Below are 72,089 nucleotides of genomic sequence, written 5' to 3' on the forward strand. Positions count from 1 at the left end.
AAAATTGTTCTAGTCCTGCCTTGTTGCAGTCCCAGATGATCTACTTTGGTATTCCTAGTTCATCTGAGAGAGGAGAGAAACACATCTGTTGCTGCTCCCCACCTCCGGAAGTCCTGTTATCTGTCTTTCTAATGGACTCTTCAATCTCTTGAAGAGTTACTCATTTTTTTAAAGCTTTTTCTATTCTATTCTAAAGTCAGAGAATATAGTCACTTTGTCTTCTATTCCTGATATTCTCTCTTCTGTATGAATATGCTTACTTTCTTGGGTTGCAATTTAGACAGAAACATATTCAAAATATTTTTCATACACTGTAACTCTGTTTTCATGATTTCCATTTTTCTATTTATTTGAGATCATGGATGCCTTTCTTAGTCCATTTCTCCATAATAAATTGAGAGCTTTGTATATCTTCAAATTTTCTTTTTTTTTTGCTTTCTAAATTCTCTGTTTTATAGCTCCTTTGAATCTGCATCAGTAAGTGTCTCACTGTCATGCTGATTTTCCACAGTCAGTGTCTTCCTACTTTTATCCATGTATTTTGGTTCCTGTTGTTTGTCAGCAGGTGGCACTAGTTTCTGCTTTGTATGTGAATTGTGGGGTGGAGTGAGGAGGAGATTTAAGAAAGGACATCATATTATGGTGCTTGATGTTTCTTGAACAGATCCTTGGCCTGGAAAAGGTTGGGAGAGATTCCAGACTCCTCTCTGCTTTTTCCAGGCTATTTCCTGACCTGACAGGTCAAAATCATCTTTTCCATCTGTAGGGCAGTCCAACCTCATTTTCCAGGGTATTTATGGCAGTTGGGACACCTTAGAGCTTAACTGACTTCCCAGCTGCCACAAGGTAAAATGTTTGGTTCTCTGGTTCACCTGGATGACTTCCTGAGGATCATTTAAGAGCCCATCACTTCTATAGCTCTAAGTAGCAGTCCCAATTTCCTTTTCCTTGTTGTGTGTTTTAGTTATTATTTCTTAGACAGAGACAGAGAGAAATTGTGTAAAAAAAGAGGAGATAGAGAGGAACTAGAGAAGGAGAGACATCTGCAGCACTGTTTCAAGTCTGTGATGTTTCCTTCCTGCAGGTGGGGTCTGGGACCTTGAACCCAAGTTCTTGCATATTGAACACATGCACTCAATCAGGTACAGCATCCAACCCCTCAAATTCCTTTCTTTTTCCTTCCCTTCCCTTTCCTCCTCTCTCTCTCTCCCTCCCTCCCTCTCTCTCTTTTTTCTCCTTCCAGGGTTATTGCTGGACCTCAGTGCCAGCAATCTGTATCCACTACTCCTGGCAGCTATTTTCTTTTTTCCGTTTTATTAGATAGGATAGAGAGAAGGGAGGAGGAAATCTAGAGAGAAATATCAAGATAGACACCTGCTGACCTGCTTCACCACTTGTGTGTTACCCCCCACCCCCACAGGTGAAAAGTGGGGACCTAGAAACCGGATCCTTGACCCTGGATCCTTGTGCTGGTCCTTGCACTTAGTACTATGTATGTTTAATGAGGTGCACCACTGCCTGGCCTCCTCAGATTCGTTTTGTTACACTACTTGGTTCCTGAGCAGCTTCACATGATTCCTTTAAGTCCACAGAGTGAATTTAAAGCAATTGCAGATATGGAGCCCTGGTAATGCAGTGCTTCTGCTTGAGTCTCTCTCTCTCTCTCTGTCTCTCTATCTCTCTGTCTCTCTCTCTCTCTCTCTCTCCCCTCCTGTCCCTGAGGTCCATGTATAACCATTAACCTTTGGTCGGTGATTTTATTTTATTTTTTTTTATGAGGAGTCCAAACTGTGCATTGATAAAGTTCACTGAGACATTTCACTTTAATATTTGTTTTCTAGGGGAGAGCCACCTTTTCGATATTAGGTCACCATAAGTCCACCCCAGAAGGAAAAGGTTTATTTCCAATCTTTGTCCTTTGGCATAAGATTAAGAAAACATAGGTTTCATTGTTTGGAACAAACAGAACTTGATATATTGACATATTATTCCCTGTCAGGGCTAAAACTTTTCCTTGAAATATGAAACACTAAAAATGGGATTGCTGTTGACCTGTGATAATACCAAGCTGAAACAAATCCTCCCTCTCTGTCCGTCCATACCCACACCTTTTGCAATGTGATTTTTGCTGTACCTACTAGCCAAATGTAGAGGTTATTTCCATGACCTTGAATCTGAACTACCTTGCATCTTGCTTTTAATAGAAGAATAAGTATTTGTCTAAACCTGGGGGTATATCATTAGCCCTCTGGAGACACAAATACCCACATGGAACAGAACCTCATCATCCTAAACAAGATAATATAGACTAGCCAGTTCCAAGTTGAGCCACTAGCTGACTATAGAATATAATATACACAATACATCCTATATGTAAAATATCAAATATTCTAGATATGTTATTATCTATGTATATATGTTATTCTACCTCTATATATCTTCATATCTTCAGCTGAGATCAGTAGAGCCTGGTCCAGGTCAGCATTAATGGTTATTTTTCTAACCCATTAAATTTTGAGATGATCTATTACCAAGTAATGTCAGCTGGTACAGAAGCTAACAAAACTTCCAATATCTGATTTTTCTAATCTTAGTTTGGTAATCTGTGCTTAGGTAATACTTGGACCTAGAATGATAAAGAAGTCTACAGGGCACTTCCTTATAGGACCATGGCTAGAGTTAAAGCAACTTTAAAAAACCTTTATTTGAGGGTTAGAAAAAAAAATGAAATCTATTATCTCAAAAAATACAAAATAGCAAGCCAAATATTGCAAAATAAAACCAATAAATGTTTCATTAAATACCTTCAAACCACAGCATGATGTTAACTTGTTTTCTGCTGCTCGATCAATAGGTCACCATGTGAGTTCAGTAAGCTTTTATACATTTAAGTCAAATGAATACTTAAAATAAAAAACTCTTAAGAATCATAAGAAAATTCAAAATTGTGATCTTTACCACTTTTGGTGAGTCACTTTCTAAAGAAAAATAATAAACCTTTGAGGAAATTTTAGTGGGGGATTTACATGTACCTTCATGTACTCTATGTACTAAGACCCAAGATCTCTAAAAACAGACCAGTGCTTGAAAAAGTCTGAAGACAGCTTCAGGAAGGTATCTTTTATTTTTCAGATGGAATAACTCAGAACATAGGAGACTGAATGTTTCTTCAACGAGAATCAGATTAGGAAAGACCCCCATCAGTTGATAGGTATCTATTATGTGTCCCTTCTAGCGAGACCTCTATCCTATCTCTTCCTCTTATCCCTGCACTGTCTGGGCTGACATAGATCTCTCTGCTCACTTACTTTTCCATTAGCTTGTGAGTCCAACAGTGAATCTTAAATGTTTGCCTGAGTACTGAGATTACAATGATCAACATGACAGAAAACAACTCCATCCCTTATAAAGGAAATGAAAGAAACAGACAAGTAATGAACAACAATGACAAAATGGACGAACTAAATTAACAAGATCCCTGACTTCCTCCTTTACTTCTTGTTCTAGTTCCTCTGAAAAGAGTCCCCCTCACCCATACCCCGACTCCATACAAGCTGACCAACTTCCAGGGGTGCTCTTTGAACAGGGCAAAGGAACTGAGAAGAAGAAGTTAAGTATTGAAGTGTTGAGAGAGAAGGTCCAGTAAAGTAAGCAGGACACCTATGGACATCTAATCTCTGATAAGGGGGCCTTAAGTATTAAATGGAGGAAGGATGCTCTGTTTAAATGGTGCTGGGAAAACTGGGTTGAAACATGCAGAAGAATGAAAGTGAGCTACTTTATCTCATCAGAAACAAAAGTCAACTCCACATGGATCAAGGATCTGGATGTTAGATCAGAAACTATCAAATACTTAGAGGAAAACATTGGTGGAACACTTTCCCACCTAAATCTCAAGGACATCTTTGATGATACAAACCCATTTCCAAGGAAGACTAAAACAGAAACAAATCAATAAGACTACATCAAATTGAAAAGCTCCTGCACAACCAAAGAAACTATCACACAAAGAAACTCCTCACAGAATGGGAGAAGATCTTCACACAAGAGACAACCAAAATATACAAAGAGCTCAGCAAAATTAGTAACAAAAAAGCAAATAATCCCATCCAAAAATGAGCAGAGGATATGAACAGAACATTCACTACAGAAGAGAGCCAAAAGTCTAACAAACACATGAAAAATTGCTCCAGGTCACTGATGGTCAGAGAAATGCAGATAAAGACAACATTGAGATACCACCTCACCCCTGTGAGAATGGCATACATCAAAAAGAACAGCAGCAACAAATGCTGGAGAGGCTGTGGGGACAAAGAAACCCTTCTGAACTGCTTGTGGGAATGTAAACTGGTCCAGCCCCTGTGGAGAGCAGTCTGGAGAACTCTCACAAGGCTAGACATGGATTTTCCATATGACTCAGTAATTCCTCTACTAGGGATATACCCCCCCAAGGACTCCCTAACACCCAACCAAAAAGATATGTTTACACCTATGTTCATAGCAGCATAATTCATGATAGCTAAAACCTGGAAGCAACCCAGGTGCCCAACAATAGATGAGTGGCTGAGAAAGCTGTGGCATATATACACAATGGAATACTACACAACTACAAAGAACAAGGGATGGGACACAGTCTTTTAATGGTGGGAATGGTGTTTATGTACACTTCTATTAATTTGTAGTCATATAAATCACTGTTTAATTAATATGAGGGGAAAAATTGATTGAATGTCTCAAACTTTTTAAAGCACAGACCATAGGCTGAGTCTTTGATATGCTGAATCTGTTAAAAGCTTAGACCAGGGAGAACAGAAGCAACCAGTGGCACAGCTATATACAAATAATGTCAAAGGACATAAATTATGGTAATGTTGTGTATAATACAGCAAATACTAACAAAGGGATTTTTCAAAGTTAACCCAATTGCCAAATAATGTGACTATAGCAATAACTATCTTTTGCCTCTTAAACCCTAAGACAGCAGGAACTTCCCACTTCCTCTATAGAGCCTATATTTCCCCCAGTCCTGGAACTTCTAGGGTGGGGCTCACTTTCCTGCATGCTTCTCTCAATTCATGCAAAATGATATTGCATCTGCTGATCCCAACCTAATCAATGCAATAAGTACCACCTCAGCATGCTTCACTTCAGACTGTGTCCAGAGATGTCAGGCGTGGAATGGCAACCCTCGGCCTCATCACTCAGGTGAGACCTTTCCTTTCATAGGATTTTCTATTTCCATTCTAGGTGGTTCACTTCCTAACAAAGTCCCAAAACCTAAATATAGACCAGGTCCCATGAGATGGAGCATATATTCACATGTATCCATGAATTAGGACAAAATATATACCTGAAAGCAAAAGTACACAGTAGTCTGCCACTGCAGTATAAAGTTCATAATGAAATAGTATCTACTTTGACTTAGACACCCTCCTCTCCTACTTCCTATTACAGTTATCTCACTCACTCCAAAGCTAACCTTATCAAAGCAAGGACTGCATAAGTTGAATAAGGGCAAGAGACTGGCAGCTATTTACAAAACAGAAACCCCCCAACTCTTCATCTGTGCTATTCCAGCGTTTAGATTCATGATTAGTCAACAACTTGTTTGGCTTTATATGTTAACTCTCTTTTCAGCACCAGGTTCCAGATTCTACCATGATGCCAACCAGACTTTCCTGGACAGACAACCCCACCAATGTGTCCTGGAGTTTGCTTCCCCATAGCCCTGCCCATTAGGGAAAGAGAGAGACAGGCTGGGAGTGTGGATCAACTTGTCAACACCCATGTTCAGCAGGGAAGAAATTACAGAAGCGAAACCTTCCACCTTCTGCACCCCATAATGGCCTTGGGTCCATACTCCAGAGGGATAAAAAATAGGAAAGGTATCAGGGGAGGGGATGGGATATGGAGTTCTGATGGTGGGAATTGTGAGGAGTTGTACCTCTCTTAGCCTATGGTTTTTGTCAATGTTTCCTTTTTGTATAGAAAAAAGATAATGGGAAAATATTAAAAGAAATATTGCTCATCAGATATGATCTCTTCATGGCACATGGAAAATTCAGGAAGTTAATTCACTTTTTGTTTACTGAGTTGTATCTATTCTGTACAAGCTCTTTTCTCTATCTTCCTTCCCTTCTTTAACTTTTCTGTTGCTCTCAGTAGTCTCAGTAGGGCTTCACTGCTCCATGCTAACTTTGAGACAATGTCAAACAGCCTAATGATAATACACCTCAACTTTTAGACCAACTTCCAGGATAACTTTGGAAGGAGAGGAAGAGAGAGAGGGGGGGGGGGCTACAGAAAATAAGCTTTCTTGGAGGCCAGGCAGTGGTGTAATTCACACCTAGTACTATGTTCAAGGACTGGGGTTCCAGCAGCCAATCTCCACCTGCAGTGGGAATGCTTCACAAGCAGTGAAGCAGGTCTGCTAAGAACTCCCAGGGGTTTGGTACATGACAATCAACTAGGATTGATGAAGCTGCATGTATAAAGTACTACATCACTGGAGACTTTGGCTTCATGAAGGATTTATACTCGCTTATCTTATGCATGCTTTGAAAATAGCAAGTTTTTAGAAATTAGCTTTTTAAAAATGCTGACTTGCTGTTTATATAAACATAGGGGAAAATGTAGGTCCACTTTAGAATTCATCTCACCCCAGTACTAAATTATATATTTAAATTGTCTGAACCAGTAGGAAGTGCCACTGTTACCAAATTAATAGGCAAAGCTTTAATAACAATTTTCGTTTATGTGGAGTTTCCTTATCTCTAGCCTATAATTTTGGCTCCTTGATGCCAAGGTTAATCAATTAATGCTGAGGAAAATGTATCCCTTTTTTTTGTCTTTGCATTGGAATTGACATTCTTTCTTTTCTCCCCACCTTCCTCTCTCTCTAACCTAAGCACTTAAGATCATGAATACTTAAGATACTGAAAGTTCTGTATCTAGGAGGTAGCTCAGTAGTAGACCACATCTTTGTCTATATCCAGAATCTACATCTTTGAGGGAGGTCCTAAGTTGTATTCTTAGCATCTCATTACAATAGGAAAGAAAAAAGAAAAGAAGAGAAAAGAAAAGAAAAGATAAAAAATGGTGAGTGGATTTCTCTGGTCTCTCTCTCTCACTAAAGAAATAAAAGATTTCAAAGTTCAAGTTTAAATCTCCACACACTCTGAACCAGTAATGATTGTACTCCAATGTCACACAAGTTCTCACTGCCCTCAGACTTGTAGTGACTTTACCATTTATGATATAGTCTCCACTAGCACTTTTAAAAAAGAAATGCATAACTATTTATGATAGTCGAAACTGGAAAGCAACCTACATACCCAAAAGCATATGACTAGATAAAGAAATAATGGTTTCTGTATTCAGTAGAATGACATTCTGTAATCAACACAGGTGCAATTACTGCATTTGGAAAAATCTGATGGAACTGGAGGTGAGTATGTTAAATGAAATAAGAGGTGAAGGACAACTACTGGATGGTTTTGATAGTATGTGAAAATAGATGACTACGACAAATGAACTTGTAAAAAAAAAAAGGAAACAAAAGTATCTCTTGGACTTTGTGCAAACTATGGTAGTTATGGGGGAATTCAGAACTTTGGAGGAGGATGTAGTGACTCACATATTCTATGTGTGGGTGTGAAATTATACCCCTGAAATCTTATGATTTTTTAGAGCACTGTTAAATGACTAATAAAAATGAAAAAAGGAACACACATTTTCCCTTTTAATGATCTCTTGTCTCTACTTATAACATCAAACTATTTCTTGGGCCCCAGGACACAGCAAAGTAAAGAAGTCATTAGGCCATCTCTAGTGGGAAATATTGGAGAGATATGTAGTTGGAAAGAAGTTTCTGAACAAATCTATTAAGTTTCATTTCCTATTGGCAAGCTGGGAATGAAATTGAACCTTTATTTTGATATAGAAAGGCATTTATTTTACCCAATTCAAGACAGAGTGTCTTTCTTAATCAAGACCTGTATGTTATCAGGCAACTGCAATGGTTTCTCGGGGTGTTGGCACTCATCAACCTATCTACCTTGCTCCTGGAAAGAGATTCCAAGCTTTCTTTGGTCAAAGAGCTCCTGGACCCCAAAACTCAGCCTACTAGCTTTGTTCTTCTTGACCCAGTGATTGGTTCAATAGTGGTCATGTGACCCAGGTTGATTCAGACACAGTGAATATAAGACTTCTCAGGAGAAACTGGGGACAAAGCTCTTTTCCCTTGGGCTTCAAGTAATAGAGCTAGCAATTACTGGATTCTCTATGGTGAGTTAGAGAATGGTGCCCACATTAGAATTTTTATGCCATTGCATGAACATTAAGAGCAGGAAGGATTTTGCTGAAAGAAAAATGTGTTGGTGCATGAAATTCAAATATAATGTATAATCAAGGCTCTCAAAAAGTTGAGCCAGAGACAAAATGTTACCAAGAGCCAAAGTTGTCTCTTCCTTTTTTCTTTGACTGTGTGTGACCTGGTCTTTCTTGTAACAGTATAGCTTCCTTGTTCTCGCTGTCTCTCAAAACTGGCTTTTTTTCTTTTTTCCTTTTATTTTTTATTAGTGATTTAATATTGATTTGCGAACTTATAAGATAGAGGTATACCATACATTTCCCACAACTAGGGTTCTGTGTCCCCATCCCCTTCATTAGAATTGCAGTCCCAATGTCACCGATATGAGTTAATTCTATATATATTCCTATTTTTTCAACAGCCCCTTCCTTTCTAAGTGGTCCTATTACCCATTACTACTTCTGAGTGTCTTTCTTTTTTATCTCTTCTCTCTCAGATAAGAGAAACAGTGTCTGGCTTCCTCTGGTCTTTTCCAGATGCATTTCCCTTTCATTGATGGTATAAAAATAAGATTCCTGGTGACAAACACTTTGGTTCCTGGTGAAATGGGGTACAGATCTCTCTGGTTTACTTCTCCTATCACTTAACCCCTCTGGGACCATGGACCAAAATTCTTTTGGGAGATGAAGAAGGTGGGAGTTCTGGCTTCTATAACTGTTGGCAGGTTGATCCGTATCCCCAGACTTTTTCTATCTTTTTTCTCAGGGGGAAAGGCTCTGGAGAGGTGAGGTTCCAGGAAGCATTGGTGAAATCATCTGTCATAGGAAGTCAAGATGGAATCAGAGCAGCATCTGGAACTTGATGGCTGAAAGACAGTAAACTAGAAAGGACAAAATGTTTAATAAACAGGAACCATAAAGTATGAATAGAACAGATGAAAGTAGGGAGTATGGATCGAACTGCAAATGCCCATGTTCAGTGGGGAAGCAATTATAGAAGCCAAGCCTTCCACCTTCTGCACCCCATAATGACCCTGAGTCCATACTCCTAGAGGGATAAAGAATAGGAAAACTATCAGAGGAGGGGATGGAATACAGAATTCTGGTGGTGAGAATTGTGTGGAGTTGTACCTCTCTTATCCTATCATTTTTGTCAGTGTTACCTTTTTATAAATAAAAATTATAATAAAAATTAAAAAAAGAAAGTAGGGACTTGAGGGCATAATGAAGCTAGGAATTCTATTTTAAGGATGTTCTTAGAAGCCTATGCATTAATAATATTTGCTTGAGTTCGATAGCTAACATGGGGATAGACTAGGAAGATGGTGTCAAGAACTAGGAAGCAGGATTAAGGCAGAGAGTTGCAAACTTGAAGAAAATATATAAATACAACTAACTGTTTACCACATCAGTACATAAATCTAACATGGGGCCCATATCTACTCATATTTAGCACCAGAGCCTGTACAACCCTAAAAGTCTGAGCTCACAGTCCATGGTCACAATTGGGAACATTCTAGGCTACACTCATTTCAGAATCAATCTTCCTTGGGTAGCAGAGTAGGATAACCCAGCCTTCCTACAGAGAATCGGGTAGTTCCTACCATTACTAGTTCATAGTGAAGGTATGGTCCTGAAGAAGCCCACAAAGGGTTTATGATGACATGCCCAATGGATGTGACCATTGGAGGTAGAGAAAGAGGGATCTATTAGAGGTCTAGGCCCATGTTATCTATAGGAGAATCCAAGGATTTTCTCTCTAGGACTCCAGGTGATGGGATGGTCTGATAGTAGCCATGACTATGTGATCCAAGACTGGCTTTAAAAAAAAAATTATAAAAAGGAAACATTGACTAAACCATAGTATAAGAGGGGTACAACTTCACACAATTCCCACCACCAGAACTATGTATCCCATCCCTTCCCCTGATAGCTTTCCTATTTGTTAACCCTCTGGGAGTATGGACCCAAGGTCATTTTGGGATACAGAAGGTGGAAGGTCTGCCTTCTGTAATTGCTTCCCTGCTGAACATGGGCGTTTGCAGTTCAATCCATACTCTCACCCTGTCTCTCTCTTTCCCTAGTGGGGAAGCGATCTGGGGAAGCAGAGCTCCAGGACACACTGACACATTGGTGGGGCTGTCTGTCCAAGGAAGTCTGGTCAGCATCATGCTAGCATCTGGAACCTGGTAGTTGAAAATAGAGTTAACATTGAAAGCCAGACAAATTGTTGAACAATCATGAACCTAAAGGCTGGAATAGTGCAGATGAAGAGTTGGGGGGCCCTCTATTTTGTAGATAACTAGTAGGCATATTTTAATTATATTCCAAAGGGCCTGTGGCTATACTAATGTTTTTGTTTGTTTGTTTTTTGCCTGAGTCTGAAATCTGATATGTAGGTGGATCCTAATTATAGTCTGGGGAGGTAATGTCATGGCTGGAAAAAAGGTCCAGAAAGCTGGATCAGGGAAGAGAGTAGCTCCCAAAAATGGGAAAGGTATATAAATACTGTTGACTGTAAACCCCATCGATTTGATGTGATCTGGGGCCCATATTCAGCTTAGGAGCCTATGTGACCTCTGCATACCTGTAGATCTGAGCTCACATTCTGTGGTCATAAGTAGGAACATTCCAAGCTGCCCCAATTATCAGGCCCCATCTTCCTCAGATGTAGCATAGAGTATATTGTCCATCCTCCCTTCAGAGGATGGAACATTCTCTACCATTGTTGATCCAAGTTGAGGGAAAGGTCCTATGGGGGCCCACAAAGGGGTCTATTGTGTTGTTCCTGATAGGAATGACTAATAACAATAGAGATAGGTATTTATTCGAGGTTTAGGCCCATTATGTCTGTTTGGGAATCTCAGGATTCCCCGAATAAGGCCCCAGTTGATAAGACTGGCTTTCTTTAATGATCCATGGGTAAGGCAGGAAAGGAAAGATATTCTTCTTGGGCTGCTATGGCATTATACATCTGACTAGCTCATTCATGTCATCCTCTTACATTATAATTTAGCACACACTAATATCAATCATATTTTTTACATTCTCATTAGTGAAAAAATGTGAAAGCTCTTATAATGAGATGGGGGCCTGATGTTTTGAAATGGTTCAAAACCAAACAACTCAATCCACTGGGAAGGGAGTTACTAAGCAGTGAGGAAGAAGAAACACGTATTTTCTGTCTTCAATGGTTCTCACTGCACTTCTCAATGTTACCACATTCCAAAAGAGAATCAAAGCAGTGGTGGGGGCAATGGAAGAGGTCTTGCCTACTTGTAGTGGTTTGTGCCTTTCTGTACCATTCTCTCACTCCACTTGCTGTTTTTCACAAAACTCCATCTCATAAAACATATTTTCTAAAGATGCATTTATTTATCTATTCAATGTCAGAAAGAGAGAGAGAGAGAGAGAGAGAGAGAGAGAGAGAGAACCAGAGCATCACTCTGGTATACATAGGGAGCAAACACAAGACTTCAAAGTACAAGTTCTGGGCTTCACCATGGAGTCACCTTTCTGGACATTCATAAAACTAGTTTATCTCTACATCAGCAATAGTTTCTATTCCAGTCAACATGTTTGCCCTTTTCCCAAAAGAAGTTGCATCCATCATATAAACCTATCATATAAATTTTGCAAAATTATGTTTTGGGGACAAAATATGTTACTTATTTAGGCTTGAAATAATAAAAATAGACTCCTCAGGTTTTTTGGAAAACATGGCAGTGCCAGCAGTTAGTGGAAGTCTAGTTGCTCTTGAGACAGTGTTGGGGTGTCCCTGGAGAGGCCAGGAGAGGTAAGCAAGGCGGTTGCCAACATTTTATTGGAGGACTTGGTAGTCAAGGCAGTGTCAGGAAAATGGCAGCCATTGCTGTAAAGTCTGGAGCATCTTAGTGTATCTGCTTAATTTCCAGATGTCAGACCCTCAAGAATATAATGCTTCTTTTGCAACTATATCTGAAAGGAACCTACTCAAGCCTACTATTATGTCAGGGGATACAGAGTTCATTTCCTCTAGAAGCAGGAAAGAAATGCAATAAAAGGTCATATTTTTATGTTTTTGCTAGATCCAGATGACTGCTTTCATCACCTTTCCCAGATCTAGCCTAATAATGTGATATTCCCATCATTAGCTTCTCTAATTATGAGTTGCTAAAATTATAAAAAATCAGGAACAACAGATATTTTATTACTATCCTCCTCACTGATGAGTATTTAAATCTAAATAGAAATGGCTTCTTTCTAAAGCGCATGTGATATTCTTACAAATGATAGTAAACACTCTTATTTTGTTCTATAACAACATGAAAGCAAGTGATTCTCTTCACAGATTATAGGGTTTATTTTTGTATTAAAATGAATAATGGATCTTAAAAAGAAATAGACTCTTGAAATAAGGCAACTATAGGTAACATTTTTTCCCTAGCCAATAGAAAGGCCTTCCAGGGACTTCAGCAAAACAGAAGTTGTTTTTTTATGTGCTTTTATTTATTTGTTTGTTTGTTTGAGTTGGAAGATTGATGATTTATAGTACAGTTGTTTACACATGGGTACAATTTCTTATTTCATCATGATAGTTGTCTGCAAAGCATTCTCATTCCTAACTCAAGTCTTTTTCCACCATCGTGTACCAGGATCTCCAAGCCCCCACTTGCCGGGCTAGCGTGGGGGTGCCTCTTCCCGGGCACATGCTCTCTGGGTTGGAGAGAACTTGACCAGAGCCAGCCTGGGCTGCTACTCACTCAGCAATGCAGGAGAGTCTTGAACTCATGGCAGAGTGTGTTGGTATGCTTCTAGTTCTGCTTCTGGGATCTATTTCTGCTTCTGTTGACATTGTGGTCTATTTACTGGTCTTTTCTGTTACATTGGTTTGGTCTCACTCTCCCCCGCCAGGAGATTTGGTTTAGCCCTTGCTAGTTTTGGGCTTCTCCCTTCTCCCCACCCCCTACCCTAGGTACTTCCTGAGTTCCTGCCACTGCTGCCAGAGGAGAAAGATGGAGGAGCACATTGCCTGCTCATGAATAAAGATTAAACTGAGTTCTCAGCTCAGCCGTGTGTTTCTGGTCATCTGTTACCCGCCCGTGAAGCCAGCCTGGTGAAAACAACAGGAGTGGCAATTCAATGTCTTTATAGATCTGAAAGACAATGCTTTTATAGGATAGAACCAGAAGTGGCAAGTTGGAAACTGAAATGGCTAAGAAAGGGGTGGAGAAAGGCAAAAGGGTGCTGGGAAGGTAGAAACTTCCTTAGCAACTGTTGTGAGGGTTTTGACTGGTGGGATTAATGATACACTGGAGGCAGGGAGGGTCTTGAAAGATAGATCAAAGGAATGGAATGGGTGGGGATATTTCAGGCAAAAACAATGATTATGTAGATAGGCCATAGTAACAGGAATGCAGGGTGGAGCAAGGGGAGCTGGTTTAACAATTTCCTGACATCTCCCCCTTTCTTTTTATCTAATGGCCATTGTATCAGGAATGTAGGGTGCTTTGTGAGACAGGGAGTCTGATAGGACAAGGCACACCTTTGGAGTTACTTCTGTCCCTCCTTGTTCAACCTCTCTGTAGAGAGAGACTGACAGGAAAGACGTACTCCTCAGGTCAAGTCCTGCCAAGCTCAACCACATCCTCACAATTTTCCATCACCCACTCCCCTTACCCTCTTCCTGTTCTTCTTCACCAGAGTCCTTTGCTTTGATGCAAAACCAGTCCAAGTTTTATTTTGTGTTTCCTCTTTCTATTCTTAAGTTTCTTAAGTTCTACCCATGAGTAAGATCATCCCATCTTGCTCAGAGCGAGAAGGAATTATGTTAAGTGAGCTAAGTCAGAAAGATAAAGATGAGTATGGGATTATCCCACTCATCAACAGAAGTTGAGACAGAAGATCAGAAAGGGAAACTAAAAGCAGGATCTGACTAAATTGAAAGTAGGGCACCAAAGTAAAAATCCTGTGGTGAGGGGGAGAATGGACATGCAGCTTCCTGGGCCCGCAGGGGGGGTGGGGGTGGGGGTGGGTGGGTGGGATGGGACAAAATCTTTTGGTGGTGGGAATGGTGTTTATGTACACACCTATTAAATTGTACTCATATAAATCACTATTTAATTAATATGGGGGGAAAATTGATTGTATGACTAACAAAGGGACTTTTCTAAGTTAACCCAATTATCAAATAATGTGATGTTAACAATAACTATCCATTGTCTTCTTGAACCCTAAGACAGCAGGAACCTCACATTTCCACTATAGAGCCTAAACTTCCCCAGTCCTGGGACCATAGGGTAGGGCCCACTTTCCCGTATGCTTCTCCCAATTCTTATCAAATAATATTGCATCCGCAACCTAACAACACAATGAGTGCCACCCCAGCATGCTTCACTTCAGACTGTGTCCAGAGACTTCAGGTGTGGAATGAAAACCCTTCAGCTTCGTCACTCGGGTGAGGCCTTTCCTTTCATAGTATTCTTTAACTCCATCCCAGGTGGTTCACTTCCTAACAAAGTTCCAAAACCTAGATATAGACCAGGTTCCAGGAGATAGAGCATATGTCCACACGTATCCATAAACCAGGGCAAATATATACCTGAAAGCAGTAGTACCCGCCAACACTTCCAGTGAGTACCCCCCCAACACTTTATCTCAACTAGTTACATCCTTTGGGTCCATGATTCTTCAACAATTTGTTTGGCTTTGTATGTTAACTCTCTTTTCAGCCCCAGGCTCCAGATGCCATCAGGATGCTGGCCAGGCTTCCCTGGACTGAAGACCCCACCAATGAGTCCTGGAACTCTGCTTCCCAAGAGACCCAACCTACTAGGGAAAGAAAGAGGCATACTGGGAGTATGGATCGACCAGTCAATGCCCATGTTCAGCGGGGAAGCAATTATAGAAGCCAGACCTTCCACCTTCTGCAATCCACAACGACCCTGGGTCCATGCTCCCAGAGGGATAGAGAATGTGAAAGCTATTGGGGAGGGGACGGAATATAGAGATTGGATGGTCGGAATTATGTGGAGTTGTACACCCCCCCCCCATCCTATGATTTTGTTAATATCTCCTTTCTTAAAAAACAAACAAACAAACCTCAAAAAAAAAAAAGTAAATTCCAAAGGAATTATCAGAAAACATAGGTTTTATGGACAGAAAGAGAATGGTAAAAGATTATTACCAAAATGAAGCTCATTTCAGGTACAGCTACCTGCCCTCAGGGGAAGGCAGAGAAGGATGTCATGCAGATTATCACACAGGTGTTCATTAGGAGAGCCCAAGTCACTTTTGAAAGAGCTTGAAGCTACAAGTTATGCTAGGTGTTAAGTCTGGGTGGTGGGCTTAACATGGATGATCCCATTTTGGCTCTGTTTTCTCTACTTTTTAAAATTTATTTTGAAGTGACATATTTCATATATATATATGTTTGTTATTGGATAGAGACAAAGAGAAACTGAGAGGGAGAGGGAGAGGGGGAGGGAGAGAGAGGGAGAGGGAGAGGTAGAGAAAGAGAGATTGAGAGAGAGAGAGAGAGAGAGAGAGAGAGAGAGAGAGAGAGATATCTGCAGCAGTACTGCATCACTTGTGAAACCTTCCCCCTGCAGATGGGAACCAGGGGTTTGAAACTAGATCCTTACACATTGTAACATTTGTGCTCAGCTGGGTGCAGTACTGCTCAGCCCAGTGTTTTCTGTTTTTTTTTTTTTCCTTCTAGGGTTATTGCTGGGGCTCAGTGCCTGCACCATGAATCCACTGCTCCTGGAGGCCATTTTCCCCCTTTTGTTGTCCTTGTTATTGTAGCCTTGTTGTAATTATTATTGTTATTATTGGTGTTGTTCGTTATTGGATAGGACAGAGAGAAATGGAGAGAAGAGGGGAAGACAGAGAGGGAGAGAGAAAGACAGACACCTGCAGACCTGCTTCACTGCCTGTGTGTAGACTCCCCAGCAGGTGGGGATCAGGGGCTCAAACCAGGATCCTTTTGCTGGTCCTTGTGCTTTGTCCCACATGAGCTTAACCCACTGTGCTACTGCCCAACCCCTCTATTTTTTAAGTTATATATTTTATTTTTAAAATGTAGTGACTGAATTTTCTATAAAGCTTTGCAAGAACTATGGTGGTTACTGGTGGGAAGCACAAAATTTTAGTGGTGGGTGAGGTATGGAAAGCTTACTCCTGTAACTTTATAAGCTTATAAACCACTATTAAATCACTAATGAAGAAAGAAAACTAATGGATGGGGAGGTGCTTGGTAGTACAGCACATGCTTTACAAAGCTGAGGCACTACGCTCTACCCTGAGTACTGAATTATTTGATCAGTGGGATATTCTGGAGTCTGTCTCTCTCCCCAGCCTCTTTATCACAAAATAAATAAGAATCAAAAAGAAACCTGCAAAGGGGGAACTTCATAATCAGTGGAACAGTGCTATAATTATACCTCCTCCTCTCTATCTCTCACCAGAAATGGTATAGTTGCCATGCAGTCAGCCAAGCCTTAGTGATAACCTTGGTGGAAAAAGAAGGATGGTGGAGAGGCTGAATAATAGTTATTCATGCCTGAGGCACCAAAAGTCTCAAATTGAAATCCCAACACCACCATAAGACTGAGCTGGGCAAGGCTTTGGTAACAACCAATAAAACTCTGCCCACTATTTCATCTGCAGATCCAGGACCTGGAGATAGATATCCAGAAAATATTTTTAAGGCTATAATTGTTTATTTTATTAGTGATTTAATAATGATTGACAAGATTGTGGTATAAAAGGAGTACAATCCCCACCACCAGAGTTCTATATACCCCTCCTCCAATGGAAGTTTCCCTATTCTTTGTCCCTCTGGGAGTATGGACCAAAGATCTCTATAAGGTGCAGAAGGTGGAAGGTCTAGCTTCTGTAATTGCTTCTCCACTGGACATGGGCATTGACAGGTCAATCCATACCCATTGTAAGGCTATAATTGTAACAAGAATGAAAATAGTGTATGGTCCAACAATATTGTTCTGAGGCACACAAGAAAAAGACATGAATGCAATAATTCCAAAGGGCATATGCATGCTGATGTTCACAGCTTCAATATTCACAACAGTAAATCTGTAGAATCAATTTGAATGTCCATTAACAGATGACTAGATAGAGTTACGGAATAGATTTTCATTGTAATAATACTCCACAATTAAAAATGATTATGTATTATTCTGTATAAAATAGAGTTGGAGGAGATTATGTTAAGTATACTGAGAGGTGAAAGACAACTACAGAATGATTTCACACATATGTGAAATATAGGTAGCTAAAACAAACTTACAAAAAAAAATAATAAGGAATAGTAACCAAACTGAGTTTTAAACTTTATAAAAACTATAGTGGTTATCAGAAGGAGGCCAGAACACTAGAATTTTGGTAGTGGGTTCAATAATTTCTACACACATTATGTTTACACACACATTGTTTACTGATGTGAAACTACTTCTGAAGAACAGGATGACAAGATTTGGTGGAGATAAGATTTGGGTAAGATATATTGACATCTATCTTGAGAAAATGTGGAAATATATCATCATGACAAAAACAATCCTGTAATTTAACATTTCCTTAATAAAGTTGTACTAAATTTGGCAAAAAAAAAACCCAAAAATGGAGAATAAAAGGAAAGTACATTTCTGAAATACTATAATTCTGCAAGCCACTGTTAAATCATTAACAGTAAATACCATTTTATTATATAAAATTTATTAAATAAAAACTGTCATTGTAAACTCAGTTCTTTTATGAGTTCTCTGAGTCATTGAGAGAATTATCACACTTTATAGGAGCCAGGACCTGTAGGATCCTTCAAATTTACAGTCAGCTAGAGTCCCATTTACACTGGCATTTGAAGTGGAGGCAGTTTTTTCAGTCTTAGCACTTTGCTGTGGATTTAGATGCTCATTCCTGATATATATTATTAGAATAGAATTGAATTTTTGAACACCCAGCTGGTTTTACAGAACTGGAGAATTGGTGTGGGGAAATGACGCACATTTGGTGTCAGTCAAGAAAAAGTAGTATCAGAAAAATACAAAGAGTATTAAATACTAACTTTTTTTTAGAAGAAAGAAGCAAGACTATATATTTGTACAATTTGTTTAATGAAATAATGGATGGTAAGCAGAAAGTAAAAATGATTATTCAGAGCAGTGTGGACAAGAATAGGCATGTGGACAAGATTTCTCTAGATGTATAGATTTTGTAGTTTCAACTTTTTAAAATATTTATTTCTTTATTCCTTTTTTTTGCCCTTGTTGTTTTATTGTTGTAATTATTGTTGTTGATGATGACATCATTGTTGGATAGGACAGAGAGAAATGGAGACAGGAGGGGAAGGCAGAGGGGGAGAGAAAGATAGATACCTACAGATCTGCTTCACCACCTGTGAAGTGACTCCCCTGCAAATGGGGAGCCAGGGACTCTAACCGGGATCTTTGCACCTGTCCTTCCACTTCGCGCTTAACCCACTGTGCTACCACCTGACTCCCCAGTTTCAACTGTTTAACATATGACTGTATTACTTGTTAAATGCTCTAATTTTATTTTTATTAATTAATTTTTAAAATTAATTTAAAATAATTAATTTTTAATTTAAAAAGCTTATTTTTTACTTAGGTTTTCTTCTTCTTTTTCAAAAAAATTATTTATTTATTTTCCCTTTTGTTGCCCTTGTTGCTTTTATTGTTGTTGTTATTGTTGTCATCACTGTTAGATAGGACAGAGAGAAATGGAGAGAGGAGGGGAAGACACAGAGGAGGAGAGAAAGATAGACACCTACGGACTTGCTTCACCACCTGTGAAGTGACTCCCCTGCAGGTGGGGAGCCGGAGGCTTGAACCAGGATCCTTACGCAGGTCCTTGAGCTTCATGCCAAGTGTGCTTAACATGCTGAGCTACCCCCCAACTCCCAAATTATTTTTTAATTGCTGTCACCATTTTGTTTATTTGATTGATTGATTTTGCCAGAGCTTGATGCCTGTATGAAAAATTCATTGCTACTCCCACATGATGATATAGATAGATAAATAGATAGATATTGAGAGGGAAAGAGAACACAATAGGGAGAGAGGAAGACATCTGCAGCACTGTTTCGTTGATCTTGAAGCTTTCCCCTTGCAGATGAGAACCAGGGACTTGAATCTGGGTCTTTCTTTGCCTGTGCATAGTAGTGTGTGTACTCTACTAGATGCATTACTGCTGGGCCCTTTCCTAATCAAAAATATTTTTCTTCATTCTGAGAGAGAGAGAGAGAGAGAGGAAAGCATTGCTTATTTCTAGCAAATGATGGTGCTAGGAATTGAATTTGGGGCCTCTGGGGCCTTGGGCATACAAATCTGTTCTGCTATTGAGGTATTGCCTCAGCCCCTTCCCTAATATTTTTTATAAAATAAAGTGCAAATTATAAGGATCATATCCAGCCAGCATAGGCTTTACAGAAAACTTCAAGAAAGAGATAGTTGAGAGGGGATATTTTTATACTAAGTAGAATTAGGGTGATATGATGGCCTATAAATATTGAGTTTTGCAAGAGAAATATTGTATATTTATAAGAAGTGTACAGAAAATGGTGCAGAAACATCAGAAGTGTTTTGTTCCTTTTGATATGATAAGGAGGATGCAGGTGCCTATAAGGAGGATGCAGGTGCCTATAAATTAAGAAAGACTCCACTGTGCAGACTCTACTGAGTAGTTTTGTGCAGTCAGGAGTCTGGGGTCCTTATCAGTATAAAGGTATTTCTTGGTCAAATCAAAAACAAAAGATTGCCTCCCAGGCAAAAAAAAAAAAAAAAAAAAAAAAAAAGTTGTAATACTGTCTAAACTACAAGTCTCAGTAGTTTTTGTTTGCATCCTTAAACCTAGAAAGTCCATATCAGTTTGGTGAGAAAAGTGCACAGAAATACACAAAATAATGAACATCTGATTATAAGTTTTCAGTCCCCACTATGTCTTGCTATGAGCTAATTTTATGCTAGCATAACTGAATACTACACATATAGCTAAGGACTGGCTTCCAACCATTACCAGGTTCTAGAAAGCTTTGTAGGTTTCAGATTTCTTGTTAAAATATAAGAAAAGAACAACTGTACTACTTGTGTCATAAAATATACTAAACATTTTTGGACAATGGTACAATTTTGAATAAAAGAGGTTAATTCTTAGCATGAGTTTGGGACTCCTTGGACCAAAAAAAAAAAAAAAAAGCCTCTAGAAACATCTGTATATTGACTGACATGCAAGAATAAGGCATCACAAGAGGAGACTGCTCTTCAGATAACCTAAAACAGTCTCTTAATGATAGACTTGGAATAAAAAAAATTATTTATTAACATGAGAGGAAGGAAGAAAGGACCAAAACATTACTCTGGCATATGCCATACCGCAGAATGAACTTAAGACTTTTTTTTATAAACACACAAGTCTAGTGCCTTATCCACTGCACCACCAACTTGGAAATTATTTATTAACATGAGAGGGAGGAAGAAAGGACCAGAACATTACTCTGGCATATGCCATACCGCAGAGTGAACTTAAGACTTTTTTTTATAAACACATAAGTCTAGTGCCTTATCCATTGCACCACCAACTTGGAATTTTAATACTAAACTCAAGTTAATAAATAATAAGGAAAAATAAAATGTTATAATGCAATATTCAAGCAAGAAAATTGAGGAAAATATGTATCTTGTCTACGGCCATACCACCCTGAACACGCCGATCTCGTCTGATCTCAGAAAATATGTATCTTAAATTAAGTTTAAGGCCAGAGCACATCAGACAAGGAGTATTGCATGATGGGGTGGAGGTATCTTCAGATTAAGAATTCATAAAGCACTAATAAAAAAAACACTTTCCACCTCAATACTTGCTAATAAATTTGCAGAATACTAAAACTAAAGAGAAAATGCTAACACTAATACAGAGGAAAGACAATTCACCTACCTAGAATGAGAGCTTGCTTCTAAAAAGACTTCTAAACTGCAAGAACTGATGCCTGAAGGTAAAAAAAATATGCACCCTCAAAGCAATTGAGAGACTATAGTTACCAATCAAAAGATCTGTACTCAGCCAAACTATCATTTATAAATGTAAAATAAAGGCATTATCTAATGGACAAGAATATAGAAAATTGTTTACCTTTGGATTCCTCTATAGTAGGGACCAATCTTGCCTGCTGACAATCCTTGTAAATAATGTTTTGTTGGAACACAGACTATCATCCATTATTTTGCTTTCCAGTCCTGCAAGAGAGTAGCTGCAACACCATAGCCCCATATGTAATCTCTCTGATCCTTTGCAGAAAGCTGTTGATGATATTTACTTTATAGGACTCAAGGTTTACTTGTATGTTTATTCATTAAGATACATTTGGGGAGTCAGGTGATAGCATGGTGCATTAAGCGCACATGGTGCGAAGCACAAGGACTGACATAAGAATCCCGGTTCAAATCCCTGGCTCCCCACCTGCAGGGGAGTCACTTCACAGGCAGTGAAGCAGGTCTGCAGGTGTCTATCTTTCTCTCCCTCACTCTGTCTTCCCCTCCTCTCTCTATTTTTCTCTGTCCTATCCAACAACAATGACATCAATAATAACTACAACACTAAAACAACAATGGCAACAAAAGGGAATAAATAAATAAATATCTTTTAAAAAGATATATCTGACAGACATTCAGTGTGTGTATATCCATTCCAAGACAATGGGGTAAAAGTAGTCAGTTTTCTGTCTCTTGACTACTACAGCCTGCCTTCTTAAGTCTGCTCCAGTTTTGCTCTTGTCCAGGTGTCTCCTGGTTCTAGTTCTTGGTCTGGTTCATTCTTAAATATCTCCTTCAAGAAGTCATTTCCTTAACCTCATTCTAAGCCATTGCTCAGTATCCCCTCCACATCTCACTTCTTTATATGTGCATAAACACTGAGTGTCTCCTATTGCAAGACAATGCAGTAGGTGCCTATATCATCTCTGTATCTTATTGGGTATTTTCTCCTCCACCTCCTTTCTAGAGCTGATATATATATCAAATGCCTGGGCAGTCAAAGGAAACATTTGCTACTTTAGCCACAATGAATAAAAGAAACAGAGACCCTTTGGTATGAATATTCCTCATGGGATGAGCAGAAAAGTATTTTCCCTCAAATAATGCAAGTCCCTTTTGTTCAGAGTGTAGGAAGTTAAGTCAGTCAGACTCAATCCTAGAGGTGAGAGAAGTTAGTTCAAATAAAGACAGGAGAAAGGTTAGGAAGGAAGGAATGTTTATATTCAGTGGACGTCCTTCCCTATCTCACAGGATTCTTCTTCTCTGAGATGGGTCCATGATATTTTAATTCTCTTATATATCACTTCACTTGTCATAATCTTTATGGAATACTAAGAAGATTAACAAGACTTACCTGGCAGGAGAATATTTGAATTCATTCACTCCAGTCCCTGACAGCTACTAATTCTTATCATCTCTACACTAAATACTGCTCAGATCTCAATGATGCTGAGCATTCTTGCCAGCAAAGGGGGAAAAAAAATCTAATTTTCACTAACTATAGGACCCAAGTGAATTTATAATAGTCTGAATAACAGGTAACTTGATTTGCTTAAGGTTTGAGATACTTAAGGATTCACATAAAAGATTTTGTGATTTAGAGAATACATGACTTCCATGGGGGAAAATTGACTATTTTGACAATTTTTATAAATCAAATTCTATTACTATAAGCAATATTCTAAATTCAAAGATATACTTTCATGAAAAACTTTCAGTAAAAATGGGAGCTGGAAGGGAGTTGGGTGGTAGTGCAGTGGGTTAAGCGCATGTGGCACAAAGAGCAAAGACCAATGTAAAGATCCCAGTTCGAACCCCTGGCTCCCCACCTGCAGGGGAGTCACTTCACAGGCGTGAAGCAGGCCTGCAGGTGTCTGTCTTTCTCTCCCCCTCTCTGTCTTCCCCTTCTCTCTCCATTTCTCTCTGTCCTATCAAACAACAACAACATCATTAACAACAACTATAACTACAACAATAAAACAAGGGCAACAAAAGGAAATAAATAAATAAATAGAAAAAATATTTAAAAGTAAACCAAAAAAATGGAAGCTGGTAACTAGTTCAGGGAAAACTTTGAAGTCTATATCTTATGCCTTGCATAAACCTATTAATTTTTTCTGTACACGTGTATTGATAATTCTTTGCAATTAACATCTTGAAAAGTGCCCTGAAGTAAATGATCACAACCATTTGATACATGAGGAAACAAGCTAAGAGAGCTTAAGTTTGTTTCCCCTCAGCTACTGGGTGACAAAGCCAGGCCCCATATTCAATAGCCCCTTCCACTGGGCTTTAGGGGCAGATACACAGGTACCATACATAGAAAGTCCTGTGCTCAGTTTAAGGTTCTGCTGTTATTATCGTGAATGCTTAATATTTTTGAGCGAGAAGTCCTGTGTTCACATTTTTCACTTTACAGTGTAAATTCTGTAGTCAATTCTGCTCACAATTAAGACCACCCCCACCCCCACCCCCCGCCAGTTGGGTTATTCCTCCACTCAAACCCCCAAAACACCTACCATATCTGAAACTTGACAGTTCTCAGATTCTGGACAGACTCTTTTTCTCATGGTCTGCAGTGTCTCAAGGGCTATCGAGTGCAGCTCTTCAGAGCCTCACACAAACACTTTTGTGTGCAACCTCACATCCAACAGATAGTACCTGGCTTCATCAGTTTATCAGTCAAAATTCTCTAAATTTAATTAAAACAAGAGACTCTTGGGTTTTCTCCAATTAGATGTAATCAAATCCACTCAGAATACTGAATTCCTCTTTAGCTGGATTCTATGTCTAATTCCCTGATTCTGATGGCCTCCAATTTATGAAAGAAGAGAAAAGGAAGGTGGGGGAAAGATGGGAGAAGGATAACTCCTCCACCCTTTACTCATTCTTCCTCATTTGGTCTATATCTTCAAGGCTTAAAAATTTGCAACTGATAGAGCTCTGATAAAATGTGCTCATTTCTGGCTTCGATTCCTCAAGAGAACAGCAAAGCAAAATAAAATGCCCATTCTAAAACCTGATGAGGTCAACTGTTAGTTGCTGGCTTAATGAGAGACTCATCATCTGTAAACCCAGAATAGGTTGCATTTCTTTGGTACTGAGTGGGCTATGCCAGGGGAAGGAGTCAACTCCCCCATACACACACACAGCCAAATTTATCTCTTCCTGGCTGTATTGAATGTTTTATATTTCTCAGATGGTCCCCAAGTCCCAAGCCTTCCTTAATATTCAAGCAGCCACTTACTTGGTTCGCTCTGTAATTAGCTTTAGATGGATTTCACTTCCTGAACCATAACTCCCCCGTCCTCTCCAGAGGTTCATGAAAAGCTGATGTGCAACTTCACATATAACACCAGAGAGAAAAACCACAAGTCAGAGAAAACTTTGAATTTTTTTATTATGCATTTGACAGTTAGTATTTTCCTAGTGTTAGCAGAATGAATGAGATTCTCTCCATGATATCATCTTGCCACAGAGCTCAACAGTACATACGCATTTAAAAAATGCAATTCAAGCTCTAAGGAATATGAGCTTGGATTCAGAACACAATTTAAAATCTTCATATCTATATATCTATACAGTGTCTTCCCTTTGAACAGCTCCACATAAAGCAGTCAGAATAGAGAATAGTTTCACAATAAATAATTGCTCCTGTACACAGTCCTGTTAGCAAATCAGCCCTTTCCATTTCTTTGTGAAAGATACTCACTTTTATACCTGCAATAATTTATGAAACACTCAGAGATAATTTTAGCATTTGGTCAAGGCCAATGTGCTGTTCTTTACCATCTTAAAGTTGTCTATATGATGACCTCAGTACACACTTAGATATTTTTGGGTCTTTGCATTGGGATGGCCTCTTTCCCACCCGTGACTTCATGCACCGATTCCTATTCCAAACACTCACCAAAAGCTCAGTGTGGCAGTAAGAGAGCAGCTGAAAGAAATTGTGAACTATCAGACATTACAATTCCCAGTTGTTAACAATTATATAGATAAATAAGAATTTACATAATTTACAAAGAGTTTGTGTTCTAGGCTTGTTTTGAAACTATTCCCCAAAGATCCACATTTATTCATGAAAGCAAATATTTGTCCCAAGAGCCTTGAGATGAGATTGCCTAGACAGAAATTTCCTAGGAGCCAGGCCTAGGAACCAGCACTACTGTGCCCTGTCTTGGCTGCCTGCAAAGGTCAAAGGATATCAATCAATTGAACAGGCTCTTTGCTGTGTGTCCTGAAGTTCAAAACCAACAGCAGTTTTCTCTACTTCTCAGCATAAGCATCAAGGTTTCTTTGTCTTCACTTTTTTGAGCAACATTCTTTTTGGTAGGAATCAAGCACAACTGAAAATTTCTGTCTAAATCCTCTAAGTTTCAGATTCATGAAGACCTGTACAGCTATCATCCACATCTAAAGACAATGCTCTCTGTACCAGTCTACTCTGCGTTATAACATGCAATGCTCCTGTTGCATTTACTGCAAGATGGACATGTGTTTATATTTGCAAAGAGTCGCTTGGAGTCCACTTAATCTCCTGAAAAGTCAAGCCAAAAAACACTGCCATACCTAACTCCCCAAACAATTTCCTGCATGAAACCAGAGCCCTGGGCAATGGCCCCCAGGGCACATCTGGGATCATTTTTCCCATTAGAGAAACTGGGGTCATTTGAATCAGGACATTCTTGGGGTAGGGGTGTAAAGTTAACTGACGACCCCTTTGAGTAGGTTTTCTTCCCCAGGCAAAAACTCAATGTCCTCAAGGAGGCAGAAAAATGAACCAAGTCAGAGCAGAAACTGAAATCTCCCTAAAACAAGATGTTGCAGGCTGATCTCCCAAAGGGCTCCAGAAAGGGGGAGCAGAGAGACAGAAGGGGGAGGTCCAAGGCCATGCAAACATGTGTTGATGATGATGAAGATCTAAAGTCTACTTGCTTGTTCTGTCCTTGAATTCAACCTATTTGGGGGAAAGTGGGCAAGAGAATAAAAAAAATAATAATAAGCATGTTACAAAAGAAGGGTTCTTTTCTAGCCAAACAAGATGACTCATCCTTCCCCTACCCTGAGTGACCCCCAACCCCATCACCAGTATCCTATTCCTGCCTGTTCCTCATTTTGAACTGAACTTCCTCACAGGTGCTTCTCAGCAATTTCAGAGCCTGCCATCCAACTGAGAAGGTGTGAATGCAATAACAGCAGCTATGTGGCTGCCAGGAGTGACCTGAAGGCCTCCTCCCATCTTTGATTATCACAAGCTAAGGCAGCTTCCACTCTGAGTAAATGAGTCTGAGAATTACTAACTCAAGTCTTGTAAGAAAGTAGGAACTATGACTTCTTTTTTCTTTCTTTTTATTAGTGATTGAATATTGACTTACAAAATTATGAGGTAACAGGGGCATGATCCCACACTGTTCCCACCACCAGAGTTCTGTGTCCCCATTGTCTCCACTGGAAAGTACACAAGGTCTCAGATATGTGTTGACTAGCAATATAAATAAATAAATAAATAAATAAACAAACAAAACTTGTTCTCCCCAAGTCAAGATTCTTACAAGAATTTTTTATGAATTACAAACATATCTTTCTAGCCTCCCTTGGGACACCTATGCCACTATTGGGGTACAAAGGAAATCATCCTGTATCCCTTTGGGTTCTTCAAAGACTGGATAACCAAACAAGTAACACACAGATTGATAGGACAGAAAGTATGGAGAAATGTATTAATAACATTTATACTGCTCATGTATAGGGAGGGACTTAGAACAAGAGTAACTACCCAATATGGGTTCAAACATAGCTTAAAAATCCTGAGTACCAAGTTCAAGCTCCTGATCCCCACCTACAGGGAGGAAATTTTACAAGTGATGGAGCAGTGCTGCAGGTGTTTCTCTTTATCCCTGTTTCTCTTTCAGGTACCCAATACTAGCAATAACTTCAGGGATAAAAAAAAAATCTTGAGCAGTAACTTTTTCTTTTGCTACAACCTGTATGGAACTTGAAGGAATCGTGTTAAGTGAAATAAAAAGAGAAGTACAAATACCAGGTGGCCTCACTCATAGATGAGGTGTTAAGAAATAGAAATAGATTGGGACCAGGAGGTAACACAATGTATAAAGTGTTGGACTCTCAGAAATTAGCAACCAAGTTTGATTCCCAATGTCATATATGCCAGAATGATCCTGTAGTGCACTCTCTCTCTTCCTCTCTCTGTCCCCACCTCTTTCATAAATAAATAAATCTTACACAAACAAACAACAACAACAAAAGAAACTAGAGAAAAACTAATTAGCTATGGTGTATTGTAGCAGATCAAAGGACTCTATAAAGGGGGAACAGTGTCCTACACAGAGAAAGATGACAAGTTTATGGACAGTATGATGTGCTGATGACTATCATGAGGAGATAAGAAACTATACACCTCACTTGGATAACACACTGTTTTGCCATGTGTATGATGCAGGTTTGAGCCTGACTCACACTGCAGATAGAAGCTTTGCTTTTGTGGTTTCTTTCCCCCTCTCTCTGTCTATCTGCCTCTCTATCTTGCTTTACCAGAAGGAAGTCAACTTGGAGCTGTAGAGCCCCAGAAATGACAAGAAAGAAACTGTACACCTGTGAGCACAGTCTTATAAATCAACACTTCCCCAATAAAGTGATCTAAAAAATCTTCAGCGAAGATACCAAGGTGGGGATGGAGAGAGTAGTCAGATATAAGTCTATCTTTCTACAAGGAAAAGAGATAAGGTTTCTGTCCAGGAACAGTGGGAAAGACACTTGTGCTTTCTTACACCATCATCTTTTGAAAATGCCACAAGACAATAATAATAATAGGACAACTGAGTGCCATCTGTGTGTGTGTGTGTGTGTGTGTGTGTGTGTGTGTGTGTGTGTGTGTGTGTGTGTAACTGTCTTGCCTCCACTGAACATATCCAGCACATTCCTTCCTCAAACTTTTGTACCTGCTGGGCCCTGGTTTGAAATTCCCGGGAGTTGGGTGGTAGTGCAGTGGTTAAGTGCACGTGGCGCAAAGTGCAAGGACCAGTGTAAAGATCCCGGTTTGAGCCCCCAGCTCCCCACCTGCAGGGGAAAAACTTCACAGGCAGTGAAGCAGGTCTGCAGGTATCAAAAAAGACAAACAATAAAAGAAGTTCCCTAATACCTCTGACTCACCCCTCTCACCTGGCTGGAGATTGCTCCATCCACCCAACCCCAAATTTCAAAGCAGCACAATAGTTCTGTCTCCACCTAGTACCCCTGTCTGCCTTCCACATCTCCTTCTATATTTTATGAATTTACTTGCCTCCTTGCTTTATGATTATTGATTTATTCATTCAAAAAACTGTTTTTTTATTGTTTCTAGGACTTCACCACTCTGGGCTGACTATTTTTTCAGATACAAAGAGAGAGATAGAGACAGAAATTGAGATAAGTGATAAAGCTTCCTCCGACAGGGGAGGCTAACTTTAGAACCTGGCTTGTGCACATGGCAAAACAGGTGTGCTATCCAGATGAGCTATTGTACCAGTCCACTGCTCTGCTTTAAGCCCCATGCAAGTAGTTCCTTTGCCACTCTGCCTGCTGAGTCTTCAATATCAAGAACAATGATGATAATAACTTGTCACAGGCACCCAGCAGGTCTTTTCTGAATGAATACCTGAGTGACTGAAACACATGATGCAATGAATGGATGGTTTTCATCACATCCAATCCATGCAGAGAGGAGTTTCATTTTGGGCTGGGGAGAAAGGGAAGGGAGAAAAAAAGAATGAAGAGGCAAAGCAGGAACTGGCAGGGCATTACTGATACTCTCGTGGAACATCTCTGACATCTCAGCCTCCTCCCTATTCACTTTTACTATGGATACAGACAGATCCCTCTCTGGATGACTAGAAGTGATCTGCTACCAATTTGGAAAGTCTGCTGTATACCAAATATGGTTTCACCTTCCCTTGATGAGTCCCTGTAGGAACCCAAGCCAATTCCAGGCTATTACTATGAACATAAATTTCCATCCCATTGAAGATGTGTAGGTGAGTTATCAGTTACAATTTCTGAATGATAGAGTGACAAACCCACTTTGGGTGCAGGAAATCTTCAAGGGCACTCAGAAAAGGAAAGAAAGGAAGGAAGGAAGGAAGGAAGGAAGAAAGAAAGAAAGAAAGAAAGAAAGAAAGAAAGAAAGAAAGAGAGAGGAAGAGAGAGAGATAGAAGGAAAAGACAAGCTGGTTAAAAAATAATAAGCTAATTTGATAGCCTGGGAGTCTTTGAGTACACAGCTATAATTCTGTCAAGAATCTGCTGTTGTGGGGCTAGTAGGTGGCACATCTGGTTAAGAACATATATTCTGGTATGCAAGGACCCAGGTTCAAGCCCCTGGTCCCCATATGCAGGGGGAAAGCTTCACAGGGCTGCAGGTGTCTCTGTTTCTGCCCCTATCTCCCCCTCTCTTCTCAATTTCTCTCTGTATCTATCCAATAATAAGTAAATAAATAATTTTTTTAAAAAAGAACACTGTTGAAAATAAGAAATGATTTTTCTTGGTTGGGATCACATGTTCTTGGAGAGTGAATGGGAGAAGGAGATGCAAATAGGAAAGCTAGCAGTACGTTGGTGAAATACAGGTGGATATCTTTGTTCATTGCATAAGGAGAAGAGGCATTTGCTCCTAAGCCACTGGACCTGGACAATGACAAAGGCAATCCACAACTCCTCTATTCTGTCTCCAGAGACCTTCAGCCAAAAGAATAAAACACTCCCTCCCAAGCACTGAGATTCCCACTGGCAGCTATCTGTAGGTGAGTCATTACTTACGATTCCCACTGGCAGTATCTAGATACCACTCCCACATCCCCTCAGTGCTCCCCCAAAGAGTGCCACCTTAGAAAGCAGTTTCACCTCTTGGACACAGGACTTGGTTGGCTCCAATGGCCAGCTCTTCCTCTTCTTTGTCTGGGTCTTCTGCTGTCTTTGAGCTCCTAAAAGAAGAGAGAGTTTAAGTGTATTGGCCTATTTTTCCATGGGACTGGTTTTTCAGTGTCAAATGATGGCTTCCTATTTTCCATCAAAAAGCACATAATTACATTCCCCAGGACCCAGGTTCCAGCCAGTTTCTAAAGACTGAGTTTTCTTGGGGGTGGATTTCTCCCATGATGCTACATTTACACACTACTCAAATATTCCTTCACATGAAGGACTGGGGGAAAAGAGAACCAGCTATCAGTAAATCCAAGATCCCCAAGTACCACAGAACCTACTGTGCTGAGACTTCACCCTGTTTGCATTTAGTCTGCAATCAAAAGTACATATGGGTGCTCTCCAGTGGGACCCCCATTTCAGGGGACTGTCCTCCCCCAGTACTGGTCCAAGGAAATAATTCTACCAGGCAGCTCTTCCTGGCTGGGTTGATGAATCTTGGCTCAAAATGAAGAGAATAAAGAGTGAGAGACACTGATAAGAATACTGATTAAGTGATAATCACCTTCACTCCACTCTGGTCACACCTGGAATCTGTTCATTTAACGGACTCCACTCCGATTCACAAACTTCTCTAAAATAGAGTAAACTACAGGGTCTCAAACCATGAGCCCTTAGGGGCCACAAAGAAAACAAACAAACAACAACAACAAAAAAGGCAGGTGAGTGGACATGTGTGTCCCTCTCAGATGTGAAGAGCCTCCACTTGGTTCCAGTCTCCAAGGGCCAGGAGGATATGTGAGACCGGGGAGATCAGATGGCCCCATTTGAAGTTTTTAAAGAAGTTAAAAATATATATTTGGAAGGTTGATGAAGGAAAAGGGGGGGATACAATTTTTCAAATTTTATATGTTGGCAACTTATTCTGATTTTGAGCAAAGTACTGTGCAGTCCAGACAAAACATGTCGAGAGCAGACATGGCTCAGCTCTGCTGTGGGCTCTGTTCTAAAAGGCAGCAAGAGGACAGAGGTTCCACAACCAGCTGCCCTCCCAGAGCCAGAGAAACCTCTTCTGCACATAGTTCTGCTGTCTTGGAGTCACAGCTGGCAGGACACAACAAGCCCCTGTTCACAGCAATGACAGCTGGATTCTCCTAGTCTTGCCCACAGACAGCTAATATCGGGAAATTAAAAGAACAAGGTGGGGAGGGATGGGGAGGAGAGCTCATACCTGCCAACTGCCAGCGCTCGGGTGCAAAAATGCACACAGGGCCCATCATCACTGTCCATGCAGGAGCAGCGTAGTGTCCACTTGGAGGACTGTGGACTCTGCAGGAAAGGCCCTGCAGACCTCCTTCCCCGGAAGCTTCCCCTGGAGTTGGATAGTCCATAGGGCACAGTCCGTCTGCAAAGATAGAGTGATGTCAGAGTCATGTCTAAATGGACTTTCCTGAGCCCACCAGCAGGGGAGAAGAGCCTGGATGTTGAGCTTGGCAATAGGTTGCTGAGTTCCATACAGAAAATGATTGATGTGGGTGCAGTAATAGCCCAGGAAGTGATATTCACAGCCTCCCCCTGTGCTTTATGTCTTTTTAGGAGTAAATCTTGCATCTTGAGTTGTCACCATCTCTACCCTACCTTCAACCCCCAGAAAGCACATTGGGATGGAGGTGGTAGCAAAGTGCAGAGGCACCAGCCTAGGTGGGGAATGAGTGATGACATCTCTAAATTATCTCAAAGCCAGTTCTCTCAAGGAGGGAGCCAAGCAGGTGCCTACTGTGTGCACATGTACTTTGGAGGGCTGTCTTCTTCACTGGAGGTGGCACTGCTCAGAGCTGCAGCTGGGACACTAGTACCAAGTCTTTTAGGACAGCTCCACCCCTCCACTCTGAAAACTGCATACACAGAGGGCAGGACATTACTGAGTACTACTAGAGTACCCCACGAGGAAGGTGCCTCCCCCCCACCGCCGCCACATACCCTCTCTCTCTCTCTCTCTCTCTCTTCCTGATGTGAACATTCCAGTTGACCCATATATTTGTCCCACTCTGTGTGTTGAGCCAATTCTGGTGTTTGGCCATCAGACCGTGCTGTGGGACACCCTGTCAGCCACACCAGACCTAGCTAGCATCCACTCATCTGATACAAATGTGTCTCTTGTGCACATCAGTGGTGCAGGCTGTATTAATGAGATCAGCCAAATGAACTCTGGTCATTAGAGATGCATCTTGGCCTCTAACATCACTTCCTTAAAGAGACAAACATCAGAAAGAAAGCTCTGTGTCCAGCTGAGGACAAAGCTGGCCTTGGGAAAAGTCTTAATATGAATAAAAAAATCTACAACTGTTTACCAATTTCACTTATGGTTGCAGTTTGGAGGAGGGTGATGGGTGTCATTTGGAGCAATAAATGTTTAAATCTGTTTCTTATGTTCATGTGCATCCAAACTGTGGCTCTCTAGAGAAGGGAGTAGACAGCCAGGCAATTCAGTGGGATAAAGTTAAAAACATATGCTTGATTCATTAGTACTACTGAACAAGATTTGGGAACAAATTACTAATAACTAGAGGAAACTTCTGTGGCTGAAAGTTACTTTTCTAATAAGTCTTGGTCTTCCTGCCAGTTCCCAAGATTAACTACCTTGGTTTCTCTGAACCCCATAGAGTAGCACCAAACATCCACTTCAGAGGAGGTCCTGACATCCTCTCTGTGGTTTCAAAATAAAGTAAAATTGAATTTACTATAATTTGAAACATACTCCATGGAGTGTTTTGGGTGTGATGAGGACAAAGTTGGGGGTGTCCCAAAGTGACCTGATGTTTGGAACAAACATCTTCCCAGCTGGCTTGAAGATAGTAAGGAATGCCACCTCATTCTTCTCCCTGTCTCCACTCCAACCCACCCAATCTGGAACCCGTTGAAGCGTGGCACTGACTAGTCTACACTCACAAACTGGATAAATTAAGCAGAATACTGTCACATTCGAAATTGAGCCTTTCCTAAAATTCTGCCCTTTCTTTCCTCCTCAGAAATGGGAAATTGGGGAAGGGGAGGTAGCAAAACACTACAGAAATTGTTGTGAGGTAGGATTCGGCTAAAGGTATATTTTTCCAGTAATCAGGCCACATTAAATCTCTAAGTGCTGACATTAAACCCAGTCCCCCATTTCTTGATAAAAATTACACACAAGAAATAACAACGGTTCCATTTTTCCATCAACAGTAAGACCTGCAATTTTTAAATTGCTGTCAGTTGATTATGCATTTGCATGCACAGAGCCACTCAACTTCAGTGAAAACACTCTAAAGTGTTTTAAGTAAGGAAACAAGGCAACACGGTATCTGTTAATAGAGAAATGCTAAGGGCTCTCTCAATAGCCAAATGCAAAGAACTAGTGTGCGAGTGAGTCCTTGTAACTTGCAAAGGCTGTTTACAGAGAAGCATGGCCTTTCCCTGTCCCTGCAGTACAGAGACATAGAAACCACTTCTTTAAGCCATTGGTGTTTGATGAGTACATCCTGCTGGCTAAGCTGATAAAGTGGGTAGGAGGGCATGATGGGAGTTGATGAACTAGAGAACTTAAAAGATAATCCAGATGACAGAGAGCCTGCCCCTAACATTTACAGAATCAGAAACAAGAATTCCAAGGAAGGCCTACCTTCCATAAGTCAAGCATTCAAAGTTTTCACATTAATCTGATAAGCTCTTGAACAACAGTTATACCTTCCACCTAAACAAACACAATTTAAAATACCTTCCAAGTTCAGTTCAAATTTAAAATTCAGGAGTTCCTGGGAGATGTGGTAGATGTTGGAATGTGGCAGTCTAAGGAGACTGTAATTTCTTTTGCATTCTGTTCCATACCATATCAGCATGGACTTCATTCACTCTCATGTGCATCCAGCTGGCACCCCTAGGTGCCACTCATCTCACCTTCTTTAGGTCATCCTGGAGGCCTTGAGGTATTTATCTGAAGTCCTGTTCAGACTGCAGGTCAGACCCTATAATGTGCCCACACAGGGCCTGAAAATGGACTGAGGGACATTTGTATAGGGAATTCCAGTAGCCTAAAAACCTGGGACAAAGTTTTTAAAAACAGGTGTATGTTTTAAATTCCACTAATTCCTTTCGATAGCATGGGAGACATAGCCAGAAGAGGTCAAAGGTATTCTTCTACCTCATAGGTCATAGGTCCTAGGGATTATTTCTGGTCCAGGGCTAGGAGTGAATCAGATGTTTCTCAAAAAAGTAGGCAAGTCTTTTATTCTGTGTAATTTCACTGTATATAGTACAAATGAAGAAGATTTACTGAACAACAGATAGTTAATTCTCCCCAATCTGAACAGTTCAATAACCAAAAAAATTCCCCACAAAGGATTTCCAAAACTTGCCAAATATCCATTAAAATTTTTCCCCATATTAGGGAGCTACTCTCTTCCCTGATCCAGCTTTCTGTCCCTTTTCCAGCCATGACATCACCTCCCCAGACAATAACTTGGATCCACCTGCATATCAGATTTCAGGCTCAGACTTTAAAAAAAAAGGCAAAAAAGGGAATAAACAAATAAATATTTTAAACAAACAAACAAACAAAAACTAGTATAGCTACAGGCCCTTTGAAATATAACAAAAATATGCCTACTAGCTATCTACAAAATGGAGGACACCCCCTCCCCCTCAATTCTTCATCTGCACTATTCAAGCCTTTAGGTCCATGATTGGTCAACAATTTATTTGGCTTTGTATGTTAACTCTCTTTTCAGCCACCGGGTTCCAGATGCTAGCATAATGCCAACCAGACTTCCCTGGACAGACAACCCCACCAATATGTCCTGGAGCTCCACTTCCCCAGAGTCCCACCCTACTAGGGAAAGAGAGAGACAGGCTGAGAGTATGGATCGACCTGTCAATGCCCATGTTCAGCGAGGAAGCAATTATAGAAGCCAGACCTTCCACCTTTTGCATCCCACAATGACCTTAGGTCCATACTCCCAGAGGGATAAAGAATAGGAAAGTTATCAGGGGAGGGGATGAGATATAGAGATCTGGTGGTTGGAATTGTGTGGAGTTGTACCCCTCTTATCCTATGGTTTTGTTAATGTCTCCTTTTTTAAATAAATAAAAAATAAATAAGTAAATAAATAATAAAATTTTCCTTCCTCCCTTCTACACTTCCTTTCTCCCTTTATATCTATGTATCTATCTATGTATCTATCTATCTTTCTATCTATATATCTAGCTTTATTCTAAGAGTGACAGAACTAGAAAAGTGTGTGTCTATGAGTTTAGGAGTTCCAATGCTACTGGGCAGGTAAAAAAAAATTACAAATCAATACATGCAAGTATGTACAAGGTAAACATATACCTACCTGTAGAGCAATGTTTCCTGGTAATTCCATTATCATGCTATAAAGCACTTACATAATGATTACTTCACCCACTCAATAGTTTCCTGATCTACAAGAGGGTGTTAGATACAATGAGGCATTACTTTGTGTAAAAAAATGTATAGCAGAAGTTGCATTTTATTACTACTAGTTACTCACCATTGCTGCTTATGTGATCTGAGATTCAAGTGAGCTTTGTCACGTTTTATATATATAACCAGATCTGAATTTGAGATGTGACTAAGCAATAAAGAAGAGCAATAAGGAACTAGAGTGCCACATGGCACACCAATATGATTCTTTTTTTCTTTTCTTTTTTTTTTTTGAGTCCAGTCACTGAGGTGTGGTGCTAGCACTACAAATCCATTGCTCCTAGTGGCCATTTTTTATTTATTTTTTAATTTGGTGATGAAGAAAGAAAGAAATTGAGAACTGAGAGGGAAGGGGGAGAGAAAGATGGAGAGAGAAAGATAGATATCTGAAGACCTGCTTTACTGCTCCTGAAGTGTTTTCATAGCAAGTGGGGAGCTGGACTTGACCCTGGATCCCTGCATGATCCCTTGCACCTAGAGCTATGTGTGCTTAACTGGATGTGCTGCCACCAACCACCCCCGATACTTTCCCTACTTGTTTTTGGTTGTTTCATCGTTCAACACTGATGCCTGCCTAATAAATACATCTACTTTTGATTGTCTTGTAGCCTTTGTCAATTGTAATTATTTCTTAATTGGTGATCATAACGATCTATTTGTGGTACCATGAAAATAAAATTAAATCAGCTGATCTATCCTGTGACCAGCACATTTACTGACCAATTTTTTAGTTACTCTTCTACAATATGGTTAGGAGAATAATTCTTCATAAAAGTAGGCTGACTTTTAGGTCCATGATTGATCAACAATTTGTTTACCTTTGTATGTTAACTCTCTTTTCAACCACCAGGTTCCAGATGCTAGCAGGATGTTGACCAGCCCTTCCTGGACAGACAACCCCACCAATGTGTCCTACAGCTCTGCTTCCCCAGAGCCCCACCCCACTAGGGAAAGAGAGAGGCAGGATGGGAGTATGGATCAACCTGTCAATGCTCATGTTCAGCAGGGAAGCAGTTACAGAAGCCAGACCTTCCACCTTCTGCATCCTACAATGACCTTGGGTCCATACTCCCAGAGGGATAAAGAATAAGAAAGCTATCAGGGGAGGGGATGGGATATAAAGATCTGGTGGTGGGAATTGTGTGAAGTTGTACCCCTCTTATCCTATGGTTTAGTCAATGTTTCCTTTAAAAAAAAAAATTTAAAAAATAGGCTGACTTTCCATCTGTTAATGTTTCAGTTATAACAGAGTTGCATATGAAAGAGAAGCAGTTGAGAGAATCAATCAAAATGTTCTTAAATAAAACAAAACACGCCTAATATGCAATGCGTGGTGTTGTGACTCTTTGTACAATAAATTGTCAACTTAATGTACTCAGAATATTTATTATTTGTTGGTAATGTTGATTATAAGAATATTATTGCTCACAAGGTTCCAGATTTACCACTTGCTCTCAGGTGTTAATAAATACTAAGCTCCCCACACCCCAGATCACATCAAATTGATGGGTTTACAGTCAACAATATTTATACCACTTTCCCTTATTAGGGAGATACTCGCTTCCCTGATCCTGCTTTCTGGTCCTTTTTTCAGCCATGACATCATCTTCCCAGACAATAACTTGGATCCATCTACATATCAGATTTCAGGCTCAGGAGAAAAAAGAAAAATGAAAAACAAACAAAAAACTAGTATAGCCACAGGTCCTTTGGAATATAACTAAAATATGCATACTAGCTATCTACAAAATGGAGGAACCCCCAACTCTTCATCTGCACTATTCCAGCCTTTAGGTCCATGATTGGTCAACAGTTTGTTTGGCTTTGTATGTTAACTCTCTTCAGCTACCAGGTTCCAGATGCTAGCATGATGCCAACCAGACTTCCCTGGACAGACAACCCCACCAATATGTCCTGGAGCTCTGCTTCCCCAGAGCCCTTTCCCACTAGGGAAAGAGAGAGGCAGGTTGGGAGTATGGATCTACCTGTCAAAGCCCATGTTCAGCGGGTAAGCAATTACAGAAGCCAGACCTTCCACCTTCTGCATCCTACAATGATCTTGGGTCCATACTCCCAGAGGGTTAAAGTATAAGGAAGCTATCAGCAGAGGGAATGGGATACGAAGTTCTGGAGGTGGTAATTGTGTGGAGTTGTACCCCTCTTATCCTATGGTTTAGTCAATGTTTCCTTTTTATAAATAAAAAAAAGAAAAAAAGATTGTTTTAAAATTCAGTGTTAACTTCTCATGCATGAATTATTAACGCTGAACTCTACCTTTATGATGAGGAATATCAGCTCTTTTAAATAATAATTTATTTTTATTTATTTGATATAGAGAGAAGTTTAGGGGGAATGGGGAAATAGAGACGGAGAGATAAAAAGAGACACCTCCCAATGAGGGACCATCTTAATACATCAAAGACCTTCTCAAAGAACTTCAAATATACATCAATAGTAACACAATAATAGAGGGAGACTTTAACACCCCAATCTCACACTTAGACAGATCAACAAAACACAGAATCAACAAAGAAACAAGAGAATTAAATGAAGAGATGGACAGACTAGACCTCTTGGACATTTTCAGAGCTCTTCACCCCAAAAAATTGGAATACACATTATTTTCAAATCCACACAACACATACTCAAGGATAGACCACATGTTAGGCCACAAAGACAGCATCAATAAATTCAAGAGCATTGAAATCATCCCAAGTATCTTCTCAGACCACAGTGGAGTTTAACAATAAACAGAAAATTATTAAAAGTCACAGAATCTGGAAACTAAACAACATACTGCTTAAGAACCATTGGGTCAGAGAGACACTCAAGCAGGAAATACAAATGTTCCTGGAAACAAATGAAAATGAAGACACAGCCCATCAAAATATTTGGGACACAGCTAAAGCAGTACTGAGAAAACTCATAGCCATACAATCACATATTAAACAACAAGAAAAAAGCCCAAATAAACAACCTTACTGCACACCTTAAGGACTTAGAGGAAGAGGAACAAAGGAACCAGAAGGACAGAAATCACTAAAATTAGGGCAGAAATTAGCAACATAGAAAATAAGAGAACCTGTGGGCGGGAGGGATGGGTCACAGTCCTTTGGTGGTGGGAATGGTGTTTATGTACACTCCTAGCAAAATGTAGACATATAAATCAGTAGTTAATTAATATGAGAGGGGGAAAATAAATTGTATGTCTCAAAGTTTCTCAAAACACAAACTGAATCTTTTTAATATATAGGCTGTGTATTTGATATGCGGACTCTCTCAAAAGCCTAGACCAAGTAGATTAGAAGCATCCAATAGCACAGCTATATACAAGATACTGGATACTGTACAGCAAACCATAACAAAAGGACTTTTCAAAGTTAACCCAATTACCAAATAATGTGATGATAACATTAACTATCGATTGTCTTTTTGAACCCTAAGACAGCAGGAACCTCACATCTCCACTATAGAGCCCGTACTTCCCCCAGTCCTGGAACCCTTGGATAGGGCCCACTTTCCCGTATGCATCTCCCAATCCAAACCAAATAATATTGCATCCGCCGATCACAACCTAACCAACGCAACGATTGCCACCTCAACATGCTTCACCTCAGACTGTGTCCAGAGACTTCACGTGTGGAATGACAACCCTTCAGCTTCATTACTCGGGTGAGACCTTTCCTTTTATAGTACACTCTAATTTCATCTCAGGTAGTTCACTTTCTAACAAAGTCCCATAACCTAGATATACACCAGTTTCTGTGAGAGAGAGCATATGTTCACACGTATCCATAAACTACTGCAAAATATATACCTGAAAGCAGAAGTACACTAGAGTTTGCAGTGAGTACCTCCCTAACACTTCCTCTCCACTATTCCAAGCTTGGGATCCTTCATTGCTCAACAAATTGTTTGGCTTCGTATGTTAACTCTCTTTTCAATCACCAGGTTCCAGATGCCACCAGGATGCTGGCCAGGCTTCCCTGGATTGAAGACCCCACCAATGTGTCCTGGAGCTCAGCTTCCCCAGAGACACACCTTACTAGGGAAAGATAGAGACAGACTGGCAGTATGGACCGACCAGTCAACGCCCATGTTCAGCAGGGAAGCAATTACAGAAGCCAGACCTTCTACCTTCTGCAACCCTCAACGACCCTGGGTCCATGCTCCCAGAGGGCTAGAGAATGGGAAAGCTATCATGGGAGGGGGTGGGTTATGGAGATTGGGTGGTGGGAATTGTGTGGAGTTGTACCCCTCCTACCTTATGTTTTTGTTCATTAATCCTTTCTTAAATAAAAAATTAAAAAAAAAAGAAAATAAGAGAACCATACAGAAGATCAATGAAGCCAAATGTTGGTTCTTTGAAAAATTAAACAAGATTGAAAAACCCCTAGCCATACTCACAAGACAAAAAAGGGAGAAGACTCAAATTCATAGAATTGTGAATGATAGAGGAGATATCACAACTGACACCACAGAAATCCAGAAAATCATGCGAGACTTCTATGAAGAACTATACGCCACCAAGCTAGAAAATCTGGAAGAAATGGAAGAATTCCTAGAAGCATATGCCCTTCCAAAACTGAACCAAGAACTACAAAACCAAAATTCACCAATCACAGACAAAGAAATTGAAACTGTTGTTAAGAATCTCCCCAACAACAAAAGTCCTGGACCAGATGGCTTCACAAATGAATTCTACAAAACCTTCAGGAAACAGTTAATACCCATACTCCTAAAACTTTTCCATAAGATCGAAGAAACAGGGACACTCCCTTCCACTTTCTAAGAATCCAACATCACTCTGATACCCAAAGCAGACAGAGACACAACAAAAAAGGAAAACTACAGACCAATATCTCTGATGAACATAGATGCCAAAATATTAAACAAGATCTTGGCCAACCGGATACAGCAACATATCAAAAAGATTGTTCATCACTACCAAGTGGGATTCATCCCAGGAATGCAAGGCTGGTTCAACATCCATAAGTCAATTAATGTCATTCACCACATCAATAAAAGCAAAGCCAAAAACCACATGATTATCTCAAGAGATGCAGAGAAAGCCTTTGACAAAATCCAACACCCATTCATGCTCAAAACCCTACAAAAATGGGAATAGATGGGAAATACCTAAAGATAGTGGAATCCATATATAGCAAACCAACAGCCAACATCATACTCAATGAACAGAAGTTGAAAGCATTTCCCTTCAGATCAGGGACTAGTCAGGGCTGCCCACTATCACCACTACTCTTCAACATAGTATTGGAAGTTCTTGCCACAGCAATCAGGCAAAAGAAAGAAATCAAAGGAATACAGATTGGAAGGGAAGAAGTCAAACTCTCACTATTTGCAAATGACATGATAGTATACATAGAAAAACCTAAATAATCCAGTAGAAAACTACTGGAAGTTATTAGGCAATATAGCAAGGTATCAGGCTACAAAATCAATGTACAAAAATCAGTGGCATTTCTCTATTCAAACACTAAAACTGAAGAAGACATCCAGAAATCACTCCCATTCACTGCTGCAACAAAATCAATAAAATACCGAGGAATAAAGCTGACTGAAGAAGTGAAAGACTTGCATACTCAAAATTATGAGTCACTCTTCAAGGAAATAGAAAGTGGTACCAAGAAATGGAAAGACATCCCATGCTCATGGATTGGAAGAATAAATATCATCAAAATGAATATTCTCCCCAGAGCCATATACAAATTTAATGTGATACCCATCAAAGTTCCACAAAGCTTCTTTAAGAAAATAGAACAAAAACTACATTCATTTATCTGGAACATGAAAACACCTAGAATTGCCTTAACCATCTTAAGGAAAAGAAACAGAAATGGAGGCATCACACTCCCAGACCTCAAACTATATTATAATGCCATCATCATCAAAACAGCATGGTACTGGAACAAAAATAGGCACACAGACCAGTGGAACAGAATTGAAAGCCCAGAACTAAACCTCCACACCTATGGACATCTAATCTTTGATAAGGGGGCCCAAAGTATTAAATGGAAGAAGGAGGCTCTCTTCAATAAATGGTGCTGGGAAAACTGGGTTGTAACATGCAGAAGAATGAAATTGAACCATCTTATCTCACCAGAAACAAAAATCAACTCCAAATGGATCAAAGACCTGGATGTAAGACTGGAAATTATCAAATACTTAGAGGAAAACATTGGTGAAACACTTTCTGACCTAAACCTCAAGGACATCTTTGATGAAACAAACCCAATTGCAAGGAAGACTAAAGCAGAAACAAACCAATGGGACTACATCAAATTGAAAAGCTTCTGCACAGCCAAAGAAACTATCACACAAACAAAGAGACCCCTCACAGAATGGGAGAAGATTTTCACATGACAAACATTAGACAAGAGACTAATCGCAAAATATACAGAGAACTCAGCAAACTTAACACCACAAAAGCAAATGACCCCATCCAAAAATGGGCAGAGGATATGAACAAGACATTCACTTCAGAGGAGATCCAAAAGGCTAACAAACATATGAAAAACTGCTCCAGGTCACTGATTGTCAGAGAGATGCAAATAAAGACAACATTGTGATACCACCTCACTCCTGTGAGAATGGCATACATCAAAAAGGACAGAAGCAACAAATGTTGGAGAGGCTGTAGGGACAGAGGAACCCTTCTACACTGCTGGTGGGAAAGTAAATTGGTCCAGCCTCTATGGAGAGCAGTCTGGAGAACTCTCACAAGGCTAGACATAGACCTTCCATATGACCCAGTAATTCCTCTCCTGGGAATATACCCCAAGGATTCCATAATGCCCAACCAAAAAGATGTGTGTACATATATGTTCATAACTGAGAAAGCTGTGGTACATATACACAATGGAATACTATGCAGCTATTAAGAACAATGAGCCCACCTTATCTAACCCATCTTGGACAGAGCTAGAAGGAATTATGTTAAGTCAGCTAAGTCAGAAAGATAAAGATGAGTATGGGATGTCCCCACTCATCAACAGAAGTTGAGAAAGGGAAACTAAAAGCAGGATCTGATTAAATCGAGAGCAGGGCACCAATGTAAAGGGGAGGGTGGCCATTGGGCTTTCCGGCACGGCGGAGGGTGGGGGGGCTTGGTGGGGATGGGACACAGTTTTTTGGTGGTGGGAGTGGTGTTTATGTACAATCCCATTAAAGTGTAAACATTATATAAACCACTATTTAATTAATATGAGAGGCGAAAAACTGATGATATGTCTAGAACTTCTTAAAACACAGACTGAGTCTTTTTAATACATAGGCTGTCTTTGATATGTTCTCTCCCAAAAGCCTAGACCAGGGAGAACAGAAGCAACCGATAGCACAGCCATATACAAGATGGTGGGTACTATACCCCAAACCCTATCAAAGGGACTTTCCAAAGTTAACCCTATAACCAAATAATGTGATGATAACAATAACTATCCATTGTCTTCTTGAACCCTAAGACAACAGGAACCTCACATTTCCACTATAGAGCCTATATTTCCCCCAGTCCTGGAACCTAAGGGTGGGGCCCACTTTTCTGCATGCTGCTCTCAATTCAAATCAAATAATATTGCATCCGCGGATCACAACCTAATCAACACAACGAGTGTCACCCCAGCATGTTTTACTTCAGACTGTGACCAGAGACTTCAGGTGTGGAATGACAACCCTTCAGCTTCATCACTCGAGTGAGACCTTTCCTTTCATAGTATTCTCTAATTCCATTCCAGGTGTTCCACTCCCCAATAAAGTCCCAAACCTAGATATAGTCCAGGTCCCCTGAGATATAGCATAGGTTCACCCGTGCCCATAAACTAGGGGAAAAATATATACCTGAAAGCAGAGGTACACAAGAGCATGCAGGGAATACCCCCAACACTTCATCTGCACTATTACAATCTTTAGGTCCATGATTGTTCAACAATTTGTTTGGCTTTGTATGTTAACTCTCTTTTCAGCCACCAGGTTCCAGATGCCAGCGAGATGCTGACCAGCCTTCCCTGGAAAGACAACCCCATCAATGTATACTAGAGCTCCACTTCCTCAGAGCCCCACCCTACTAGGGAAAGAGAGAGACAGACTGGGAGTATGGATCAACCAGTCAATGCCCATGTTCAGCAGGGAAGCAATTACAGAAGCCAGACCTTCCACCCTCTGCAAACCACAATAACCCTGGATCCATACTCCCAGAGAGATAGAGAACAGGAAGGCTACCAGGGGAGGGGGTGGGATGTGTAGATCGGGTTATGGGAATTGTGCGGAATTGTACCTCTCTTATTCTATGGTTTTGTTAATGTCTCCTTTCTTAAATAAATAAATAAATAAAACAATAAAAAAAGAGACACCTGAGCCTGCAACATTGCTTCACCACTCATGAAGCTTCCCCCTTGCAGGTAAGGACAGGTCTTTGAGCACAATAACATGTGTGTCTAGCCAGGGGCACAACCACCCACTTGCCCGTGTCTGCCCCCTCCTAGAATCTAACTTTTACATCAGAAGTTTTAAAGATGAGATAGAAATGATGACAGAGGAGAGAAAAGAGCAAATTATAGAACTTCATGGATCAAATTCAAAATTATTAGGGAAGGATATAAAACTACCATCTCTTCAAAAATTCACTTTTTTTAAAATTCCTTGATTAAGCATTATTCAACAAATGTTCACTGGATGTTTTTCACTGTGTAAGTACTGAAATAGACTCTTGGGGTAAATTCATAAACAAGACAGATACACAGCCCTTCAAAGAGTTTTCATCCTGTTTTGAGGTTAGCAAGTTGGCATGTTGTAGGCTTCATCAACTTACTCGATTTGCATCTTTTAATAAGAAAATTTCACATAAACATCCAAATATCCTATTTCTTTTGGATAACTGATTGTGCTAACACCAACATCAGGTTCCAACATGGCAGAGAATGATGAAGCCACAGATTGGACTTGAGGTCCCACCAAGCCCCCTGCCCCACCACTTCCAGTAGTTGTATACCACACTGTTTTATGCATTTTTGTTATGTTACTTTATGGACATATGAGTTTACAATCACTGATCTAGTATCTTATGCCAGAAAGCAAAGTTAGACCATATGGCAGTGACAAATTTAGTCCTTGTTACTTTAAAAAAATAACTAATTTATTTGTTATTGGGCACATTAGTGGTTTATAGTAAATACAGTTGTTGGTATACATGTAAAATTTCTCAGTTTTCTGCAAAACCCTTTCACCCCCAACCTAGGTCTTCCTCCACCATCATGCACCAGGACCTGAAAGTCCCTTCCTCCCACTTACCCCTGAGGGTACCAAACCTTATTCTCTTTTTATAAACACAACTATAATTTTCACATTTTTAAATTCCAAGTTCATTGGGAAAAAACAGTGACCAAACTGTTTTTTTAGAGTCTGTAAAAACTAAGGTGGCTATCAGAGGGAAGAGATTTGAAGGAATAGTTGGAGGGGAAAGGGAACTTTGGTAGTAGATACATTGAGTTGCATGTTCACATACAACTTTTCTTTTATAGCTGTGTGTGAAAACTATCCCCTGAAACCTTATGATTTTGTAAATCAATGATAATGCAATAATAATTTTTGCATTTTAATTCCAAATTCTGACTGCATCCCCAATAAATAGAATATTTTCACTTCACAGTTGGAATGTCAACTTGATACCTGACCTCCTTCAATTCACATTTCTCTGTCTGATATGGGAAAGCATGGGAAACATTGCTTTTCAGATCAGGAGATGAGTTGCACAGAAGTTATGACTTTGATCACCAATTCTTCAGTCAAAAGCAGGAGAAACAACTGTCCCCACTGCAGACAGTCAGGAGGCAGACTCCAGCTGCCTGGCACCAATGGTCATTAGATACTGCTGCTCACCATTCCCCAGAGGAAAAATTTCTAGACTAGAACATGCTTGCTAGCTATGGCTCAATTTCAGATTTCATTAAATCCCTCCCTTAGAAGGCCCATTTACTGCTTTTCAGAGCCTAGAAATATCTTCTTGGGCAAGGAAGAAAGTGTGGACCACCTTCGCTTGCTACGTTTGTAATTCTAACCAGAGAGAACCAATTTTTTTTTCTAATGAGTAAGAAAGATAAGACAAAGTGGCCAGGGAAATAGCTCAACTGGTAAAGTATTAAGCTTACATGCCTAAATTTAGTAGGACACTCCATAACCAATATGTACCAAAGTGGTACTCTACTCTCTCTTTCTCCCTTTCTCATATCAAACTTTCTGTCTCTGTGTCTCACATTTAGCAAATGTAGTAGATTTTCTAAGGAAAAGAATGGGTGAGGTAACTTCAAGAAGTGATTGAATATTCTAAGACCTATTCATGTCTATGATTTTCTGATGGATTTCCACTAAGCACAAACCATGGAGGTAATGGGATACAAGTTCAGAGACAGGAGTATTCATACTCAATGAACATAAAGGTAGGGAATTCTCTAGAACATGAGGTCAATGCTGGTTGTATCTATCCAGTCCCATATCTCCATTGGGGAATTATCATTTCGTCTTTGAGAGAGGTTGTGGTGAGATAATCCAACTGAGGAATGAGTCTCACCTTCCTCTTGACCTGTAAGATGATTCAATCAGAATGTCTCTCTCCCAAAACAACTAAATGAAGAATCTCAAGATCTGAAAAGATTTGGAATTGTTATTTGCCAAGAGACTTTATCCTGCTTTGCCCTGGACCCCTAGCGTTGTCTCAGTAATTTTTTCTGGGTCTAGTGCTTTTCCTTCCTCCCATTCAGTATCCAGCAGCAAATTCCTTTTATGCTGTGTTAGCTATACAAGGTTTCCATTGATGACAGCCAGAGTCTAGTTGACTCTGGAACTTACTTTCTTGAGACTGATGCACCATGATCTCTCAGGTTTAACAGTAACACTCTGGGCCTCTCCAGCTGCTAGGAACTATAGAGATTGTCTTTATTGTAACCAAACACAGACCAGTGTGTTCAGAATTGGGACAAAACCTAGCCAACTTAGCTGGTCTGAATCCTTTCTTCCCAGGTGTGCACACTGGGAAGTGTTTGATTTGGATCATACTGGTTTTTGGGCAGGTGGAAGCAAACATCTGGTTTTCTTCATTCCAAGACTTTCAGAGACCAGATCCCCAACATTTGTTTAATACTCAGAAGTCTCTCCTCTAATGAACTTGTTCCTTGTCTGCTCATCAAATGCTTCTGAAAGTCTGGTGTGGACCAGGCCATAAGCCAGACCACGATGGGGTGCCTTTCCAACCTCCAGGGAAAAAAAAAGACAGGAAATACAGCTCTTCAGTGACTCACTGCAAAAGTAGAAAACACATACATGTCTTCTCATTATAAAGAAAATAACACAGACTAATAACTAGCATTGCTTCCACAGTGGGGAAAAAAACAAAGCAAAACAAACAAACAAAAAAACCTCCCATTGTAGTCAGAAGACCCCAGGGCAGATTGCTTATCCATCTGCCCTTGTGAGAAGTCTTCCTCTCAAGGCCCTAAGTAACAGCTGATGATTCCAGAGTACCTGGAAATATTAAAACAGTGAGAAATGTTCTGTGGATTGATGGTTAACTATATATGTGTGTGTGTATATATATATGTATATATATACACATACATACACACACACACACACACACACACACACACACACACATATTCTTACTCCCTGCCCAAAGGAAACAAAATTTGGGGGCTTATCAAGAACTTGGAAGATTGGGAATTTTATCAGAATTTAGACATTTCCAAGGAGAAAGTGCAGCACTGGTCCCTCAGAATTAGACCCAAGAATGAGCCTTGTTCCCTCATGTGCAATGCAGGTGTGGCTTTCTTTGTGTTTTGTGGGGTGGCAACGGCTGGACTTTTTCTTCTTGGAATCACTAGCTATCTCTGCCTCAATTACCTCTGTACCCAAGGTTACTGACACAGTCTCTGACTCTGAACAAATGCTCAATGACTTCTCAATCATAAATATCTTCTAAATGAAGGGAAGAAAGTGAGCTAAACTCATCCATGACACCTAGGGCACATCTAGTCTCCCAAATGCATAGACTTCTTGACTGATTTAATGGAGTTCTACCATTGCTGTCCTTACCAGGCAGACCCATCTCTGAAGGCTTGCCTAGAGTGACTGTGGTCTCTAGATTACTTGAAGCCTAACTGTGTCCTACAGGCCAGTTCATACCACAGTGGGAAAAAAGAAGTAACACAGATGGATGAGATCTCTGAAACCAGATCAGAGACCTGATTGGTCTAGCAGACCCAGATCCCCAGTCCAAATTAAAGACTCCACTGGCTGAGAGTTCCACTGGGCTTAAGAAATGAAAGGAGGGCTTGGACTTGGGAAGGGTTCATTCAGTCCTACATCCACCTGGACATTGTCCAATCCTGTCACTGTTACTTGGGCATCTGCAAATAGCACAGCAGATGGTGTAGGTCCTACATTTGCTTATAGCAACAAAATGACGAATGAGGGAGAAATGTCCCACTAGCCCAAGGAGTTCCTAGAAATATATATATATATATATATATATATATAATTTAATAATGATTAACAAGATTGTAAGATAACAGGGGTACAATTCCATACAGTTTCCACCACCAGAGTTCTGTATCCCATCCCCTCCACTGGAAGCTTCTCTATTCGTTATGCCTCTCTGGGAGTATGGGCCAAAACTCTTTATGGGGTGTAGAAGGTGGAATGTCTGGCTTCTGTAATTGCTTTTCTGAAGGACATGGGTGTTGGAAGTTTTCTCCATACCCCCAGCCTATTTCTATCTTTCTCTAGTGGGTAAGGCTCTGGAGGTCACCAGAAATATTTAGAAAGCTTTGGCCTAAATTGTTTGCACTCCTCCATGTCTTATTACCATAGGGCTGAGCAATCAGGAGCCACAGATTTTCACTGGCACACACACCTGGTCCTCCCCTAACACACAGGCACACTCACAATCACACTCACATTCACACTCACACAGAAGGATGTTGGGAGGACACTCCAGGAATCAAAGGAAAGGAGGACAACAAGAAAGAAAAATGTTTGTTTTTGTTGTGCTGTGTGGGATTTTCAAAAAGTTGCAATGAGGGGAAAATCAAAAAGTGAGAGAAATAAATTTCTGCAATATGTGGGGAATGAGATTTGCCATATAATCCAACAGATTATCTGCTTTTCCTTCCATCTGGGACGACCCTAAGGCGTCTATAAGAGTTGGTCTAGAGTTTCTCCCCCCAACCCCCAATGACCCTGACTAATTCCAGGTCGAAGAGAGGCATGAGAAACCCACGTCTGTCTGGCATGACCTCATTATAACTTTATGCAAAGCTGCAGACAGATGTGGCTCAAAATAGTTCCCAGCAGTGGAAACAGAAGGCATAAATAAAAAGCAGGTAACATTAAGAGAAAAAATGGGGATATTTGTATATGGAATAAGCAAAAATGCAAACACCATCATACATCTCTAATGATCCTCGAAAAGCAAGAAGAGACACTGTGCTAGTTTGCAGATTTTATCATAAGGGTACAGAGCTCCTGATGATAGGATTCCCTATCACAAAACTGATCAGACCATGCTCACATTCCTCCTCAGCTAATTGCTTACATCTTTTGAGTCCCTTGATTTTGGCAACTCCGCGAATGGATCACTTAGGACAAAGTAAGAAAACTTGAGTCCCTAGAACAATGACAGGCTGAAATCCCTCCCACAAGACCCCAGAATTACAACGAGACTAAGCAAGTTGGGTAAGCATAGAGATGCTGTTTTTATTAACAATGTTGATAGTTTGCTGATTATGAATTCTGTGCTAATTTTCATTTCTTAAACATTATTGACCATTATTTATCTTGAGCATTGCCTTTTGGATACCTCCCTAAAAGGTTGTGCCTGAAAAGAGAAGTTAGGAGGAACATCATTCAACTCACTCAAGTCTCTGCCCAGAAGGAAATTTGTGGAAATCAGGTTTGAAATATATATATATTTGCTTTTCTTTTGACTTGTTTCTGTCTCCAAGTTGTGGTGACACTATCCCTCCCAGGAGCCATTTGGGTCACAGCTGAGAAAGGAAGAAGCCCATGCTGTGGTCACATTGGCCTCATGCCTATCCCAACTCATGAGAGCAATGTGTTTCTGTTTATTAAATTATGAAGACCAGGCACTGGGCTTCCTGGCTGCTCTGTACTAGAGCTGATGAAAATATTCTACTCAGGTGCCCTAGGAAAGTTATAAAAGGAAGCCTTTATAACCAGATTTTTAAAAATTATTTTTTTACTTATTTATTAGAAAGAGAAAAATTGAGAGGGGAGGGGGATACAGAGACAGAAAAAGAGAGACACCTGAAGCCCTGCTTCATCCTTTGTGAAGCTTTCCTCCTGCAAGGGGGAACCAAGGGCTTGAACTTAGGTCCTTGGGCATTGTAATGTGTGTGCTTAGCCAGGTGCACCACTGCCTGGCCCCTGCTTCCAAGTCTTTGTAAAAGGCCAAGTCCTCAGAAAGTCCTTAATGTTCTTAAGATTCCAAACTGGGGTGAACTAGAAAAGTATCTGCTTTCTTGTTCTCTTGTTTATGCCCTAGGATACTTCCCCGGTAGCCAAGATACAGAAAAGCACTCCAAACTCTAAGGTGCTCAAGCAGCTCATTAATAGTATGGCCACTGTCTAGATTTATTTTCCTTCTAAGTGAAATCAATTGCTGTCCCAAAAGGGGGTAGAGTAAGTGAGTAGGAACTCTCCTTTTCCATATGACAGAAGACATTGAATGAGAGTTAGTTATCTCCTCTTATTAAACAGCTGATCTCTTCCCTATAAGTGGGAACACTGGCTGGTCCCTAGACAGGGCCACTAGGAGTTTTGAAAGAGGCCCTTCTCCATTCAGCCCCCCATCAGGCATGTTGAGATGCTGTGGATGCAGTAGAGGATGGACAGCTGGAGTCAGAGCCCTGCCATGAGGCCTTCTTAAGGAAAGCACTGTTTGCTTCCCAGCTTCCTTTGTTTTAAATTCTTACAGGAATAAACTGCACCAGAGATGTCAGAGCCTTTCATCTGCCTTCAGATTTAAGGCCAAGTTTCTAGCAGCAAAGTTCCTTTCATCTAGCAGAAATCCAAATTCTCCCTCCAGGGTCATGTAAGGCCATGACCTCTTTGTCCCAACTTTTCTTCAAACTGCCTCCTAGCCCCAATACTCTTGCTCTCATCAGTAAAGTCAGGACCAGCTGTATCTCAACACAGCCTGACTTTGCTCCTGGACATGTACTCATCACACTCTGGGGCCGAAAAGAGGTTTTCAGGTCTGAGTAAGCCAAAAGCGAGGTCACCTTATGTGGCTCAGTCTCTGCAAAAAACTTAAAATTTAGCCATGAGGCCTTCAAACTTTAATGATGATAATTTGTAGTCAATTGTTCTCACAAAGTTGCTACTCACTCTCAAAATGTGGATGTAAATGTGCACTAGATGCCCAAAATGGAGACAGAAAAGTTTATGTGGAAAAAGACCAATATGAGACTGGGTGGTGGTACACCTAGTTGAGCACACATGGTACAATGTGCAAGGATCCAGTTTTGAGGCCCCAGTCCCTGCTGGCAAGAGGAAACCTTTTAAGAGTGTTGAAACAGTGTTGCAGGTATCTTTCTGCCTCTCTTGCTCTCTATCACCCCACTTCCCTCTAGATTTCTGGCTGTCTCTATCCAATAAATAAGTTAAAAGGAAGAAAGAGAGGAAGAAAGAAAGAAAGAAAGAAAGAAAGAAAGAAAGAAAGAAAGAAAGAAAGAAAGAGAGAAAGAAGGAAAGGAAAAGAAGGAAGGAAGAAAGAAAGGAAGAAAGAAGGAAAAAAAGAGAGAGAGAGAAAGAAAGAAAGAAAGAAAGAAAGAGACCAAGAAAGAAAGAGACCAAGAAAGAAAGAGACCAATATCATATCAAGTCAAGTAAGACCAGGACTGCCATGAAGCCTGAGTTCAAAATCATTTCCAAACTGGCCAATATCATCTTCTCTTACATGTTCTCATTTATAATTTTTCTTTTTTAAACGTTTTATTTATTTATTAATGAGAAAGACAGAAGGAGAGAGAGAGAGAAAGAACCAGGTATCACTCTGTTACATGTGCTGATGAGGACTGAACTAAGCACCTCATGCTTGAGAATCCAGTGCTTTATCCATTGCACCACCTCCCGGACCACCCATTTATAATTTTTTAGAAACCTTTATCTATAGTATTTCCTGAAAAGCATTTCCCAAGGATCCACCCACTTTGGTCTTGGGCAGTGAAGGGTGAAACTGGAAATGAAGATTTGGGGCTCCATGTGGTCCTCAGTTTGCAAATTATAAGTCATTATGTTTATTTACTAGGCTTGACTCACCCAGTAAGAACCTAAGATATCCCTTACCAAGATATTGTCATGAACATTTCACAGAGATTCAAAAGAAACCATTTCAATTATCCTAAAATGCCAGGTGCCTACTCCCCATTTCATAGAGGGTGCTCTAGGTTAGTGTCTTTAGAGGACATCCTGCCTGGTTCCCCAGACATTCCAGTCATTCACCACATCAAATGGGAAACAACAGCAATAAGAAAGGAAAGCCAGAAAGGGTGGGACCAAATATGTATGCCAAAGCCCAGAGCAACCTTTGGACATAAGTGTCCTTATCAAACTGCTTATCAGTAGCCAAGGCAGCTGGGCTCACCTTTTCCCCAGTCTGTAAACCTTATGCTAATAAATGCTAATGGCCTGTCGGCAGGGTTCCAGGACCATCAAAGGCAATGATAATGAGTGAGTCTGAGACTTGCTCAGGATCTAGGAGGCTGCACAAGACCTGGGTAGACTGGTCCCAAGAGGCCATCCTCAGCAGTACTTTTTTTTTTTTTTTTTTTTTTTTTTATTTATTTATTCCCTTTTGTTGCCCTTTTTTATTGCTGTAGTTATTATTGTTGTTGTTATTGATGTTGTTGTTGCTGGATAGGACTGAGAGAAATGGAGAGAGGAGAGTAAGTCAGAGGGGGAGAGAAAGATAAGACACCTACAGACTTGCTTCACTGCCTGTGAAGCCACTCCCTTGCAGGTGGGGAGCCAGGGGGTCAAACTGGGATCCTTATGCCCCACTCCCCTCAGCAGTACTTCTAAGTACTCCAGTGTAGAAAGGGATTCTGCAGGAGAGAGGATTGACTCTGCTCTAAGAAGTTATCTCTATCCAGGCACTAGACTGGGTATCTCTCATGTATGTTTTTATGTCCGCCTCACACTTTTCTCAAGAGTCATTGCCACAGTAATCATTGTGGTGAAAAGACTGTCCCTCTGCTTCACAGCTGTTTCTGTTCCTTATTTCTTAGAGGACAAAGAGAACCCCAAACAAATCACCATTCCTGCTGCACTGAGTCATTGTGGCCCTGCTCACAGCAGCCGGGTGAACAGTTGGGTCACCTTGTTGAGTCCCTATCCTAGAATCAGACTGGATTGATGTCCACATCTCAAAGGGCTTGTAAAGAGTGTGTGGCACCACCTCCAAGCCTCATAGCTTATGAAACAGAACATGGGGGTTAAGTGCCTGGGTCTAGAAGCCTCCCTGCTAGCAGGAATTGCAGTTTCAAACTTCACCATAGCCATGGTCCCAACATCCTATGCTGCTCTCTCCACAAATGATTCCTCTTGTCTTCCCATATGGCTCAGATTTTCATTTGGAAAACATGGTCACCATCACCGCCTCCCATGCCTCCCTCACTACGTCCCTGCAGGATTAGCAGATGACATTTTCCACCAATTAGAAGGATAAAGTGTGTATGGAAGGATGAGTGATACAGCAAGTTTCCTTCAAAGTCCTGAAGCTACATTGGCTTCTATCTCCAACCAGATGCACAGGGACTGGACAGAGGGTTTGACTTTCTGTGGGCTCCAGGGTACAGTTAGAAAGGATAGTTAAGGATGTCTCTGTTTATGCATCCTCTTAAGTAGGTTGCAATACTCTGGTATTTTGGTCAGACACTGATCAAACAAAGTATTACTGGAAAGGCATTTTTAGGAGGATTAACATTTTCTATGTATTTATTTTGGATAGAGAAGTTGAAAAGAAAGGGAGGAGGGAGGGGAGAGGGAGAGGGAGAGAGATCTGCAGCACTACTTCATTGCTTGTGAAACTTCACACTTGCTAGTGGAGACTGGCGGCTTGAACTCAGGTTCTTGTGCACTATGATGTGTGTTCTTCTGGGTGTGCCACCTCCCAGCCCCAGAAAGGTTAATGTTTAAAATAATATATGTTGAATAAAATGTAATATGGTGGGCCTCACTTTGTCATTTGAAGGCCTCAACAAAAACAGCTGAGGTACCTTGTAAGGGAGGAAATTCTGCCTTCAGAATGCCTTTAAATTCAAGACTGCAACAGCAGCTCCTGTGTGTTTAGGTAGACATTTTCTACATGTATACTTTCCATTGATTCTGTCTCTCCAGGAAACCTGAGTAGTACAATTTCCACGGGGCGGTGCACCTGGCTAAGTGCACATGTTACCATGCGCAAGGACCCAAGCCTTCTGGTCCCCACCTACAGGGGAAAAGATTCACAACTAGTGAAGCAGTGCTACATATGTCTTTTTCTCCCTCTCTATTTCTCTATTTCTCCCTCTCTATTTCTCAATTTCTTCTCTCTCAATTTCTCTCTATCCTATCAAATAAATAAAGTAAAAAAAAAAAGTACATATTAATCAATGATGAACCACATGAAGGGCAAGGACCACAAAAGACTACCATGGAGCCCAGATATGCAGGAGGCTATACCATCTAAGTTTGTACAATTACACTCTATGATGTTTGAAAGATGGTATCACCCAATAGCATATGTCATGGAACATCTTGTCCCCACCATTAAATGACACATGACCAAGACCTCAAGTGTGTAGAGGCACACAACACAGATCACTTCTTTACTCCCTCTCCTCTTGTTAGCTTGTTCTTGGCAAATTTCCCACACCTGTAAAACAGTATGTGCTCTTCTCTGGGGAGGAGAGACACTTATCTTCCTGTTGGCAGTGGCAGGACTCTTTAGGGCACAGTTGGTATGGAAACTCCCTAATATCATCAAGAAATACCACAAAGCATACATGAACCCACAAACCAACCAAATCCTCTACAAAGACAGGACATGGTGAGTCAAGGACATGTTTTAGCCCTCTTTAGGCCCATGAATTTTCCAAAGGAAACAGTGGACTTTATAAAGAATATCCCTCCAGGAATGTGGGATCTGAATAATTTCTCCTGTCACTTTAAAAGTAGTTTAAATGGTCCTAATTGTTCTTTCTGAGAGAATGCTTGCACCTCTGCCGATGTTTTTCTAGAAAGAGGAGGATTGTTGTTTCTATCTTCATGTGCCTTCAGGGGCAGGAAGGGATGAAAATTAGCCCAAGTTTAAGATTATTGATTTAGGATATGAGGACCAGGACTCTTCTGGGTTTCCAGAATGGGCAGCTTCAGGGACTGGGAAACCACACCCTAGAAGAAGTTCAAAGAGACAAGGAAGGTCTACTAAGGGATAGGTAGTGATAACTAAGGAAGAATGGAATCAATTCAAGAGGTGAGGAAGAGATAAACAGTGGAAGAAACTGTTATGGCTGTTCCCTTAGCCCAGTTGAGCAATTTTCAGATCCTCCCCTTTCTGCAAAGACCAATGTTTCCAATCCTAGAATCCATCTTATCACTTGTCCAAGATGTTTGGAAAATCAGCAAATGGATTAATAGAGTTTTCGGAAGGAAAAAAGAGAGATAAGAAGGAGAAAGGGGAGCGAGGGGAATGAGAAAGGAGGTAGAAAAGGAAGAAAGGAAAACACAGAGCATCCAGAACAGTCTCCTTATAAGAACTATTCTGTTTGCCTAACCTCAAGATGCTCAAGTCTGGCTATTGTCATTTTTGTTTCCCTGAATAGGTCTTGGGACTCTACAACAGCCTATTTAATCCTTCTTGTCTAGTGTTCAAAGTGAATCAGGGTGAAGGAAGTGAGGAAGAGGTAAATTAAACTGAGAGAAAAGTCACTGAGTTCCTAGACTGTCCTATAATAAATCAAAAGACCACTGACTTCATTTGGGTCATCCAAGACAATTTGGAATTATGAGACAGGATTCAGACACATCTCTAGGTGTTTTGTCTCTCAAACAAATTGTAAACACTTGCTCAGGACTTGGCAGTGGATAAAGAATTAAGAAGTTCTCCAAATCCTCTTATATCCTGTGCCCTGGCTGTCTGGCCCCTAACGGGGTTACCTTTCTTCCTGCTCCTCCAATGACACAGACTGAGGATACTAGTCAAAGCAACACAGTCTTGCTGTTGGCTATCTTGGGATCTGGGTTCTGAAATGCTAATTTGATCAGATCATAATGCTGCATGATAAGTATCAGTGAGAGGGAAGCTATAAAAAAAAGTTGAGGGGGTTGGGTGGTAGCACAGTGGGTTAAGCACAAGGTTAGTTAAGCAGGTGAAGCCAAAGACCCACATGAGGATCCCCACCTGCAGGGGAGTCGCTTTGCAAGTGGTGATGCAGGTCTTTTTCTCCCCCTCTCTGTCTTCCCCTCCTCTCTAGATTGCTCTCTGTCCTATCCAACAACAATGACATCAATAACAACAATAATAGTAACCACACACACAAAAAAAAAACCAGGGCAACAAATGGGGAAAAATAGCCTCCAGGAGTAGAAGCTTTGTGGTGAAGTCACAGAGCCCCAGCAATAAAATGGGAGGCAAAAAAAAAAAAAGTTGATTTTAATTTTTGCTCAGGAATAGAAAGCAATCAATAGAGCCCCTTTTACAGGGCTCATTCCCAGTATATCACTATTCTCTTACAAAATAAAAACAGGGAAATTCTACTCTGCTGCCTGCTAGGAGCCTGACTATGAGTTTGCCACAACAGAGTGACTCTGGGGCTGTCCCAGATGTAGTTAGCTGGTTTCTTGTCACTAGTTTGAAAAAAAAAATTCCCAAGTTCACTTCCTTGATTTTGGGGTGTCCATGAACAAGGTGGACAAGTGGGCCCATCCCTGCTATTACAGAGAGTACCCAAAGGGTCAGTGACTTGGGAACCAAGGAAATTATAAGGAACATCAACTGAGGGACTCCAAATACAGAGATAAAATTGCTTTTCTAGGCCAACAGTTCTTCTGTTCACAACCAGGCCCTGTATCTGAATCCCAGGCAGATGTAGGCAACACCACAGAAGCTCAGGAATACCACAGAAATGGGATTCAGAAACATCTGGTTTAAGATCCAGACCTTATAGATCTGGAAAGCGAAACTGGTTGACCAGTAATCAGAACAAATCAAGTTCACCCTACTGATGGTAAACGCTTCTCTGTAGTAGAAGTTCCAACACCTGTTTAGTAGTGGGTCTGTCAGCTCCTCCCCACTACAAAGATTTTCTATGACCTCAGAACAGATAACATGACAGCAAAAGCAAACTTAAGACTACTCAGGATGGTACTTACTTCATCTAAAGTGAGGGAGTGGGCAACAGTGGGTGATTAGAGCCAGCTGTTCCTGTGTTGAGGATCTATTAGTACCTCACCCCTGGGAGGAAGGGAGCCTGGCTGGTGGAATTTCACTCTGACCCACAGATTCTACCAGGTTCTGCCAAGTACACCCCTGTACTTCCTAGAGCAAGACTACTTTCAAGGAATTTGAAACTTCTTGGAAACTGGCAGGGTCAGAAAGGGGGGCAGGGGAACAAACCCACTTAGCCTCTGGGGAGGAAGATAATTTTCTGGACTTCCTCTACCTCAGGGGTACTTCTCAGGTATCTAATCCCTCTGGCTGACTCACTTCACTTGCAAGGGTGGTGGTGGTGGGGGGTGGCTCTCATTCACCAGATCAGAAACTCTGGGATTGAGTTTCTCCTAAGCCAGGTTCTCAAAAGGGGTATGGGTCATATTCCTGACCTGCAGATAAGACCAGAGTGGGCAAGAGACCAAGCAAGCTTAGTAAGAGCTGAAGGCTCACAGCTGATCAGGCTCCAGGAAGAGAGGTCCTCTAAAAGTGTGATAATGTGTAGCTCTCAGCCATGTCCCATCCCCTTCACCCTCCAGGATTGACTCACTCAGGAGTGTTGATCCAAATGATGTCCAAGTGGCAATAGTAGACACACTCCTTGTCCTTGTAGGTGAAACACGTGCAGCGTCTGGCTCTGTGGCGCACAGGGCTCCCCTTGTTTGCCTGTGCCCCAAACCCATCTGCTCCCTGCTTCTGTCCAGAACTTTCAGGTCTTGGACCCCGCGCTGTAGTCAATGTTTCCTGGATGCTCCCCTCAGATTTGGCTACAGGGGGTGTCTGCGATATACTACTCCTGCCAGCATCCCCAGGGTGAGGGGCAGGCACCAATCCTGTAGGAGGGAGATTAAGGGTTTCCTGAGCTCTTGGAAGTGCAAGTCCCCAACACCAATATTCCCAAACATCTGAGGGAGGGGCAAACTTGCTGCAGTTTGCAAGCTAGTGACACTTTCTGTAAAGTGTTCAAGTAATGCCAAGTTTTCTAAAGTCTGCAGAACTAAGTGCCTTTTCTGAAAACTATGCTAATTGTGTTCATACTCACTGACAAAGCTTGCAAGTCGTTTTCATTTGCTGAAAGTCTGCAAGCATTGTTGCACACTTTCTGAAAATAGTTTGCAAACTTTTTGAAAGCATTCACAACTTCATGAAAAATTACCTAAATAGTTCCGGACCACAGGTCTCCAATTTTGCTAGTGAGCTGCAACCTCCCGAATGCACAGGCACTAGACTTTGCTCCCCCGCTCCTCCCCGCCCCCCAATGCCTGCAGGGGTGGCCCGCATAGGCTGCTCTCAGCAATGGACCCTTCCTAGCAGCCCCCCATCCCCGGTTCTTTTGTGTGCGCTGGCGCCAGGAGAGGCGCGCTGCTTGGCTCTTACCTGCTGCGGAGGTCACTGTGAGCCCAAAAAGGAGCCACAGCCCCAGCTCCATGAACCCCAATCAGGCGCGGGGGTACCGTGCAGGGAGGACGGACTCCTGTGGCCTCCAAAGGCACGTACAACTTCTCGATCCTCCAGCGATGGGGATTCGAGGCGGGTCACTTGCTCGCTGCACCCCGGGGTCTGGCCAGGAGTTGGTTGTATGGTCACAAACTTCAGAAGGCGCTGCCCACCCCGCGCAGGCCGGCTCTGGGCTTGGGTTTTCCTCGCTCCCGCGCCAACCCTCTCGCCTCCCCGCCCCCCGGAGGGGTTGGAGCTGTGCGCGGGCCCTTTGAACCCGGGGCGCACTGGGGTCGCTTTCCAGGCTCTGGGGGGAGCAGGAGCACAGCGGCCCGTGGCTCACCCAGCACAGCCTGGGGGCGGAACAGGGACGGTGGGTGGAGTGGGGTTGGGTGGGGGTAACGCCGGAAGGCCACACACGCGAGCACACAGACACACACAGACGCATTCACATGTGCAAGCTCACACCTCTACTCCCAAGCTTTGCTATCCTAGGATCTGTAACCTCCAACCCAAGAGCTATGAGGGATCATAAAAAGGCTGCCCCTAAGAGCTGTTATCTTTTATCTCCCAGTCTAAAGAAAAGAAACATTTCTTAGTGTTCACCTAACAACACCTTACCCTCCACAGGTCAGTCTGCCAAGGCCCTGGGCGAACTTTACACTCATGGTGATTCATGGCCACTGAGCCTTCTTGCCTCCCTCTCCCAGGAGCTCTGGGTGTGGAATCTGTCCTGGGATCAAAGTCAACAATAAGCCAGGGTAAGGGTCCTGATGTGCCACAGCCTTGCCCACGGGCTTTTAGTGAGAGCCCGAATCCTTTCTCAAGACAACAACTCCAGAATTCCTTTATTTCTTTCAGTCTTCCATGTGCAAAAGCTGCGAGACTTTCTCATCTCCTGAGGGCCAATGAGGAGGAGGGTTGGTGAATTCTGTTTTCATCAGTCTGCCCTAGGGCAGAGGAAGCATCCAAGAAAGGTGTTTGAATTAGTGAATAGATGAATATTTCCCATGGATCAAACTCTGGATTACTGACATCTGAGGACACTAAGAAGACACCCCTCTCTCCACATCCAAATTCCCAGACCAGCAAGAGGGGTGAGGAAAGAGAGAAAGTACTCTATATGGCATCAAGTGCTCTCCTCATGGCCATCATGTGAACCTTCCATGTGCCTTGGAGTCACTTTGAATCCCTGGACTAGCTGGACATCACAGACACATGGAGGAAGACAAATGATAAACAGGTCTGAGGCTCTTGGGTTGCTTCTTATGTCTCAGGACCCTTGTAGCTGATTAATACACATCCAGAGGGTCAGAGATATAATGCAGTGGTAGTGCACAAGATTTGTATGCCAGAGCTCCCAGGTCCCATGCTTGGTATCTCAATAGCTGGAACTCTGGTGAAAGAAAAAAAAAAATCACAAATCCTTTTATTGTCCTTCCATGAAAGCAAAGTTTGACATCCTCATCTCTGTCTCTCCATCCTCTTAAGCTTGAATGATCAACTTCTAGACAACAGAAGAGATATATGACTTCTGAGGTAATGTCATAAAAGACTATTAGAGCTTACACCACTCTCTTGGGACACTTGTCCTCTGGATATAGCTGCTATGCTGTGATGAAGCCACATGGATAGAACATTACATGGAGAGAGACTGAGGCCTACAGCCAACAGCCCATGTCAGCCACTGATGTACGTCAATATACTCTCAAATGTCTGGAGTCCTTAACCTTCAGAACTTCCAATGGATGAGTAGCTGTTGCCACTTGTTTGAATTCTAACTCATGGAAGCCATAAGGATGATAAATGACTGTTTAACACCACTCAGTTTGGATCAATTTGTTATGGAGCTGCAGTAACTAGAATAGAACTCAATCCCCCAGAATTGAGTTGATATTTAAGATTGTCCATCCTCTCTTGTCTCTCCCATCCTGTCCAGTCCATGATGCCAAGTCAAAGGATGAAGAAGGAAAGACATCATCTTTCATGGTCACTTGTCATCAGCAGGACAACTGCTCTTTGAGAAAATTCTGCTTCATGTTTGTGTGTGCACTCTGTGTTTTAAATCAGAAAAGATCTAGACTAGGATTATTGCCTGGTCCTGCTAGAGTAGAATTTGTATCAATTTATTAACGTTTTTCTTGGAATTATCATATCACCTACAAAGTAAAAAAAAAAAAAAAAAATCATGGGTTGGAGAATAGCTGCTGAAAGAGGAAATACACTGATCAGGTAGAAAGAGAAAGGAAAGGCTGCTTCCTTGTGTGTTCTAACACAGAGATGTTAGAGTTGCCTCAGTCTCTTGCTAACTGTGTTTCATCAACACAACTCTGGAGAGACTGTCAGGCACCATATCAGTGACATGTGCTCTCACTGTCTTCCAATCTAGTAAAGAAAAAAAAAAAAGCAAAGTACTAGGACAGATCATCTAGAATACAAAGTGTTCACACCAGAAAGAAGACTTGTGTGGAGTTGAGAGAATATGGTCTATTTGCTAGTCAGAAACAGTTTTTACAAAAACTGAGCACTGTGTTTTGAGGTGGCATCCCTGTGATAGTCAGCAACACCCACTCACAAATAAAGAAGTTCTTTCTTCTTCTATGCACAGAAGGCCACACTTGATTGGACATGTCTTTAACACTTCTTAACAATTTCCTTTTGTGTGTGCTCAGGGAAAGCATATCAGACAATAAAGCTAGGATTTTATTCTATTTGTATTAATTGTGGTAAAATATGCGTTACATAAATTTACCATTTAGCCATTCTTCAGAGGGCAATTGAGTGATATTAAATGCATTACAAATGTTGTGCAACCAGTACTTCATCTATTTCCATAATTATTTTCATCTTGCAAGAATGAAACTGTATGCCCATTATGCAATAACACCCTATTTCTTTCTGCACCCCCTCATCCCTGACACTCACCCTTCCACTTTCTGCCTCTATGAATGTGCCTGATGTAGATAGATGCCACTTATAAGTAGAATTATAAAGTGTTTGTTCTTTTGTGACTGACTTAGTCAAATAATATAGTGTCCTTAAGGTTACATATTATCATATGTGTCAGAAGTTTCCTTTCTTTGAATAATGAATAGCATTCAATGGTATGTTTAGGGCACAGTTTGTTTATCCTTTTACCCATCACTGAGCATTTGTTATTTCCATATTTTAACTTTTGTGAATTGTACTACTATGAATGTGGGTATTTGAATGTACCTTCAATATTCTGCTTTTAATTCTATTGACTATATGCCCAGGACTAGAGTGTCTAGATCACATAATAGCTCTGTTTTTATTTTTAAGGAGTCACTATACTGCTTTACAGTATACAGTCTTACACTACATTGTCTTTTAGTGGCTGCTCTATTTTCCATTCCCACTAACAAAAGTATATAAGGGTTCTAACCTCTCCATCAATATTTGTTTTTGTTCACTTAAAAAAATGTATTCACTCTAATTGTTACAAAATGGTATTACATCATAGTATTAATTTTCACACTTCCGTAATAATTAATGGTGCTTAACCTCTTATGTTATTTTGTTTGTTATATATTTTCTTTGGAAAAATATTTTTCAAGTACTTCACTCATTGTTGAATTGGATTGTTTGATTTTTCTGCTGTTCTACTTAGGATTTTGCAATACTGTTTTCATTATATTTAATCTTTTATTTATCTATTGTAAGTCAAGTGATACTAACTGTCCCTGTTAGTGATTTTAAAATTTCTCTCTACATTAATTATTTAATTCAAAAACAAGCAATCTGAGTGAAAATATGAAGTAGTTCTTTGTAAATGTGATTTGAAGACTTGGCAAAATCACAAAGCTAGTTTGTAACCAAAGTCAGATGGATAGTGCTGAGGAGATACTCACAGTAGAGCATGTACTTAGATGCAGTGATATTTCAGGTTCCCTCCCTAACACTGAATATACCTGAGCTGAGCAGAGCTTTCGTCCCTCCTCCTCCTTCTCATTTTCCTCCTCTTCCTCCTAATCCTCCTCCTCATCACAATAATAACAAACAAATAACAAAAACATATCATAATGGGCGGATAGTATTAAACCAGGCAAGAATAAAAGACAGAGAGATAGGAAGGAAGGAAAGAATAGAGCATTTTAGTTACAATGTCTCTAAGGCAGAAGACAGTGAACACTATCAATGAGCTGTTTCCTGTCTGAGAAGGAGAAGTGCCATCATTCTTGAAATTAGCTTCTAGAAGAATCTGTAGAAAGTAAGAAAATACATAGGATCTTGTTTGGCTACTTGAGGTACAGAACAACTTTCAAGACTCAAATCGGTGATGGTTTCTTGCCAGGCTAGCTTCATGGGCGGGAGACAGATGACCAGGGACTCATGGCTGAGCTGGGAATGCAGTTCAATCTTTATTGATGAGTGGGAATGCAGGGCAATCAATCTAATCTCCATTCATTAGAAAATCCTGTCCTTTATATCTCCTGAGGCAGAAGTGTCAGGAAGAGGAAGTATGTAGGATAGGGGGTGGGGAGAAGGGAAAAGCACGTGAACCAGTGGGGATTAAACCAATTCCCTGTAGGCAGGGCAGGTCTCCGGTAAAGCAGTGATTATGTAAATAGACCACATCATTAAGCAATGCAAGCGAACCTAACATGATGATCAAAACAGAAAGGGTCTTATAAGCAAGATTAGAAGCAGACCAACAGTTTCTCATAACTTAAACTAGTGGGAAAAGGTTCAAAGGATACAGCAGTGGAGTGTTCATGTCCTTGGTATTATCTATGGGAATCTAAGGACATGATCCCTGTTCTCTTGGCTGTGATTCATCTGCCTAGTATGGAAGGAGGCCCTTGAGTGATCAGGAATGGATACTATCAGCATCTTCAACTTGTTTCTACTGGCACATTTAACCAATTCTTCCATAGACGCCCCATCCATGGTTTCAGTTTATACTGGTCAGAAAATGTTACATACAAGAAGGTGATGGGGGTGAGGGGGACATTCTCACGGATTTCTCCAGTTTAGTTATTATAATGGTCCTATTTTACCAAGGAATTGAACTATTATTAATCCATTACTATACCTAACTTATAAATTCAATTTTATCAAAGGGTTGTATGTATAGGAGAAAGCATAGTACACATGGGGCTAAGTACTGTTCTTGGATTCAGGGGTCTTTGAGGAAGTTTGGAATGTATCTCCCTTAGATAAGGTGGGGACCACTATAATTTGCATGTTGATAGCAAGCTGGCAATAAGAAGATTAATCAGAGTTTTGCCCTTTTGATAATTCAACAAAATTCCTACTATCATTGCTCCCATTTTACAGATGAAAAGTCTGATGTTCAAAGGTTAATATGAATGACAGGTCTATAGTTTATATCTATGAAGATATCAAGAGGCAGAGTCAGGATACAAATTCAGCTGGGTCTAATTTCAAGGGCAGAGTTCATAAGCATTGGGCAGTACTGCCTCTCAAACACATAACCCTGGTTTCTAATCATACTCTTTTCATCTGTGTATCATTAACAACTCACTACCTCTCCTCTGTCGAGTTTGCTTAGTCCCATAATCTCTGATGAAAGGTCATACGGGGAGGAATGATGGACATATTCTTCTTCCACAGAGGATACCAATATATGATCTTCTCCTCTACTGCTTGCCAGTACTCTTTGATCATCTTCTACTTTTGCAGCCATTAAATATGCCTCTTCCAGAAATGGACCTACCTTATGACTCTGTAGCTCCTCTCCTGGGGATATATCCTAATGACCCAAACACACTCATCCAAAAAGATCTGTGTATACTTATGTTCATAGCAGCACAGTCTGCAATAGCCAAAATTTGAACGCAACTTAGGTGTCCAACAACAGATGAGTGGCTGAGTAAGTTGTGGTATATATACAATAGAATAATACTCAGCTACTAAAAATTATCGGTTCAACTTCTTCACTTCATTTTAGATGGAGCTTAAAAGATTCATATTAAATGAGATAAGCTGGAAAGAGAAGGATAAATATAGGATGATCCCACTCATAGACAGAAATTTAAAAATAAAAACACAAAACAGAACTTGGACTATATTTGGTGTATTACACCCAAGTAAAGGATACTGGAGCAGCAGGTGTTGACGTGTTCAGGTCCTGGGACATCATGGCAGAGGAGGACCTAGGTGGGAGGGGTTAGAGTGTTATGCAGAAAACTGAGAAATGTTACTGTATTTTACTGTCTACTGTAAACTATTAATCCTACCAATAAAGAAAATATATATATATGGGGAGGGCAGGTGGTGGCACACCTGGTTAAGCACAGACATTACAGTGCACAAGGACTCAGGTTCCAGCCCCTGGTCTCCACCTGCAGGAGGAAAGTTTCACAAGTGGTAAAGCAAGGGGTGCAGGTGTCTGTGTCTCTCTTCCTCTCTATCTCCCTTCACCTCTCAATTTCTCTCTGTTTCTATCCAATAATAAAAATAAAATAAAGAAACTTATTTTAAAAAGAAAATATGTAAATGGATAGCAGTACTAGCTACCTACAATACTGTTTTGAAAAATAAGAAAAAAAAAAAAACAATAAATCATGTGGGGGAAATGTACCTCTTAGAGAAGTGATATATTGGGATACTTCATGTCTTTAGCCAAGTGCGTGACTGGGTCATTCTGTTTATTTTTCATCAACTTTTCCTAGGCTGGCAGATAGGCAGCTGTTACTCTGTGATTGTACCTCTTCATTCAACTTTGATTCAGAATCCAGTCATCAAGAGTATTATGATTTATCAGGATAAGCATCCCCTCAAGTTGCCTCTTCATGTACTTTATGACTCCTTTGAAGATTGTTTTCCCTTAAATTTAGGGGATTTGAGTGAGAGTAACAAAATCCACTGTGTCGTTGTTTATTATCCAGGAATTTCTTCCTCTGCCCATTCTAATCAGTGGAAACCCTGGACTTGCTCAAAAACCATATAATTAAATGCTTTTCTGTGTTTTCCAAGACTAAGCTGTGCACTATCTAATCATCATGTGTTTAATTGAAAGACACACTGAGTAGGTAGCAGACTACACATTTCTCACCTCAAAAATAAATTATAAAGTTCCCAATTCCCAAATTTCAACCTTGCCAATTACATCTGCTCAGGGGCTTCTTCTTCTAGCGTTTGCCTGCTCAGGGGCTAAAAGAAATTGACTGATTTCCCAAAAAGAAATTTGATGGTAAGTCAAACAAAACATTGATAATGAGAGTCCTATAGATTGCCCTGTTTTGTTACCTCAAGGATGGAATTTGTTGACATTGCCTGCCTTTAGAATTGTGCCCCCAGGTTTAGCATGGACTGTCTTTCCCCAAGAACCACTACACCCCACATTTTTTGTAGTATGGGTGAGACTCCCAGACCAGGCTTCTGTCTCTGATCTAGCTAATTAAGAGTATCATATCACCTTTTACATAGGACCCTGGAATTTTAAAAACCGTCATTTATCTTTAAAGCCACTAAGGTTGTGGTAATTTGGTAAAGCAGTGAGAAGAAATTAGCACAACCTTGAATATAGTGATTTATCTGAGGTTACATCTGTGGGCCTTATCGAGTCGATCAATGTGTTTAAGGTCTGGGAATCAATGTGAAACTCTTCTGGTTTTCCATTCTGAAGCTTGAGAGTGCTGGGAGTCAAGAGGAAAAACTCTGACTAAGAATGTGTCTACATGGAAGTAGGAAGATGAAATTGAGTCCTGGGCCCCTAAACCCAACATGATGCTTGGACTTTACAACTGCATCAACTAGTATACACCCATCTTCATTAAAGCCAATTCCAGTTTAAATTAGGTTTCTGCTACATGAAGTATAAAACATGCTGATGTGTTTAATCTTGATGTACTGTGCATTAGAGTTGACTGTCAGGTGACCAGTTTAGGGAAAATATTGACTGGCAGTAAATGAGACTGATAGTGGTTGATGGTCATACTAGCCAGGGTGTTAGAAGTGTTAGCAAAATGAATACATTTTATGTTTATAGAAAATCAAAGTTTCCACATTTTTAGCAGGCATTTCTTGTGACAGCAAGACAGAGGAGAGGAGTAGGCAATTAAACCCTGAGGAAGCACTAGAAGGTAAATATCAAATGCAATACCAAGTCACATCCCTGCACTAGAAACATGTCAAAGATGGATTCTTTATTGATGGAAGAGCACAGAGACTCCATCTTCAACAGTTTCAGCCCCTGGAGGAAGCAATGTCTACAATAAGGAATGCCCCATTCCTTTCTAGAGTTCTTAATCAGAGCATTCATGCACATGCACAAAACCTCTCAACTTATCTACAACAATGGGTGTGTGTGTTTTAACTGCCTCCTTCAATGCCTTGCCTAAAGATGGGAATTTCAGGCATTTTAGCAGACAAATGGGAAAGACCCTTCAAAAGAAGTTAAGTAAATAAGCCACAAATGCACCTGCCCATGTTTCACCTACCTTGAAAGAGCTTTGACTTTTATCAGAGAAATTTTTCTTACAAACCATATCTTTCTGAAAAGTTCATATAGTGGTGAGTTTTTCTGCCCATCAAGTGCAGTCAACCCCTGAATTTAGGAAATTTTAATCCAGTAGCTGTCAAATGCCTTAGTCTGTTTTCAGAATAAAAACACTTGTGAAAGCATTCTTGCAATCCTTTCACTTTGTTGCATGAATTCTTACTACTTATTAGGCCCAATACCCCTTCTAGAAATTTCTACCAGATTTACTTGTTTAAAAGGGATAACTTTCCACAAGTAAAAGACTGGATGTAAAAGTTATGGGGCATATATCCAATGGAATACTATTGTGCAATAAAAAGATGATATTGTGCCCTTTAGCACAAAAATGAATGGAAATGGAAATGATTATACTTAGGGAAGTAAGGAAGTTATATACAACTACCAGATAGTTTCACTCTTATGTGAAATACAGGGAAAAGAAACACAAGAACTTGCAAACAGACACCAAAGAACAACCAAACTGTCTCTAAGACTTTCTGAGAACTATGACTGTTATCATCTATGTGGATGAGGGAGGTGGGACATCACTGAAGTTTGATGGTGGGTACAATGTGCAAAATCTTATAATCTTGTAAACCATTATTCAAACACTTATCAAAGATAGATAAATAAAAAGAATATTTTCTGATCCTTATATAACCACTAAGACATCTGAACTTGCAACAAAGAATAGTGGTAACACTTTTGAGTCTTTGTTTCAGACAGACCTGGATTAAAATTCTGACTTCCTTGCCTTGCTTAGCTCTATGACCTTTAGCCAGGTAAGTACACCTGAGTCTCAGTTTCATCTTTGAATTGAGGATAACTGTAGTAACTACCTAGTAAGTATGTTAAAGAAGAGAATATAGGTAATTCGTAGGAAAGAGGCAGTGGCACAAAATCAGTATTTAATAAATGTTATCCAGCAGTGAAAGTGTTTGTGATAATTCTAGTTGTATATAAACTCCTCTTGACTGACTGAAGGGTGGCATATGCATTATAGATTGCCATAATAAAGTACATAGGAAACCTGTCCCATCATAGCCATAGTTAACAAAATATTCATTGACCATGCAGGTCTGGGGTCTTGCTGGTCTCATTCATGTACTGAGGGAGTGGCTGGCTACAAGACTAGCCTTGACTAGAACAAGGAAAGAGACTGAGCTCTGTTCCACGTGTTTTCATCTTCTATAGGTTCACAGAGGCATGGCCTTCCAATGGCAGTCAAAAGAGATCTAGAGAGAAACCCCAAGGCACAAACATTTCTAAGATGCTGTTGATGCCACACCTGCAACTATCCCATTGGCCAAAGCACTACCTATGGCTAAACTCTGTGACTCAGAAAGGCACAATTGATGTTGCCAAGGTTGAGTGGAAGCTTAGAGCACTGGGCATATTTTCAACCTACCACAGGCAGCAACTAAAGTTCTACAATGCCTAAAATTATTATATTGATTCTAAAAAGTCTGTAAGTGTTGTTGACCTGAAGATGAATTTGCGCTCTAACTAAAAGTCTCTAATATTGCCAAACATCAGAATCAGTAACAATAAATAGAAGAATGTGTAAAGTGTAGGATATTCATAATTACTAGGGTTTGTGAGGAATTTTCCCCCAAACAACTAGCTTTATCCCTTTACATGGAAACATTTAAACTCCTATTCTTGGAGTCAGAGAAAAGAAAGTACATTTTGAATTTGTCTGAATTTTCTAGTAAGTAACCTTCTTTTTCTCCTCATTCACCTCTCTTTTATACCTGGGATGTTACCCAAATTTGGAAAAAAGTAAGGAAATGAAGGGTGAAAAGGACTTGAAAACAATTGGGGTGAAGGAGAGGAAAGGGCTGGAAGTGGGAGATGCGGGGCAGGCAGCATTCTAAAGGACCACCTGATTCTACAGCTTTCAAAACTTAGAATAAGGGACTCTGCAGAACTTCCTAAGTGTGGCACAGATGCACTTTCTTCTGACAGATATCTCATGATCATGTTTTTAATGAGTTCCACATTTTCTCATGTAAAAATAATTTCCTTCTAAATTAAAAAAAAAAACACTTTAGCAGGATACCAGTTAAACAAAAGAATAATATAGTTGGGTCTGGAAGTCATAACTCAAGTGCATAAATCCAGAGAGGGCAGGATTTGACCTGAGACCTACAACTCTGAGATAGAGCAAAAATCTCCTGTCAGAATAGGTTGACAGATTAGAAGAAGAAATTGAAATAATTTCACTTTTCTTAAGCCTCTGAATTAAATTATTAGTTTCCAGAAATGCAAACTGGTATCAGAGAGAAAATGTATCTTTAAGAATCTTTGTTGAGCTGGGGAGATAGCATAATAGTTATGCAAAAAGACTTTCATGCCTGAGGCATCAAAGGTCCCAGGTTCAAGCCCCAGAACCAAACTTTGTTGTTTTATTTACTCAACATCTCTTAAGTATCCCCTATTCAGAGCCAAACAGTGCTCTCATATTGACATTAGATACTAATAATTAGGACCATGGACAAAATGGAAGATTTTCAAACTTTTGAAACAAGGCCCCAAAAGCAGGGGAACTGAACTGTGGTATGTGGCCTTGAGGGGGAAAAGATGACTTTAGAATGATAAATAGGGTTGAACTTAACTCTAGCAGTTAATACACTAAACCCATGTCTGGAAACAGAAGGATAACCTCAGAGACCCAAATCCTGCTTGTAGTGTCCTCTTGAAACAACGAGAATAGTTAGGACTTAATAAGGCTTTGGTTTAGGAGGAGATTTGAGAATCCACTGTCTCAGAGATGGGAAGATTTGTGGGCCTTTGTACTGTCCCTGATGCCACAATATCCACCTCCCAGTTTCTTGTCCTTTCAACTTTCACCTGTGTACAACTTGATACTTCTGGGGAGACAGCATAATGGTTATACAAAAAAGTACTTTTCCTGCCTGAGGATCCAAAGTCCCAGGTTCAATCACTCAGACCCACCATAAACCAGAACCGAGCAATAAATACTCTGGTCTCTCTCTTTCACTCTCTCTCTCTTTCTCTCTCTCTTTTTCTCTCTCTCTCTCTCTCCCTTCCCCTCTCTCTCTCCCTCTGTCCCCCCATCTCTTTCTCTCTCATTAAACAAGTAAAACATTTTTTAATTGACACTTCTCACACAGGTTCCTGTACTAAATATATATATATGTATATGTATATGTATATGTATATGTATATGTATATGTATATGTATATGTATATATGCCTGAGATCAGATTGATGGGGTAAACAATGGTATTTATATACTTTCCTCATGTTTGGGAGCTACTCTCTATGATAATCCAACTCTCTAGCCCTATTCTCAACTCTGATACTATTTCCCCAGAAAATATCTTTAGTCCACCTGAATGTTAACTATCAGCCTCAGGCAAAAATTTCTAAAGTAATGGGCCCCATGGAACATATTTAAAATAGATTTCCTAGCTTCTTCCCACCTGAAGACCCATAATTTCATCTGCACTATTCCTGCCTTTGGGTTCCTGTTTATTAAACAATTTGTCCTGCTTTATATATTACCACCTTCTAGCTACCAAGTTGCAGACACTACTATGATTCCATCCTGACTTCCCTGGGCAGATGACCTCACCAATGTGTCTTACCTCTTCGGAGCCCCACCTGCCTAGGCAAAGACAGAAACAGGCAAGGGTACAGATTGACCTGTGTTGTTTTTTGCGGGCTATGTTGTTTTCGCCGGGCTGGCTTCACGGGCGAGTAACAGACGACCAGGGACTCATGGTTGAGCTGTAGGCAGTGTCTCTTTATTCAAGCAGGACGCAGCACAATCTAAGACAAGCTAAGCTAAACTCAAGGTAAAGTACTGTGAAACTCACAATGCTGTCTTTATATATACTTGCCAAGTAAGGTGGAAACAGGATGTGACATAGAGAGGGTGGAGAGAAAAGTGACTGGTGAAAATCAGAGTGTGACAAAGAGGGGGCAGAGCAGGCGAGAATCCTATCACTGAACCACAAATGCCCTGGAGGGAGGTGGAACTTGTTAACAGTGGTTATGTAAATAGAATGAAGTGGTTATGTAAATAGAATAGTGTTAAGCAGGGGGGATTTAAACCAAATGAAACAGAAGGGGTCTCATGCATACCAACAGACCTGCCAATGTGAAGAAGCAATTATAGAAGCCAGACCTTCCTTCTTTTGAACCTTATAAAGAATTTTGGTCCATGCTCCCAGAGACAGATAAGAATAGGTAAGTTTCTGATAAAGGGGATGGGATGCAGAACTCTGGTGGTAGGGACTGTGTGGAATTGTACCCCTGTTATCTTACAGTCTTGTTAATCATTATTAAATCACTAATAAAATTTTTTTTTATATATTGACACTTCTTGGAGGGTGAAAAACTAAATTGAGTCAACAAGCCCAGTGTCTAATTGTGAGTTCAAACAAGGAATGCAATTTCTCTTCATATAAAAGTTGGTGTGATAGAGTTTGACTTTTGATGAGACTGGGCAGTTGGCCTGCCTATTGGTTTGTTTCTATTGAGAAATACCATAAACAATAAAAATAAAAATAATTAATCCATATGACTTGGGCTTGAAATAAATGCTATCAATAACATTACAAAAATGGAAGGGGTGGAGAGTGACAAAGAAAGTAGGCAAGTGGTCACTATTTTTAATAGAGAGGAAAGTGAAGTTGCTTTGAGGGCATGCTATTTGAGAATTGAGTTGAGATACAGAGAACTGGAGAAGAAAGTTAGGCAAAGACAGGGCATGACATTCCAGACTGAGTGAACTGCATTGCAGGAATGAATTCAGTAGGTTCTACGTTCTTGCCCTTAGTCAGTTTTTGTAGTCCTTACTTTATCTGACACAGTTGGATTTAGAATGATTGAGAGGAGTGAAATAGGAAGTAGGTGAGGAAGATATCTAGGTCTTAGAAAATATTTGATTAAGTACTTTAT

At 40.6% G+C, this 72,089-nt stretch overlaps 1 protein-coding gene across 2 annotated transcripts; it reads right to left on the reverse strand.

Moving 5' to 3' along the window:
- Positions 1–24,738: 24,738 nt before the first annotated feature.
- On the reverse strand, positions 24,739–59,043 carry EDN3 (endothelin 3). 2 transcript variants are annotated; one of them, XM_060181192.1, is made up of 6 exons: positions 58,628–59,043; positions 57,801–58,083; positions 31,504–31,677; positions 30,255–30,334; positions 29,014–29,094; positions 24,739–26,316 (listed from the first exon to the last, which is right to left on the reverse strand). In XM_060181192.1, exons 1-5 carry the CDS (start codon positions 58,677–58,679, stop codon positions 29,057–29,059), a joined length of 627 nt encoding a protein of 208 aa, XP_060037175.1. In that variant the 5' UTR covers positions 58,680–59,043; the 3' UTR covers positions 24,739–26,316; positions 29,014–29,056. The 2 variants fall into 2 exon arrangements, with proteins under 2 accessions (XP_060037175.1, XP_007529300.2); XM_007529238.2 differs by lacking the exon at positions 29,014–29,094.
- Positions 59,044–72,089: the final 13,046 nt, after the last annotated feature.

Source organism: Erinaceus europaeus, chromosome 1 (genome assembly GCF_950295315.1).
Source record: "Erinaceus europaeus chromosome 1, mEriEur2.1, whole genome shotgun sequence".
Classification (NCBI taxonomy): domain Eukaryota; kingdom Metazoa; phylum Chordata; class Mammalia; order Eulipotyphla; family Erinaceidae; genus Erinaceus; species Erinaceus europaeus.

What these genes read in the sequence shown, in the direction of transcription:
- EDN3 (XM_060181192.1), bottom strand. Translation starts at nt 58,679, where the DNA reads ATGGAGCTGGGGCTGTGGCTCCTTTTTGGGCTCACAGTGACCTCCGCA. An exon ending in CGAGCGCTGGCAGTTGGCAG is followed by an intron (nt 30,335 to 31,503) that starts GTATGAGCTCTC and finishes CTCTTCTTTTAG; the next exon opens with GAGCTCAAAGACAGCAGAAG. An exon ending in CCAAGTCCTGTGTCCAAGAG is followed by an intron (nt 29,095 to 30,254) that starts GTGAAACTGCTT and finishes CTTTCTCCCCAG; the next exon opens with CCCAAAATGAAACTCCTCTC.